This window comes from Struthio camelus, chromosome 19, assembly GCF_040807025.1.
Source record: "Struthio camelus isolate bStrCam1 chromosome 19, bStrCam1.hap1, whole genome shotgun sequence".
Classification (NCBI taxonomy): domain Eukaryota; kingdom Metazoa; phylum Chordata; class Aves; order Struthioniformes; family Struthionidae; genus Struthio; species Struthio camelus.
The window spans coordinates 5,824,098-5,894,961 of NC_090960.1; the positions used below are offsets into that span (position 1 = coordinate 5,824,098).

Here is a 70,864-nt window from a genome sequence, read left to right on the forward strand (position 1 = left end):
TCATCTCATATCATTGGTTAGTTGCTTGTGAAAAAGAGGAAAAGAAATCTGCTTTCAATAGCTACTGTTCGATCAAGTGTGACCTTTAACTTGGAAAGTTGAGTACAGCAAAAGAAACTGCCTGTGCAATAGCTTTTAATAAAGGATACAGGAGCAAATACCACGTATTACTATACACTGTTAGTGCAAGGTCTCTAGGAAATTCTGTTTTCAGCAAGATTAACAATGGTGCAGTTTAGCCTCTTTAGAGTGCTTAGTCTAAGCATTTCAGCACACTGCAAACAAATGTATACCAGGTGTTGATGACAAATTTCTAGAAGAATGACAAAGGTGCAGTCATGAATTTATGAATCAAAATACTTTCACTCCTTCTCATGTAAGGTTGCTTTTATTAAACATCAAACAAAATGATGGAATGGATGGAGGGGAAAAAAAAAAAAAACCCAACAACCTCATACCTGTAGGCGATTCATCTCTGTGCACATGCCCAGCTTGCTACCTACACATTTCTTGTTGCAACTCTTGCGGTTAAGGCAGATTTGTATTACAAAAATCCATTAGTTTGCATCAGTGTTCCAGGATGACTCTTCCTCAGTTAGCTCACTTTTCCAATTCTGTTATTTCAGGCTGAGAATAGTTTGTTTTGCTTTTCTGTCTTCCTTTGGAACAATCGACCTGTTCCTCCTTTGCTCCAGGACATAACTTGTATCCATTCTATTATTTAAAAGTAATTTTGGTATTCCTCTGAAGGCTTATGGCATTTGAACTCCTAAATACCTAGCACGCTCCTAAAAATGAATCATCAAAACCAACACACACACACACACACACACACACAAATTCTTGGAAACACTGCCAAAATTTGAAGTTTGATATACTCAAATAAAACACCATCATTCATTCTCTTGTTATGACAGAATTGTAATTTGTTTTAGGTATATAGACAAGTACCAATTTGGATCCAGCTGCAGTAAGTGCAAAAGTTATGGAAAAATAAGGAAAATGCGTCTTCAGAATTTTCTCTAGCTGTTTGTGCTCTTCACCTACTAGAAGAAATTTGATTAACAGCTAAGCTAAAAGTGGATTGAGAGTGGTCTAACACCACAGTATTTGATTCAGGAATGGTCTACAAGGCCAAGATATTTGGAAAAATGGATGAACTGCAGGCAGCAACATCCTCAGTACACAGAGGACTCTACTTAATTCTCGTGAATCCAAGTTATTTTTCCAAAAGGCTTCAAAAATAAAGCAGCATATGATGTCAGCCAGTCATATTTGTGACCTGCCCAGCATGGCCAGCCTTAAACATGAGAGATGGAACAAAAGCACTGCATTTTATGGACAGAATAATGATTTAATTTAAACAAATAATTAATTACACAACATATAAAGGCAGTCACTTCAACCATTTCTTTTTTTTTAAGAAGATAAAGCTACCCAGTTACAAGAAGCAGCAGAATTAGATTTAGCAAAGATGCAGAATATTTTAAATCCCTGAGATTGAGGCCTTTTCACCCTTGGTCTGCTCTATCCTCCACCCAAAGGTGCTATAAATTTAATTTCCTGCTCAGCTGTGCTTTCGGTAGATTATCAGCCAAGAAATACAGTTCCATTCTTTACATCAGCATGAAGTTTAAAAACATAAGCAACCCCAAGATTCACATCAAGTTCATTCACAAGTGAGTGTAACAAAGAAGTCTAAATTAGTTGCAGGCATCCAGCTTAGAAATACTTCCAATTTAAATGTTGTATCTAAGCTGCCTTATAGGTGAGGTTACTGAGTTTGAAGATATAACTTGTTTCCATTAAATCAGACATGGAAGGTAACTCCATCTTCCTTCTTGCTAGCTGGACATAGCTAATGCTTCATACCTTTAATGCAAGGACATTGAGATGCCAATGCAAGGCTTTAGGCACATATCCTTTTATATCTAGACTTACATAATGAGTTCCAGTTCCTACTGCAGGCTTCTAGTAATTTACCTATATACCCTCAGTACATTTTAGGTTTATGGCAGGCAGGCAGGCAATTTAAGAATGACCAATCCCGGCAACAGAAGTGTTTCCACACAGACATGCAAGTTCCATTACCTGCTTTCAGTAGGAAGCCACCCTGCAAGGCCACACAGGCAGATCCAGGCATAACATGCACAGAATTCTCAGGACAAGTTGAGACATTTTTTCCTAGCAAGGTCATTGGTGTCTCTTGTCTGTTATTTTACAAACATAATTCCTCTAGCTGACCTACTGACAATCAGCATAAAGCATGGCGTCAAGACAAAAACTAAGTACTTCAAAAAGGAGGCAGCTGAATTTGCTATTATCTTGTCGATAGCTAGCTCTTCAGTTCAAGATGGAAACAAAGGCCTAATAAAATTCAAGGCATAAGCCAAGTAAAATAAAATTATTTCCAGTTAGAGGTAGATTTTATCCAGTGCGTTGTATGATAGCCATTCCTGAAAGTGCATAACTCTAGAAATCAGATCAACTTGATGTGGCCTATGTGCTCTTGGAATAATTATGGCAAGCTTTTTGCATGTCCTTCAAGAAAGTAGGCACACCACTCTGTAAAGAGAAAAGGAGAAAAGTCATTCTTCTGTGATGTAATTAAGAAAGATTGTAAATAAGACCAGCATCCCTATTATATAGTTCAAGGTTTCAAACAAACACAGGACAATTCTAAGGTCTGCTACAAAGCAGCAGACTGTTCCTTTAACACTTAAGAACAGACAGCATTATTGAAGTTTGCAAATGGTAAGACTGTTTGCTTTAGCTCTAGAACACAGATTTACTCTTTTTGTTGCACAAATTTACCTGCATGGTTGACTAATCAAAGGAATTTAACAGGAATCAAAGGAATAAATATTAAGACAACTGCTGTGAAGAGTGGAGACAACAGCAAGTCTTGAAAATGAGACTGCGTAAGAGCTAGAAGGGTCAATGCATCCATTTCAGAAAAAATAAGTCTACCCAACACGCAAAAGGCATGTTTCGATGCAGTGAGGGGACTGTTAGGGACAGATTAGCCAGAGACAATTGTGCCGTCAACCTTTACTTACCTTGGCAGCCCAGTTGACCAGCCACGATGGAATCATGCCACCAGGATTATCAAAATAGTACATATAGACTAGAAATGAGAGAAAAGAGTTACCACAAACAGTTTTCCAGCTATAATTTGAATACAAGCTCTTAACACTGTATGACTGGAAGCAGTCAGTGTGCATGACTGGAGCACCAAGTACAACAGCTGTGTTTGAAGTTCTATACAAGAAGTCAACTTGTGAAGTGGAATGTCAGATAAATACAGCCATTCCCAATTAAATCTTGGGGAGCTGAAAGAGTCCCAATTCTCATTTAGTCTAGTCCAAACCATTTCACATAGACAGTCTTGTGAAATAAGGTTGTCCTTAAAGGACTCAGTCAGGAGTCGCTCTCTTGGCAAGCCCTTTCATCTATAAATCTGTCAAACATATTACTTAAATCATTATTGGATTAAGCAGTTTCTAGTTACTATCAAACTCTACCCAAGTGATTGGCAGCAAAACAAGTATTAGGAGGGCTGGGGGGCAGTAGCTTATCCTTAATTACTTAGTCCAACTGTTGAGAATCATTTCCTTACAACGGTAAAACGCTGCATTGGATTTTTCAGTAAGTTTCATTCATTTTTAAATACTCCTAGTGTTCTGCATATCACTTTACTGTAACTGTACGTTGCTCAAACTTTTCAGTCTCCCTCTTTGTGCGTTTTGCCAAATACATTCTTTGGCTACATGACTTGTGATCACACTTTCTTGACCTCTTACCTTTAGATCCACTCTTGCCATCACTTTCAATTGCGAGACTTTGTTTATAGCTTTTAACTCTGATAATACCAGGCTTTTCTGGGCACTGAGGAACAGACACACTTTGAGCTAACACAACCCAGATCTTCCGCCCATCAACATCCATCACTCGACATTCACGAATATAGACATACTGTATTCCAAGTTCAGGAGGCACGTCAAAACAGTGTGTCAGTTTGGCATACGATGCACTGACAAGTGAATTGCATTACAAGTCCTAGCCCCATCAAGTGATTTCTTACGCTTCCACAGAAATCCGCCCTACACAGTAATATTTCTGCTTTGCAAGGTTTTTTTTTTAGTTGCCTCTAAGGAGGAACACCTACACTCTTCCTCATGCTATTCATAGTCATGTAATGGGAGGACTGCAAGATCTTAAAACAAATGCAGCAGAGCAGTAGTCAGTACATCGTCAGGGTTCCTGAATGACCAGGTGACAAACTGCAAGGAAAACAAAAACCTTGAAAGGATACATCTCTGTTTGAGAGAGGAAAAGGGTACTTCACTTCCCAGTAGATTATTTTTTCACCATCGTAAGTTTTCTCATACAGTTCTACAGTTGAGAAAGGAAGACTGTTAGATGTATTAATTCGCACTGCAACAAACATACAGGGCATCAGGAAGCGTTCAGAATATTCCTCATAGACACAAGGATTACAGGCAAAATGTGTTCAAATTGATATGCACGTACTGGCTGTGGCAGTAGAAGGTTTTAAGAACCTTCTGCAGCAGGATTGTTGAGGAACCAAATGCACAAAAATAGGAAGCTTTTGGTTTTCTGCTGCTACTGGATTCATTGATGCAAAAAATTCCAGGATGATGCAGAGTCAAATTCCCTTTGAGACTGTTAGTCTTTCAAAGCCTTTCCATCCCAAAGTGTTTTCCTTGTCTATGCATATTTAGTATAATTCTAAACCGCCAGCAGAGTATACTTTTTCACAAGCATGTCATTATCCTTGTAAATGATTCTGAGCCAACATAGAATTAGGACAAGTACTACATCCTAATACTTGAAGAGCTCTCACATGAGGGATTAATGAAGCCTGGAAAAGCTATTAGGAAGTTCAATCAGTATATACACGCAATAGTGGACACTAAGCTAGAACAGTTTACCAGCCTCCATTACACCTTTACACTCTCTACATGGGTGCAGTTATACTGAAGGACACGAGCCAGACCAGACTGTTCACATTAACAGTCGGACCATTCTTTTTCTGCATTCCAACACAGAATTCAGTCTGAGGTACTACATATCCTTCACAGTTAATACAGTCTGCCGCATCGAAGAAGTAGCTTTGAAAGTAAGGCTAGAACAGACAGATAATTTCATTGTTAAGGCAATAAGAATGCCATGGATGGGAGAACGCTTTCCCTATATAACATGTACCCAGCTAGGCTTCTGTTAGTATGCCCTGCAAGTCAGCTGTCACCCTGGAAAATGACCTGTCCTCTTCTCCAGGCTGGGGCAATATGAGATGCGCAGTACTTCCAGTGTTGCTGTAAGAAGCTAAACCATTATGGTTTCCACCAGAGGTCACTGGAGTATTGGTTTGTTACCTTTTAACTATAGCTTTCCTTTCTAACTGATTCCTTTTTCAAAGCAATTCATCTTTGCAAGGATATTTTCGCAAACACAAGAAAAACTACAGGATAGACAGGTTAGTCATACCCACTTGTATTCCCTTTAATCTGTCAACGCTAGTGGACAGAAAGCTTTGATCAAAGCAGAAAATAATGTTTTACTAAGAAATTAGATTTTACGTATCATTACTACAGTATATCGCAACACTGTTACATTGATAACAGGCACATCAGCATCTGTTGCATTAGCAGATCAGTTATTAGCATGAAGTTGTTGAGAAGCGTGGTCTTAATCAGGACAGCGGTACAGTTAGGAGTAACAAGTTTTTTATATTGCTCAGCCTTGATGTTTTGTACCATGCCATAGGAACCCATGGTGCTTTACGCACTACTCTACAGTTTAGTCAGAACTTCCCTGCTGAACTGGCAGCTGTAGCACAAACCAGACCCCCAGGCCTCAGGATGTCCAAATTACAGTTGAGAGGTACTGCTCTTGAAGATGTCCATGAGCCTGCTTTGAAATTAGCCAGGGTACTAACAGCAATGCAGCAGGAGCAGACTGATGTTGAAATTTCTGGGGGCCTCAGTCAAACCCTTGCCAAGAACAGATCAAAGCACCAGCCCCTAAAGAAAGGCCAATCACAAAAAGTGTGTCCATTCCCGCCTCTAGTTAGGCTTTCATAAAGAGCTTTGCTGAACAGAACTGGAAGGCAGAGATTAGCTCCTCTTACGTTTAGTGCAGTAGCAGTTATCTTTCTAATTAAAAAGGCAGCTGCTGCTACTCTGATCATGTTTTCAGTTCGATGCCAGCAAGCAGGTCAGCAGAGAACTCCTTTTTGGACTGCCATTATTGTATAAGCTATAAAAAGAAATATGAACAAAAAAGCAAAGAGCATGAATTTTCTGAATGGAAATTATTTCTGTTTTTTTTTTCCCCTAAGAATTCTGAGTGAAGAAAGGAAGAAATAAGCATGATATAGTTTTCATAGAAAAGGTTGCCTGTTTCATCATCTATACAGTTCTACAGAATGAGTGTTTTACGCTAAATTTTTAAGCTAAAAGGAAAACCTTATGTTTATGTATTTAAAGAGTTAACTTCCATGAAACACTAACTTTACATACCAGCACAAGGTATTTAATTTACACATGAATACATCATGGTCATATGAAGGATATAAAGGCCAGCTCTGCAACATTATCTAACTTTTAGTTTAAGGGTGTAGCTTCCCCCAACTATTTCCTTTCTTTTCTCTAAAAAGGCACTACAAAAAAAATAGAAAGTGTTTGTTTAAGAAGTGAAGGAGTCAGTTCTCTTAAGTGCATTTAAATCAAAATCTAAGGCTACCACAGTCACCTAAGCTAACATGGCATTTTTGACATACACTATAATAATATTTCTTTGGAGTCCAGCTCCTTTTGTTTCATGTACAGAAGAGAAGCCTTTTCTCCAAAATAGCTATTGCCTATTATGACAAACAACACCTTTTGCTAATGAGGTCACAGCTTCTGAAGGTTAACCAAGTGGTGATATGAGCCAAAGAGGTGGTTTTCTGTACCACTACAGCCAAAGGCATTGCTAATAGAATCATTTACAATAGAGCTGCCCTAGACTTAACAAGCATAACATTTAACAGGTCTTTAATTTTGTAATGCTGTTCTTTGTTCAGCAAGACGCTTGGACATGTGTCTCAGTTTTATTGGCCGGAACTGCTTTTAAGTGGGAGGTCTCTTCCATCTTTAAAATGAATGGATCTCTACAGAGATTTGTATCAGATGAATCCTTGTCTTGCCACTGGTGATTTAACATTCAAAATGTTTTAACATCACATGGATATCCAGATTCAGCTCCCTGTTTTAAAGGCAATATTGAACAAACAAACTGAATTAGTTATTCAGTTCTCTGTAAGAGCCCTAAGTCAGTAACGATTCCCTGGATTCACGCATGTCTAGTTTTGAAAGGTGCCAAGAACAACCAACTCCTCTGAACACATTGAGGAAAAGATATTCCATCCTACATGAAACTGGTGCAAGCCGTTTCAGTTTTTAAACCTCTGCTGCAATATGCAAAGATATACAAAAGGTGGTATCTCCATTTCTGCCCAGAACATCTAATAAATTTTAACTTAGGAATCACAAGAATGACTATACTAGAGGCTGCAAGATGAGCTTCAGTAACAAGTGAGGCCAATTGGATACTTTAACCAATAGGGAAAGAACTTTTTCCAAAAGAAAGTTACGCACTGGACAGATGTTAGCTGTTCCATGGCACTGTTAACTTGTATATTTGCAGAGTGCAACATTACCCTAAAGAACGCTCAGGTCTGGCCCAAAGTCCTTTGGACGAAGCAGCTTTAAAATATCTTTGAAGAAAAGCGTTAGTGGGGAGAGTCAACGTGGACTTGCTTTTAAGTTTGCTTGCTTTTAAGCTGTCTAGGTCAGCTTACCTTTAACGTACTGATCCCATTGTTTTCTAAAATCTAAATCCATATAGACATCTGCACACAGTTCTGGTGGACAGTCAGCAAGACCACCAAAGATTTTGTATTCATAAAGTCCTGATTGCTGTGGAAACAGAATTGGGAGAGGAAAAGTCACACAGGAAAGGGAAGTATTCTGCAGCAGAAAGAACAGCTTCCTTCAGCTGTTAGGTGGGGCATGTGCTACAAATACGTTCAAGAGCTGTGAAAGTAAGTGTTCAATAAACAATGCAAGATTCAGTCTTTAACCTCTCAACTTTTTGATCTATTCATGAAAGTTTAACCGGAGACGGGCTGACCTGCCCAGCACAATGGCTGTTCCTTCCCTTACACCAGCTACCCTTTTACTTCATAAGCAGTTCCAAAGGGAGCATGTTTCATCCTCACTGGTCAGTGTGCAGTAAATCCTGCCCACGTTGAAGCTCATCAGAAGATGAATATTAAATGCTATGGCAGAGACTCAAGGGCCTATATAAGGGACCTGAGGATTTCACCCATATCCAAGAAGTTATCAGGTACTGCATGATCAGGTCCTGCAGAATAGGAAGTCTTGCTGCAAATTATTCATGCTGCTGCAAATTATTCTTGCTGCAAATTCTCCTACTGCACACTGTGATTCAGGAAAGTTTTATAATTTTCACGCTTATGTAGTATGCACTACATACATTTGCCTTGAATATTACCTATTTTCTTCCTGTAAGCTGTCTGTACTGAGGGGGCGGGGTGCAGGATATCTCCTATGTTAATGCTTCTAATGTTTCTCTCAACATATGGAAACTCCATCTGTGCCTATGGAGCAATGTTTGCACTATTGTTAGTACCAGTCCAGAACTAAATTAAAACAATGAGAGTATTTTGAGGATACAGTGTGGGAGTGGAATTCAAGCATTCCCAAGGAAAGGGAGGGAAGGATTATACAACTGTGTTAATGAATGGTTAATCTTTCTTCTTTTCCCCCTTTTTACACTTTGCAACTTACCCTTAGATGCTGAAGATTTTATGTACCAGAAGATAATGAGACCAAAATGCCTGAGCCGTTCATCTTCACTATTGCTCCTGAGGGTTAGAGCATCAAGCCCTATCTTCAATCTTGAACTGTTTAGCACCTGTGTAACCCACCCCATGGCCTCATGCCACCTTTGTAATATGGCATCACTATCCCCATTTTTACAGGAAAAGCAGTTTTTAAATTACCACACCTCAAATCAAGCCCAGACCAACAGCTTGCTTTCCAAAACAATATGCTGAAGCACCATGTTGGTGCTTCAAAAATACTGGTTTTAGCTCAAACTGATGCAAAACCTACTTCATATGTGGGTCACTAGTCCGAAGCTAAACGCTGTATGTATTATCTTGCATGTATGTGTATTTACATTAAGTTTCACATAGGCAAGACAACAGTAAATCATATTTCTCCTTATCCTTCTAGTAATTTAGAAGAGTCTTATTGCTCCATGTCTTATGGCTGCTCTTCTATTGAGCAACTGAAGTCTTTTTTCCTGGACTTTGATTCCAACTGCCTTTTGAGAGGTAACAAACTAAGCCCACCCAAAGCCTTAATTCTGCAGTCAGTATTCAAAGCTAGCTATTCTTCAGCACACCCACAGAGTTTCTTTGCATCCTTTAGTTTCCTCTTCATCTGTTTGGCAGAAGAAAGCCATACAGTAATTACCTCTCATTGAAACCATGACACCTTGCAGCAAAGATTTAGTGTAGCATTGTGCTTTGTACCTTAGTGAAAACAGACTAAACACAAACTGGTACATTAGCTTGTTTGCTCCTAAAGTGTTTCTGTTCCACCCAATAGGCAGCCAGAAGTGCCTGTAATACTTTTTGATCCAGGATTATCAAGAAATATGCTTACAGTATAGGTCTCTGCAAATGCAATAGATAGAACCTCCAAAAGACACGCTAGTGATATAATTTACTGTCACAAGATTCAGAAACAGTTAAATACAGAGTGAAAGTTCTGTAATACCTAATCTCCTGATTTAGCACTGAAGGATTGTACCTCACACTCAAAGGTACGCTTCCCAATGGGCGCATAACATCTGTCCCGTCATTCTTACATCTGCAGGTAGGATCATGGCACAAGAGGCAAGAAAACGTAAATGTTTTTCAGTCAGCTCGGTAGTACACCCACATAAAAGCACCAGAAGGAGCAGACCGGGTCTAGCCAATTTCAATACCTACAACAGCAGCAAAGCTGTAGCAACACAGGCTGCTCCAATGCAAGTCTCTCACGGACGCCTGGTCCCATTTGCTAGGCTAAATCCAGCTCCCAATTTTCCTAAGTTAATTAGCCAAAGTTTACTATAAGCTTAATTGGCACAGTGCATTTAAAGTTCTGCGAAGAGCTCCAGGCCTACAGTTTCACTTCACCTAGCCCGTAAGCAAACCTCCTAGGAACACCTATTTCAACATATTTAATTCCTGTTTAAATACTACACAAACACCACAAGCTAGCCTTTACTAGCTTTGCTTCACTGATAAGCTTGTCCTGCTATTACCTGTTACCATGTCCATGCTGTAAGTAGGGATTGTTTAACTACAGGAAAAAAAAAATATCCAGAGGTGTAAAAAACAACAATTTTAAGGTAGTAAACCAGACTTTCCCTACCCAGCCTTGTATTTCACACAGACCAGGATGACCTGGTTTTGTTTGCTTTCTTTGCTATTGTTTTCCTCTGAAGTTTAACATCCCAAGAAACAGGGCAACTAAGCTACCAGTCTCAAGTGGCAGTGGTGTTTCCTGAGCTCGCTTTTAATACCATTGTATCCCTTGCCATTTTAAGTGACGTCCCTAGTTCAGGTAAGCATGCTACGTCAGGTACATAGAGAAATAACATCTTACTCTGAGGAGACCTTCACAAGAACCAATTTATGTCAGAAAAGTGGGCCCCCCTCAAAGAACTTCCCAGAAAGAGGGGGACTTCCTGAATGAAGTGAATATGTTCAGTCATTATGAACGAGCAAGTGAAACACAACTGTTTCTCGAGTACACACTAGCAGAACTAGCTACGTGGATAGTCCATAGGCCTCCATTTCCCCTCCTCATAGGCTAATGAGAGGCCCAACAACAGAAGATGCCATCATCTGCCATTTTTCTAGGACTTTCACGTACGGGAAAAGCCAAGATGAGCTGTCAGACCTTGTGAAGCACTGCAGCTTTCACTGTAACCATACCCAGGCTTGGGAAAGATGGCCAACTGAAGCCTAACAGATGGTTACAACTTAAGTCTGGTATCTCTGAACGAATCACTTCAGAAATCAGTCTCTCTACTCCAGCTGAGCACGGACATTGATTTAATCTCTGTAGCTTTCAGACCTGCACACTGGTGAAGCAACCGAGAAGTGCTGGTGAACCTTGGGAGGGAGAAGTAGCATCTTTCCTGGAAGTGTAATTTGGTTGTATTTCATTTAGTAAAGCTGAAATGACAAAGCAGCATCGACTTGTCCAGCTTTGTAAGTATTAAGCTTGTATAAGCTTTATAAGCAATAATCATAAAGCTAGAGAAACTGGATGGATTCAGAACCCATTATTAAACTGGGAACACGCCACTTGACGACACCAACAGCCCTACCGCAGTAGTTGGGGCGGGCCGGCAGGTCCAGACCTTTCATCCTCTTAAACCGCGAGTCCTCATAAGAGAGCGGACTTTTATTACAGCGCTTCCTGAGCTACCTCATCCTCACCCCCAAATCAGGGCCTTCGGGAGGGAAGAGAACCAGGTTAAGGGGCGCCCCGGAGCGAGGAGAAGGTCAGGGCAGGCGGCCCGGTGCGCTTCCAACACGCGGCGCCCCCGCCCGCGGCCGCGGCCGCCCCCGCCGCCCCGCGCAGCTCCCCCGCCGCCCTCCGCCGCTCCTGGCGTTACCCTGCGCGCCGCCTCCCGGGAGCCCGCAGAAACGGGGCGGCGGCGGCGGCGGCGGCGGCTCCTTCCCCGGGCCGGGCCGGGCCGGGCCGCCCCGCGAGGCCCCGCCGCGGCCCGCGCACCTCGTGGCGCAGCCGGTAGATCCGCACGCCCATGCTCTCCACCAGCAGCTGCCAGGCGCCCCCCGCCGCCACCGGCGCCGGCTGGTCCAGCTCCCGGCAGGCGGCCCGAAACTGCTCCTCCGAGAAGCCCCGCGGCGCCTCCTCCATGCTCGGCGCCGCGGGATGGCGGCGGCGGCCCGGCCCGCCCCCCGCCGCCCCCAACGGTCGCCAACGGCCGCCGCCGCCGCCCCTCCCCCGGGGCCGCCCCCGCCGCCGCCGCCGCCATGACGGGCCGGGCCCGCCCCAGGGCCGCGCCGGCCGTCAGCCGCCCTGCTGCCCCGCCAGCACCTCACGCGGGGCCCTTCGGGTGCTGACAGGGTCCCCCCTTCCGCGCGGTCCCTGAGGGGCGCCGCCCTTAAAAGCCTTAAACTGACGGTCGGGGGAGACCTCTCCAGTGGTTCCCTCCTGAGCCAGGGTCTGCGCTCTCCCGGGCATTGTTTCAGGGCGCGGGCCCTGTGAGGTCCTCTGGCCTCGCGTGAGGTAGCAGGACCAAGTGGTGGCAGCCTCCCGCCTGCCACCACCAATTTACTCCCTAAAGCGGAGTAAAATTCTTCATGGGGACGGTTAAGTCTGCTCAGTCTTCCGGAACCGCTGGACCTCTGTCTACGCTTTACCCTGGTTGTGAGCTGGAGGGACGCTGGGGCCCTTGGCGCATCTGTGGGGCACGAGATCCGGCAGCCCAAATACCGTCGGCTGTACCAAGCCCCTAATTCCTCCAAATGACGGTCACTGGCTTGGACGTGGGCGGACGTGCCGCCTCTTAAATTTAACTCGGAAAAGATACCCCTTCCTGGGGTTCGAAAAGTAACCCGTCAGGTCCCAGAGCAGGGCTGAGTTCAGGGCTGGACCTAAGGCCTGCCCCAGGCAGGGTCAGCACGCACCCGGGGTGGAGGTCCCACGACCCCTCCGGGCCCACGGGCCGAGGCCGCCTTGAGCCAGTCCCTCCTCAGTGGCGAGACCCCTGACGATGCCACGGACGTAGCTAGCCGTGCACAGGTGCCCAGAGCACTCGGTCCGCCAAAATGGAAGCGGCCCGGGCAAGGCTTCCCGTTCCCGTGAGTTTTTCCTAGTGAATGCGGTCTCTTGAGCCTAGGCAAACTCAAGTCGCTCCAAGCAGTGGGGTTTTATACAACCTACGGGCTGACAAAGCCCGCCTGACAGCACGGCTGCCCCGTGTAGCCGGTGCTGACCTCCGTGCAAGCTGAGCAAAACTCTGCCAAGTTGCTGACTTCTTCGACAAAGGGTTGTCTTACATCAGCTGCCCTTCCCAGGTCCAGCCCGTTGGTCTGAAGGGTGAGCGTCAGGATTTGTGGCTGGCTCTGTTTGGGACACATAGGCTGAGTGTAGTCCCTGCACAGCCCATTTGTAAGAGTTTCAGAAAACATCTGGGGAGAGACTTGTGGCAGAAGGCAGGACAGTATCTCACCACTTTCCCTCCCCAGCATGTAAATTTGATGCCAGAATTTGACCGGTAGCTTCTTTCTGAAATAAATGTATCTGCTCGCACATTACCTGCTCTCACCTCCTCGCTGAAACAGGTATGCAGACATTCCAGCTCTTTCGTCTTATTTTCAAAATGTGGTGGCATGTATTATGACCTTTTATTATTAATAGTTATACGATGCATATAAAATATTTTCACCTGTTTGTGTTCCTCATGAATTACAAAAGAGTGCTCTCAGTTAGCTCAGCTGATTCTCCAAAACACGATGACAATACGTTTCTTACAATACATTACCGCTGAACCCTTACAACTAAATTCTGGCTGAGCTAAGTTGACTTCAGTGGAGCCACGCTGCTTACCCAGCAGAGGATCTTGTCTTAAGAAAGGAATATGAGGCAAGGATCTGCAAGTGAGTCTGATTTAGTTTATCTTTCAGAAATGTTTCTTTAAATACTAGTTTTACTTTTGCAGCAATTTTATCAGATTTATATCTCATTTTTAAATCCTATTCATGCTCTCAGATAGGATTTATGTGAGACTGAAAGAGCTTGTGGCTCTTGTTTGCACAGAGATGACTTTCACCAAGTATGAAAAAGGAGTTGTGAGTGAAAAGCTGATGTTTAACAGGCAGCAACAACGCGCGCCTGTAAATGAGCCTGGTGGACCACATGGTCTCTTAGGGAGCCTTGTCTGTACAAAAAGACTGAAGTGGTCACTGCTCAGCGTTGCCTATTGTTTTAGAGTAAATGTTTTCCATTATATGGTCTACATGGCATCAGGGATATAATTTGGCTACAGCTGGCTGGCCACTCCTTCCTCCCCTCAGCACTCTCATGGAAAAAGAGGTATTTATCTCACAAGGCTACTCTAGGGACCAAAGCTCTGAAAAACGGCATTACTATGTGACCTTTTTTCTTGGTAAATAAGGAGTGGTGATTACTGAGAAAGCACAAACAGTTCTGAAAGGAGACTTTATTTGCTCTTTTCATGTATGTTTATGTAAGTTTTTTTATTTATCACTTGTATGGCCATGTTAGCTGAGGGAAGAAGCTAGCACATGAGCCCAAACCCTGTGGTCATCCATGCTGCCTAGATAGTGTGGCTCTAGTCTGGGGTGAGTTTGAACACAGCAGGGACTCGCCTTTCCTAGAGCTCTGCCCCACCAGGCAATGGGAACTGCCTCAGGACAGCCGGTTCTGGGAACGTGAACCCCAGCTTGAGCACAGCTACCAAAGCGCAGTCCAGTCCCAAACATAGGTCAAGGACCTAAAGTACCACCTGGATGAAAATAGAGGGATACTATTCCAGGACAATGAAAGGAGTTTCAAAAGTGTCCCTATGACTTGAGCCCACTTACTTAGTATTTCTTAGATATCTAACTCCTGCTGCTTTCAGTGGGAAACAGTGCCTCAGTTTGCTGATCTAGATTATCAATAGGGTTAATGCAGCTAAAATGTCCACCTGGTTTTTACAATGGAAATAATCTCTATTAATTCCACCCTAGCACCTAACCTTTCTCCTACTGACATCAACGGTGAATGATCCATCAAATTCTGTGGTGTGGGATCAAATCAGTGACTTGGAGAAGTCTTCTGTCACAAAATCATATGTGGCCAGAAACAAAAACAGCAGTGAATACTCCCTTGATGTTTTCAGGCTCCAGATTAATTTCACTATTTGTTTTGGATATGGGTAGCCGTATGTGAGAGAATGCTACCAGCTATATTGTGTTTTCCTGCATCTGTCTCAGTGTGGCACTGGTGTACTTTGAGACATTCTCGAAGATGAAGTAAAGATTTGGGATTTTGATTGATTCAACTACTGTGCAGACATTTATGTACTATTGTCATTTCATTTGATTCAGTGCATCCCCAAAACTTTGAAAAAGTGCTGAATAGTCCTGGCACACCAATTATGCGGTATGCACGTTCACATTTCTATTGTAAGCCAAACCAATTACAATGTTCTGCTACTGTTGTTTTATTGACTGCATTATGTAAAAGCCTTTCTTACAAATTGTTTCATGACTTTTGCAGCTTGCGTGAAGCAAGTTCTTCATCCAGAAAGCTGAAAAGTAGCAACAGCATCTCCCATTACAGACATGCATGTGCAGAACAATGTGTATGCTCCTCTCCTGTGTGAGTCCAAGGGTAATCCAGTTGTTCAACACTCTTAAGATGCAAAAAAACCTAGCCTGTCTGATAAACTGGGATCTTTTAGACTTTATATAGGCAGGAAGGGCACACAGAGCAAAAATCATTTCTTTGCAGAGAGCTAGCACAAGATGCACACTGTTTGAGCTGTCAGAAGAGGCTGTAAGAGGTCAGTAAGCACTGGGTTGTACTGGCCTTCTTCACGGAGTTGAATCTAATCACAAACTATGTCTGTATCTGTACCCAGGTTTCTGTAATTCAGTTTCTACAGAGCTCCACCCAAATAGAAGAGGCCTCAGAGAATCACTGGAGTTTTGCTGCCTTCTGATACCAAATATTTTTTGTCTTTGGTAAAGAGTATTAATATGCTGGGCTCCCAGTGTCAGGACCACTCTCTTTCATTTCAGTCATGTTTACTTATGATTATTTTTTGGCCGCAGCTTTTCAGGAAAGTAATGCACTTCCCATGCAAAGAAACTGGAGATGGTGAGGTGTGACCTGCTTATCTGGCCCAGTAACAACCTCGGGTAGCTTTAAAAACCTAGTTGAAGGAAAGAAGAGATTGCAGGTGTTACCTGCATGACCTAAAATGACTCATTCAAATATAAACAAGGCTATTTAGATTTTGATTTGATCTGGCAAATACTTGCCACTCCCACCCCCTCTACTCTCCTAAGCTGTTTGTACCAAATATAGAAATACTTCTAAATGTTTCCTATAGCATGTACTGTGATTCTGCAAATAAAAAAAAAAAAAATATATATATATATAAAGCTCTTTTTTAGTGGGAATAGTGAGGACTGGTCTTTCTACAGTAATTCTTTCTGTTCTAAGATACTTCCCTGTGGTTCAGATATTTGACTTGCTGATGATTACACAGATGTCATCTATTATGCAGGAGAAAATCGTTTTTTTGAACTATGTAAAATATCTTACGTAGATCTTGTGTATAAGTGTAGTCCTCATGGATTATAAGGGAGAAAGAAAGGACTCATTGGGCAGGTTTAAAGCCAAAAGATTTAAAATAAAGAAATTAAAAACATTAGAAACAAAGCATTTTTTTAACAGTGAAGATAAGTAACTATTGGAACCAACTAGCAAGACAAATTCTCTGTCTCTTGATTGGATCATTTTCTGAAAAATATAGTTAAGGTCAGCAGAAATTTCTGGTTTTAAAATATAGGTCTTGGGTTGAATGTAAAATGGAACACTTTGTGTTGTGCAGGATGTCACCAAGATAATCTGAAGGCTTCTTCTGGCTGCAAAACCTATATATCTGTGCATCAATAGCCATTGATGCTGCTCTGATAGACCACCTAAGTGCTGTTACTTACAACACAGGATTACTACAGCAAACCCCTGACTGCTTCTACGAATGCAGAACAGTTCATCCATTTAGACTTTGACAATAGTCAAATGCTTCAGAGGAAAAGCTGAGACTATTGTTATGGGTAATTTTGTAATCTCTGTGTATAAAGCTCCTTCCTTACCCTGGCTGATTAATGACTAAAGTAAATATTGTAAAGCATGTGTCTCTTACATCTGCTTTTTGTAAAGACAATGATCTGCAGTTTTATTATTCATTCTGTGAGTTGTGTAAAGAACAGAATTCCCTCCGCCCCACCCTGGGCTGTATGATTTCATGGGCAAATCAGATCCTTGCTCTAGGGAATATGCAGCCTCAACTGGTTCCTGCAAACCCTTGTGCACAGCTAACTCTTCCCATAGGCAACAGATCCTTTTGATTTCTTATTCATTAAAATCCTGAGCTAGTGAATTGACTATGAGAATTCAAAAAGTGATAAGAGTTTAAGGCAACTTCACCCAGTAATTTCTGCCTCAAGTCTAAACCTTCACATTAAACTATAGCCATGAGTTTAACCGTAGAGGGTCAAAAAGGGCTATCAAAGAAGGCATATTTCCATGACAGGTAACAGCTATTGCTGCTTCTGCTGCCTAGGCAGTGCAACTACAGGCTCATAGCAGTAGGCACCTTGAGCTGGGAGGAGACCAAGCGAAGGGCTGCTGCAGTTTTCTCTGAACAACGTCCAGACTTGCTTAAAGGCAACCCCACTGAGCAAAGCATCTAAGCATGTGTTTGTCTTTAAACTTTGCTTAAGCACTTTTTGCTAAGCCAGATTCTGTTCTATCACTTAACATTTATGCAGCACTTTTAAAGATGAAGAGTCCCTGTAGAGGCTAAATCATAGGCTATGTTTCCCTCTGTCAGCAAGATGGTTATACTTCATCCTCTTCTGGGCTTGCCTTCCATCCTGAGCACAAAGGGCTTCAGATAGTTTACATGGAGCTTAATGGAAGAAGCACGCTGCCAAACTGTGAGGTATGTGCGCGTTACATTTTGTGTCTGAAGAAAGAAGTGGGCCCCAAGAGTATGAACTGTTTGATGTATTGAAAGAGAACGCTCGCCTGTGTGATTTTGAGGCAGCCCTGTTGCATGTACTGGTGTGCATGTATTTATTCATATTGAACTGGGGTGGAGGACTTAAAAAATTTGCTGGCAGAAAGCTCTTAAAGAACTGCCGTAAGATACAGTAGATGGCAAGCAGAGATTTCCCCATACCCCTTCTTTTCCCTTCTCACTAATTTTCCCAAGCTGTTTAGAGTCTACAGAGAAACATTTTATAAACAAAGTAATTCAAGCAAAGGCTGTGTAGGCTAGCTGAGAGCTCCTAATGTTCTTTCTGCCCCTGGAGAGTCAATTTTAACCATCTGAAATGCTCCATATTCATTAGATTGACCATCTGGAGAGGGAACAGTGTGTGCTCTTCATGCCATTTCCACTGGCAGAGCAGGGAGCAAGATAAAAAAACTAATGACTAAGGTCTCTTAGTGTAATCTGCTGGGTGACCTTGGGCAACTTTTCAGCTGTGGGGCTGCATTTGCCTTCATGGCCTTGTGCCCTGTAAATTCTAAATTCTTTGGGGTAATCCACGTAGGTGGAAGAATAAGAAAAGCCTTTATGGAACCATGGGAACAGGTCATATCTAGCCTGGCTTAAATGTCAACTGAATCTGCTGGATCCTGCTGCAGTATCTCTTAATACATTATCTCTCAATAAGTGATGGTGAAATTACATCGTCTTGTGTTTGTTTTTAGGCTTCCTCCTAGCTAGCCAGAAAGTTGTCACATCAGGTAAAGATTCAGAGATTCTGTAACCTACTTCTGCCAGAGTCAGGATTTGGCTTCTGGAGGTGTGAGTGCATCCCTCAGTTTATTAAAGGCACGTGTCTGCATAAGGAATGCAGCTCTTCAAATGTGAACTTCATGTAATTACGAAAGCAGTAGGAGATAAGGATAATTGTTTTCCATTCCAGATGTCCTGTCTTCTTCAGCACTGCAGGAAAGTTAAGTGTAAGTCAAATAGGGCAGTAACAAAGCTCTAATGCACAGTAGGATACCCGTTGTTGACCAAAGTGCTCTAATAGAGTTAAAGAAAACCTCTCATATTCCTATTCACCAAAGAGGTGTCTCTCTATCATTATGAGCATATCTATTTCACAAGCTTGATTACACACAGAGTGAGTGGTTTGCATAGCTACGAACCAACGTGGCTGAACTCCCATGTGCTGTAAACAGTTTTAATGCGAGGGGAGCTGCAGCATTTCATGTGAAGTGAAGGTTTGGTTCTCTGGTTAAACTGGCTTTGTTAACCACTCCTTTCCCCATCACAAAACACATAACTTCATGTCACGATAAGAACAATTTACTTCATATTAAACATGCTGAAAGATTGCTTTCTAAAAGTTCCAGCAAATGCAATCAACTGGCGTATGGTGTCTGTGTGTGGGCTAGGGATGAAATAAAGAAAAAGTCGATGGAGGGTTAGGGAAAAGACAAGAAGAACTAATTGAATAGGGACTCCACAATGGTTGGATTTTGCCAGATTAATGAGTCACTATTTGCTGTGCTGTTAAGGCCCAGGAGACTGTTAGAAACTCAAAGGAAGCCATGAAGTATTGCAAGTGTGTCTTAGTAGGCAGAGCAACAGCATTGCTCAATTTTGGAGTAAAACTGCTCTCTCAATAGGCTGCAAGAGCTCCAAACTCTCACACACGCTGCCTTGCTTATTGTCCCAGCAGCAGGGGCTGCACCTCCTCCAAAACAGCTGTGTTAAGGCCACAGGGAGGAGATTTTGTCATTTAGGGCAGGTCCTAAAAGGGAACTATGTAGCATTTAAGCGTGGCAGTCCAAAATCATGAACCTGTAACCCCTCATGCAGCTGTTGCTCAGTCCTGGAGTTGCCTCAGCTGTTTGCACTGAATTTTACAGGTGCCAAATGTGCTGCGTTATTTGGTACTTCTTTCCCTATATCCTTGGAGAGTCATGCTCAGAACACAGCAGGACCGTAAAAGGCAGAAGTAGTCATCCCTTTTAAAAAAGGCCGGAGGGGAGGTGCCCAATTTGAGACCCTTATGTGCCTGAGAGCAAAATCCCACGCTTTGCTTTTTGGGAGAGCGCACTAATCTCTCAGTAGTAGAGGGAGGCATCATTCTCATCACTTTCTCCTTCAGCTTTTCAGAAAGTAATAACGATAGCATCGGGGCTAGGAGAGAGCGGGAGTGTGACTTCCTAGCCTAGGGTTAGGGTATTTATTTGTGCACAGACACTTGAATTCTAAGCCCAGCTTCAAGGCCTGTTTATGTGTATTTCAGATTAGTTCCTCAAAAATCAGTCCTGTGAGTTATTTTATGTAATACTTCCAGCAATAAACTTGGCATGGAAAAGTAGGAATGTACTAATGAAAACACTCATGGTGTAAGCACGGGAGGGATGTCCTTCTGTCAACACAGGAGGACCAAATATTACACTGGAAGGACTAGATGGGAATTGACTGTAATAGGAAAGGGATGAAATTTAGGTCATACAAATAAGGGCTAACAAGAATTTCTGATATAAGGTGAAAAGATGGAACTGATAAAGGAGAAAGATCCAGATAGACTAACCAATCACAGAATAATTACGAATTGCTAGTATTTTTGGTAGAAACAGGAAAATATTTATATGTCTATGCCAGATACTGATAAGGCCACATATGGAAAACTGACGGTCCAAACAAAGACTGAGACAGAATCTGATTTCTTCCTCATAAGGCATTAGAGAGTTAATTCCCAAGGGAAAGATCTATTTAAGCCAAACACTTGCTCATCGATGTGTAATCATCTATGAATACATTTAGTTAGAAACAAGATAAAGTTTCTTAGAACTTCAGAAGGAGAAAGCTCAGAAGCTTCCAATGGGAGAAGAAGGAAACCTGGGTGGTTTGAGACGGAACCGGTTAAGTTTAAAGATATTAGGTGGCATGGATGCCTCTATATGGAAAGATTAGACTTAATGGCCCAAGAGATGCCAGTTCCCCTTCAGGTCCAGTTTGCATGCCATTTTTGCTGAAATGCTTATGTGTTTGGAGGGAATGCTAGCAAATAGGGGAAAAAATGCCAGTTTCTTGTATAAAGCTGTGGAGCTCTTCCGGAACCCCCCAGCTGGTTTGGCTGGAGGACATGAACCTTTGGCAGGATCTCCATCACTGGGAAGATCTTAGTAATACACAGAGGGTGAAATCCTGGCCCCAGCAAAGTTGGTGGAAGTTTTGCTATTAATTTCTATGGGGCCAGGACTTCACCCTGGAAAAGGAGTCAAAAGTACATGCATGCTTTCAGAGACAGAGTGGCTGATTAAACACATCTGGTGCACTGCTCTTTTATCAATCATTGATAAAATAGTGCCTTTTAAATATAAACTTTGGGTAAACTTAACCACAGAATTCAAACGTGGCCTTCCCCCAGCCTTAAAGGCAAAATCTCTCCGCTTTTTGTCTGAAAAGAGGAAAGGAAATCACACTTAAAAATAAAAAAAGAAAGAAACACATACCCACACTCAGCCCCTCCAGACCCCTGCAGTACTGGATGCTCTGCTTAAACGGGTGAGTAAAGCGTGGAAGATTCCTTTTAAATAATTCTAACCGACACGACAAAAACTTCACTCTATAAGGGCTCGCCTCCGAAACCGCGTTCCTCATTTAACTCCCGAGCAGTTAGGCGCGGGGTAGGAGCCGCTGCGGACGGCAGCGCGGACGGCGCTTTGGCGGTGCCGCGCAGCCTGGCTCCCAGCGCGGCCGCGATGCCTCGACGGCGCGGGCAGCGCGCAGCCGGCGGCACGGCCAGGGCGGCGCTGCCGGGCGGACAAAGCGGGGCCGGGCCGAGCCGAGCCGGGCCAGCCCCGCTGGGGCTGCTTTTGCCTCTGCTGCCGCCGCCGCCGGCCCGCCCCCGCCGCTGACTTTGCTCCGGTCCCTTAATTGTTTCGCTCGCACCGAGAACTTTGCGCACAGTCCCTTGCGCGGCCGGCCGCATCCCCTTCTTGTGCTGCTGCGGACCCGTGTCCGCCGCAGTCCCGCCTGGCAGCGGGGAGGTAAGGCACGGCACGGCACGGCAGGGGTGGGCTCGGCTCGGCTCGGCACGGCTCCCGGGGCGAGCTGCAGCCGCGCTGCCTCCGGCGGTGCAGAGCGCTCCCCCGGCACCGGCCCGCTCCCCGCCCGGTGCAGCCGGCTCCCCCCGCCCCGGCTCCAGCGCGCAGCCCGCGCGGAAGCTCCGCGCCCGGCGCTGTGCCCCGGCGGAGCGCCCTGTCCCTCACCGGCGGGCGCCAAGTGCCCCTGCGGCTTCCCCCGCCTGCGCGCGGCCCTTCGCCCTTAAACGCGCGCTTGGGGCTAGGTGCGACACGCTCGGTTGTGCTCTAGGCGCGCGTGGCGTTGCACGGACGCGCCTGAAAGTTTTGCAGTTTGCAAATCTGGGGTTGTTTTCGGGGGAGGGGGGGTGGTTTGGTTGGTTGGTTCCCTCCACTGTGGCTGAAAAATGGAAAAGGTTTGAGAGCTTGAATCTTAATTATTTTGCTTAAGAACTTGGTGGTGCAAACTTACCCGTGCGTGCATCCTGAGGCTGAGACACTTGGCATGGGTGTAAAGCGCTCTTCTGCTGCCTCTTTAGCTAAGGGTCTGATCCTGCAGTCTTATGTGCATAAATTCTGGTTCTGCAGTTCCAGGAGCGTTCGCCTGAAGGGCTGCAGAGTTGTGTTTAGGATTGCTTTAGTGTGTTAAACTCGAAACAAACTGTGACTCTCCTCTCAGTATAGGATAACTCCTTGTTCCTCTTTTCCACAATCATTTTAATGCAGAACCAAATGTGAAACATGAGCGTTATGATTTATTAGCCTTTTACATAAGCCAAAAAGGGTATCTGATGGGTTTCACAAGATGCAGGTCCAGAACCTGAAGGCAGAAAGCCTAATTGTCTCCTACTGGTTCTGAATAAAATGCAAAAAAGGTGCAAGGATTGTAGCGGCTGGGAAATACCAGCTCTTTGTGCTCGCACAGTTATTCAGTATGTGGGCAGGCTCCTGAGACTGTGCTACATCGAACTGACTTGGGGTTAGTATACTGGAAGCTTAATTTATAGATTTCATGTGTTTCTGCTTTTCAGCTTTGTGGAGAGGGGGGAAAAGGAGGGGGAAGAAATCCTGTCTATAAGAAGCTGCCTTGTCAGTCAGGTTTGTTGATAAAGACATTACTTTAAAAAAATTACTTAAATTGTATATATTTGAGGGCAAACAGAAATAAAATATTGACAGAGCAATTCATCTTTTTCAAAGAATGATGCTAAGTCAGTGGTTCAGGGGCACAATTGCATCAGGAAGAGACTTTCAAACAAATGTAACCATTCTTGTGCTATGAGTGGAAATGGACTGTAAGACAGTTTCAGAGGTCTGCTTTTGTTTTTATGGAATCTAGATTACTCATCTAAAGATATTTTTTTTTCTGCATTTTCCTCCAAAGTTTTCAAGAAGTCAAGCTTTTTGCTAGGTAGTGTGCATAGGAATATAGTCAAGGAGATAAGCAAGGAGACTTCCTTCTTATTAGCCAAGTTCAATGATCAGCTAAATATACTTTAAATATGTCACAGGCTCATTTCTAGGAGTGTCTGGAGAAGAACAGAAGCTGTTTGTGCCTGTGAAATATTAGCACAGTCCAAATAACTTTAAAAAGTGAAAAAAACCCTTAAAGTTTATTATTACATGAATTTATTCTCATCTCCATTTAGGAGCTCCCACTTCAGTGTTAAAATGATCCGCCATAATCACGCATATGCAGAAAGGGAATGTTGAATAAGATTAGCAACATAAATCTCTGCTGCTTCATAAGTTTTACCCAGCTGCTTGGTGATTTCACAGCTGTTTCTGCAGCTGATAACCATTTCCATCACTCTGCTTTCAGAGGAGGCATTGCACTGCACTGCTGCAGATTCTGCCTAGTCCCTATCCGAGTTACAAATCTTGTTATAAAAAATCAGGAAACAAAAAGATTGATGAATATTAAGTATAACGGAATCATGTTTATTACTCTGAGCTCTTGGATCCATTTAGTTTGCATTGAAATTTCATTTTATTTTATTTTGATTTGATTTGATTTAAGAGGGGATTTTGGGGATTATATTACCTAGCTCTTTTTAATAACAGAATAGATTTTAAATGAGTTTATAATGGGAAGCATGTTGTCACTGCCAGTTTATAGCTGGGAAAAATGAAGTGCACAGAGATGGAGTGATTTGCTTAAAGAGATTTTGTCTCTTCTCTGCCTCCGGTTTAAGTGTTCTGAATTGCAGTTTAGTTCTTTGATTCACATAGGTGAAGTGAGCAATAGAAAGAGAGCTAAATGAACTTTTAGCTGCAGAAATTCCTGTGCACTCCCTTATCCTGCCTACCTCTTTCAGGGGGGACTTGCCTGGGTTGTGACACTCATCATCCAGACGTCACATCATCAAAGGAAAAACTTACATAAGGCCAGAAATGGGTGGCTGCTGCCAAGAAAAGAGGCAGAAGCCAAGCAGGAGAGTGAGAGGTGGAACATCTCCTGCTTTGTTTGGTTAGGTTGGGAGCGGGCGGCAGCATATGGCAGAAACTCTTCTATGCAGGAGTTTTGCTCTTAAGAAGCTGATTAATACCCAACTGCTTTTCTTTGTAGGAAAACTTCACGCTACAGCCCTGTTACCTTCGATTCATCACCCAGCAACATCTCATACTTCAAAGCCTGGGACGGCTCTCTCTGCTGCCTGACTCTGCCTTGAATTGACAGACAACACGTCTTGAACAGGCTTTCTCTGCTTACTGCGCCGAGTGATTTGTTGCGATGGATTGTATTTGGACCTGGTAGGTGTGCATGCTGACAGATGTTGATTTTTGGGTCTTTTCAGTAAATCTCAACTTACACTTACTTGTAGGTATTGTATGCTACAGGGTAAAACTTTCTTCTCCCCCTCATCCAGCGTTAGCTGCAGATTGACTTGGAAGAAGAACGTGCTTCTGTGGCAAAGTAGCTCCTTGAGCGAGTACTTCTAATACAACAGTGAGAGGATGCTGGTATTGCTGGGTATCTTTGCCTAAATTTCTTACTCTGAAACTTGAACCACGTCACCTGTTCGCATAAGTCAGAAGTGTCTTTGCTGGCAGTGAGGATCTAGTGCCCTGTTTTCTGGGGGTGAATACCTTTACTCACAGTTTGAATAGGGTCTGTTGTTTATTTAAGTTACAGTATTTCAATGGAGCTTTGTTTATTTGTTTTATATGAATGCCTGTCTACTTGCATCCTATTATAGGCAAGTATTCTGCTCCTCAGAAGTCAACGCGTATTTTGCTATTGATTTAATTTTAGTAGTTTGGGAGATTTTTTAATCCCCAATGTGAGTTTTGACTGTGTAAATATCTCTTCTTGCTTCATAAATCTCTGTATAAGATATCTAAGAGATATAATTTGTATCAGGGATGTATCTGAATCAGAGGGACAAGGGCCCTGGAGATAGGAGTGAATATACTTTGACTGAATGTTAAAAGTCTTCAAAAGTCATTGTGTTTCTTATGAGCCCAATCCAAAGCCTTTTCAAGTTAATGGGAGATTTTCCTGTTTTTTTGATTGGTAAAGAAAGTATTCAGAGTTTTGAGTAGTTATTACAATATATTTGGAACTAAGGCACCTTTTATAAGCAGAGTGTTGTTTTTACTCAAATTAGTACGAAAACATTGAACAGACTGAATTCAAGTAATGGTACAACCAAAAGGTGGCATTTTGGGGCCACCTTCTCCCCTTGCACAGAACTCCTATAACGTTTTACAAATCAGTAATGCAGCAACATAATGGCACCAGTATGATCCTTATACTGGAGAGAGTATGGATAGTCTTACAGAGCAATCCCATGACTTTCCTGGTTTCTCTTGGCTGATACGGAGGGTGATGTGTCACGGCTAAGGACAAAGCAAGAGTACCAAGATGCCAGCACAGATATTCGTTTTGTCTTCTGGGCACTGATCAGACCCTCTGCCTGCCCTTTGGAGGTACCAAGCACCTTCAGTGTTGATTGCTGTCATTTTGGGGGGCAGGGGAAGGGGAGGCTACGCTTTCCAGTAGGTGCTGAGCACCCTGCAGGACTGAGCCCTGAAGATAACTGTATACAACTATGTAAAACATTGAGCTGAATATTTTTCCTTAGAACAGGAGAACAAAGGCATTGTTAAACTTGATCTCAGTTTTCCTTCTCTCATTAGGGTTCAAGGAAATACAGATACAAACTCTATTGACTAGGCACAGGGCACAGCCTGGTTGTGTGTGTTAAAAATAGTGAAATCCTCTTTCTCGCAGAACACACGCTGTCAGTTATATGAGGTACTGAGATACGAGCCCAAGGGCTCTCCACAATGGAGGAATATATCTTAGCAACAAGGGTGGGAGTGGTGGGAAAGGAAAAGGAGAATACAAGTATCTGGCAATTAACTTCCTAGTCACAGATGTGAAGGTGATAAAAGTGATAAAAGCACTACTGCATTGCCAAGAGCCTTCCTTGTTCTCTGAGCTGCATACCACACTGTTCGCGAGAGCAAAAGCTGCACAGCCCATGCTGAAGTGATGGAGGAGGTCCTGTGAGCTGTTCCTGGCAGGAAAGCCTGCTGGCTCCCCAGAGTCCCAGCCGGCATATGCACTGGTCCCGTGTCCTGGTCTGAGGCCATGCAGCCGTGGCAGCTCAGCTTTGTCGAGGGCACTGCAGGGTGGCCCCGACACCGGCGGGGTCCTAGTGGGACGGCAGAGGTCTGGCGTGGCAGCCTGGGACAGTTGAGAGCAATGGGCTGGTCTTGTGCCAATCAGGTGGACTTCAGTTCTGCATGGGGTTAAATGGAAGCAAAAGCTATTTTTCCTCATAATGCAGAGGCCATGGAGCTATGCATGCCGCCCGAAGGATTGATAGTGTGTATATGGTATGGAGACAGGGGGGAAGAAACCTCATGTAACAAAGAAGGGTGACTATGACTGTAAATCTCCCTCCCCATAGCGACGTGGTGTGGTTTCATGGGCTTGTAAGGACCCATACAGCTTTTCCATCAAGCTGATTAAATGGCAAGCCAACAGCCTTGCACTGATGTTGCTGTAACAGCAGGTTCATCAGCATTCAGCTGGCATTTCCCTCGTTCAGGGAATTGTCGTCTTCCCCGTTCCCTGCACATCCATACCTAGTCATGCCTGTTTGAATTTTTTTGCTAAGTAACACTTGCCCTGAGAAAGGGTTCATTGTTCAGCGACAACAGAACAGCTATGCTGCCTCTGTGGGTGGCGAGTTTGACATAACAGATGAGCAGCAGAGCCTGGAGCCAGTGTGTCGCGAGGGAGAACTGGGCTGGTTTAGAGCCCCAGCAGCAGTTTGTCCTTTCCCGGACGATGGTCTGGGAACTTGTCCCCAGCCCAGGAATCTAAGCTGTGCTGTGTTATATCCCGTATGGAGAAAAATGAAGGCAGCGGTTCCTGCCCGTGGTGCTCCGTGTCTGGGACTGCGGCTGGAGTCTGCGATCCCGTAGTACTGAGTTCTCCGAAGTGCGACTTCCTTCAGCTCTTTGGAAAACCCAGGTGCGGTCAATAGTGACAAGTCCCTGAACACAAACAGACTTAACAGACAGAAATATCTGTACTCGCAGGAGAGGTTTCAGCTGTCTTTGCTAACATAAATGAATCAATAAGAAAGTATATCATTTTACTGTAATTTTAAACAATGTCTGTTATTATTCCACAGACAGCTTTAAACTCTGTGATCAGGATGCTTAAATAGTTTGGTAGTGAGGGGCACAACTGACTGCAAGAGATTCACATCTCCAGTTAGTTAAGTCCCAGTTCTGCGCACATTTATTCCATCAGGCTCATGAAAGCTGGTGAGTACATCCTACGGTGCAGGGACACAGTTAAACCCATTTTTGCTTATGTAGGCCTGCTGTCAAGCCATAATCAAAATTGATTCTGGCAGCCAGTATGCATGCAATCCTTTGAAGTATGCATGCTGTGTACAGTTATGCAGGCTATAATGTCCAGGCTTATTCTCTGGTGACCTCTGATCCAGAACTGATTTGTCATTTATTATGGATTTGGGGTTAAAAAAAAAAAAAAAAAAAAGATGTAGGGGAAAAAAAAAGCTATGTGATATGCACATTGCTGCGATATGCATTGGAGCAAAACTGTGTAATATGTGTATAGGAGTATATATAAAGAAACAGTATAAGAAAAAGTGTGTGCGAGCCAGAGTAGAATTTACAGCCAAAACAGCCTGTGAACTTTGCCTCCTCATAAGAAGATGCAGTTCCATTGAAATCTAAATTGCATCCGAAAGTACCGACTTTAGGATGTAACTTAAAGCCTGGTTTGGCCCCCAGTACCTTAAGGTTGTTGTCTAGCTTGGTTTGTGAGTCTGTTCTTTCTAGCACTTGTGCACATGCTTAAGACTACCATAAAAATTGATTCAAATCCACTATGTTAAGCTCACACACAAAATCCTCGCAGGGTCAGAGCCTGTGTTTGTGATCCCGAGTGGGATACTTGCGCGTCCCAGTTTGTCAAGTACCAGTAATGCTTCTTAGCTGAACACATGCTCTTCTTCCCACAGCGCAACGTGTGGTCAGCAGAGCCTGCTCTAGTCTCAGAACTGACTGAGTCAAGAAAACCAGGATGACAAACGAGCCTATTAAAGAGATCCTGGGAGCGCCAAAGCATCCTGATCCTGTAACCGCAGAGAAGAGCAATAACAATGACTGTGTGATAACCACCATCCCCCTGGTCAGCGAATGCCAGCTGACGGCAGCGACGGGGGGAGCGGAGCTCTCCTGCTACCGCTGCACCGTCCCCTTTGGCGTGGTTATCCTCATAGCTGGTGTTGTGGTTACTGCCGTGGCGTACAGCTTCAATTCCCACGGATCGATCATCTCGGTGTTTGGATTGGTCCTCTTGTCATCGGGACTCCTTTTGCTGGCTTCTAGCGCGGTGTGCTGGAAAATTAGGCAACAAAATAAGAAAGCGAAGAGGCGGGAGAGTCAGACAGCACTTGTGGCACATCAGCGAACCTTGTTTGGGTAAAGATCACCGGGAGAGGGCTGGACAGAAGACGGAGCCCTTGTAAATCAACCTGACTATTTATCAAGAGGTCAGATTGCAGGATTTAATTTAACGTTGGAAATGAATTGAAATGAAAATGGAACAGTTTAAGAAAGACTCTAAAAACTCCACAAATGCTCTTAATATTTTTCTTACTGCAGGCTTTGTGGTAATTCTTTCCAAGACAGAGGGAAAATCATTTTCCTTCACGGAAAACAGTGTTGTCATAACTGCAATCCAGAGCATTCTGCAACATGCTGATCATGTTGGAAAGAGAACTTGTGAAAACTAAGAAAATAATTTTAACTGACTTAAAATGCCAGAGATCTCCTTAAATACTGTGACATTTGACCAAGGGAGAAATCATGGCGTTTGAAGTGACGACAAGGTTATGGCCAGATTGCCAGTGACAATAACGTTGTTGCTCAGAAAAAAAGCAGTAACAACCAAGCAAACTGCAGACTGCTCGATAAGCTGATTCTTAGATTTCTAGGTAACCTTTTCTCCCCAGTGATATCTGTGGTACTTTCCCCCCCACTTTTTTTAAAAACAAACTAATATTAATTTTGTTTTCCCATTGAATAGAAATAGGTAGAAATGTGTAATTATATTGTCTAACCTAAATAACGAGGTATGAGTATAGCTTCGATGTGAGACTTTTGTAAATTAAAGTGGTCAGGTTTAGCACTTTTCATTATTTTACTATAAAATTAAGAATTAAATTTCATTAAAATAATATTCAATGCTACTAGAGCTTTATAAAATTTTTTTTATTGCTATCAGGATAACTTATGTCTTCAACTTTGACTACTACTACTTTTTTTTTTTTTTGTAGAACAACAGCTGTGACAGTAACTGCGAACATACATACCACTGATCTGTTCCAAAAATCTCTATAGACCATGGATTTTGATTTGACAGCCCATTCCTCTTGCAGCTTCATTAACAACTGAATTATTTAAAAATCCTAGGGGTCAGTTCCTCAGACACTTATTGGCATAGTCCGTTTTACTGAGTTTATTAATAATTACTCGTGGAAGCAAAGTCATTCATGTATAAGTATTTGCTGGATGAGTGTCGGGGTTATGAATCTGTGTGAAAATGCAGGTCTCAGGTGCCCCCGTGTGTGTCCGAGATATTTGATTCTGCAAATCTTGTGTTCCAGAGGTCTTCCAACTTTTCTCAGGTCATGAATAATTGAGGGACTGGCCCCAAACTGGAGCAAAGCCAAACAGTATTTCATCATTTCTATGATGGAGGGCAAGTGGCGCTGAGCTCAGCTACAGGCCTCCACCTCCGTGAGTGTTTGTGAGAGCATTCAAAGGCAAAGGGGATGCTTGGAGTCCTCTTTTTCTTTTTTCTCCCCCCGGGCTCAAAAGGGCTAATGTGAATTTTTGCTGCAGCCTCCTCTGTGCCCTCCCCTCCGGCAGCGGGCCGGCCGTGGCGCGGCAGCCACGGAGCACGCCTGCCAAACAGGGGGGCTTGCCTTCGCCAGGTCATCCCCGAGCCGGACCCTTCCCCTGCTGAAATCGCCCAGGCATCTTGGCTTAGGTGCCGCCTTTTCCTCTGCCCTGCGTGGCTTAAGCTTGTTACATCCAGAACTTATCCCTGGATTTGCAAAGTGCGCTGCGTGTTTTAAATAGAGCTGGCTATATGTAGGGGAGGGGATGTTTGGAGTCACTATTTGCGTTGCCACACTCCATGGTTACCAGACGCTATAATAAAATCACTTGCATCAGAGGAAAGCTGACAACACATTTTAGCACTTCCATAGCTCTAACTTAATCACGGCAGGAAGCTTCCCTGCTGCTAGGAGAACATGTTGCGTCACCAGAACATCTGACACCGGTGTCTAGTGTCAATCACTTTGCTTAAGGTCATTAAAAATATTAGGGTATCCCCTTACGATGTACAGGTTTTTGCATGAGTGACAATTCATGGGAAATGCATAGCATGATAAATAATGCAACAGGTGGGCTAAAGTGGTGTCTTTCCTGTTTAAAATGAGGAAAGTGATTGACATCAGCAAAGCTGGATCAGCTAAATACGGCTGTTTATTTGCTTTCCCCTGGGAACACCTCTCCCCAACTTCTTTCTCCCCAGTGGAATTTCGCGGGCGGCCGAGAAGAGCGTTGCGGGGCCCGCGCAGAGACGCGGTGACTCCCCTCGCACGCGTGTAGCAGCTCAGCCCCGCGGTTCGCGGACAGGGCCGAGGGCAGAAGCAGGCCTCTCGCCCTCCGCCGAAGGCTGCCCCGTCCGCGGGCTCGCTCTTTGCCTCTGGCGACAGAGGCGAGCTTGCAGGCGGTGTGCCGCGCGTGGAGGGAAAGCAGAGGTGCGCGGTGAGGCTCTGGCCCAAGTCCAAAAGAAAAGCCAAACTCGGAGAAATGTAGGCAACGAGTTTGGGCAGCAGGTTTGCAGGGGGGGTAAATGGGGGCGAATGGGGACGGCTTGCTCTGCAACTGCTAGAGGAGATTTCCTTTCCCTCATCTCCGCTCCTTTGCGTTTGACCCGTGTATGCAAGGAAACAGCCTCTGCCTTGCGAACTGCGGGGCACTGAGGCGTTAAGGAGCCGGTAAGCAGTGCCAGACCGCATTACACAGGTGTCAGGAGTGATCCCCCAGCATAGCAAAGCTTCAGCCACCACCATGGTGTCCTGTAGTACCTGCTAACTGACAGGCTGAGATGCCTCTGGATAATGCGGCTCTACTACAGCACAAGCTGCCGAGCTCGGGAGGCAAGGTCCACCACGCACAAGCATCTTCATATCGAGCAGTGAGTGAAAGTCCATGCAAGAATTCACCCTTACTTGTCCTCCATTCAGAGAAGCCAAAGGAGAACTTTACAGGGAAGAATCCCAGCCCCTGGTTGGGGCGTCTGCAGGAGCGAGGCAGAGCTTGTGAGCGGGTTAAGCAGAGATCTCGTACACCGTTCAGGAGCGTTTCATCACCACGCTGCTATGTGGCCCTAGAAACCTGACCGGGCTTCTCTATCATGACTTATGTGCTTTGATTTGAGGACAATCTGAAGTAATTGTTGGCATCCTTTCTGAATGGCCAATGATGACCCCCAACATGAGTCTCCTGGTCTATATTTTTTTCTTTCTGTACATCTACATGTTGCAGACATACTTCATTATTATCCTCTCTCTCCCTGCACCTCTCATCCAGGTTGCAACACAGGAGCAATATATATTTTTTTAGCCCTTAAAAATAATTGTTCTGGGAAGGGTGCTAAGCCCGAGTACAGCCTACTCGTGGCTGCACTCGGGCTTAGCACCTTCATTTTACCACAAAATGCTGACATTGCACTCAATGAGGTCTGAAATGTTTTTACAAGAGCAAATGGAAAGCCAGCCCCCTCCGCCAAGCTGGTCAGCTACAAACACAAAAGTTCTGCTTCAGCTTTTGAACCCCCTAATCTAATCCGGATTGGATTTGGAGTTTCACGCAGTCCCCAGAGTCTTTGATACAAAGCTCTTTGGGACTCGGCAACTGCCGCTTGGTGTTTTTCATGGGCTGAACCCGAAAGGCAAAAGTCAGCCTGGAGGATGCAACCCTGTGGAGATCAGAATGACTTTCCCGTTCAGAAACACCTTCCCTTCTGGTGTGAAAAGGCTTTGAATGCGACAAATGGTATTTTGGTTCTGGGTGAGGTTGGGTGGGAGCTGATGCAAATTTTATTGTCACAATTGCTTGTCTCTCCCTTCCTGAAAGCTCTGGCAGCGTTGCGCAAGAAGAATTGCCCTCACAAGGATAGAAAATTATCTAATAGGGGAATTGCGCTGGTGCACCGGGCAAATGTTACGGGGATCTTAAATAATAATTTCAAAACCTAAGCACAGGAAATTGTGTCTGTAACTACACCCTGTATTGCTATTGTACACAAAGCCGGTTATGGCCTGGGACAGTATTTTAAAATAATAATCAGTTTGGTATGACAATGCTTAATATTTGTTCAAGTCAAAACGCCCAATTTACGATTCCCAAGTCACATAATATGTCATGTTTCGTACGTGACTGTGGTTCTAATACCATAATTTTCCAGGTTTTAAAAAAAAGAGGGAGAGAGAAAGGTTAGTTTCATGGACTCGTGTCAAAAGAGCTATGTTTCTCTGCTTTGGACACTTGGGAGAGCTCCTATTACCAAAGAGCCTCGAACGTGCAATATTCCTGCAGCGCTACAGAACAGGAACCAGGGCTCAGAGCAGAAGAGCTAAACATTTAGAAAGCCCTGAGAGTCTCCTGAAGATCCTGAAGAGGCCAGAAACAAGCCCTCTGGAGCATCCCATATTCTTCCTTGTCCAGGGCTGGAGTCCCTTTAATATTGGAGACGGAGGTTTCACATATGAACAAAATATTGACAGCCATCATTTTGCTGATGTATTTCTGATACCTCCGATGCCTCTAGGTTGTAGGACTTTTAAGCTACATCAGTATAAATCTTTGTTAATTACAAAGGGCTTTCGTAGCTAAAAGTACATTAACAAATAAAGAACTGCTCTGTATGATGTGAAAACTGATGCAAGTCCTGCTAAAACTTTTATGCTTAGACTAAATCTTACAGGCTAAAACATATAGGAGAACAATGGTCTTAAACTGCAGAATCAACTTGAATTTTTGGCTTTTATTCAGGTTGTTGATGTCACTATTAACATGACAGAGGACCTAATCCTTCCTCTTGTGCGCAGCCAGTTGGAGTCCCATTGTCCTAACCGATGCATCCAAAGCTTTGTATTTGTGGAAAATCTGTCATTTTTGAAAAAAACAGTTTTCTTGGATTGACTACTTTCACTTCCTACTCTGCTGTTCTTTCTGGACTAAGAAACAAAAAGTCTTAAACTTTAAAAAGTGAGAGGAGAAACAGAAAGAAGGAAACGTTCTTTCCGTAGCACATGTTGGACATTCTGCATAAAGCCACGGGGGGACTGTAGGACTTCACACAAGTTCGTACAGTGCCTGGTTGAGTGATAGAGACTCTTACAAATCATAAAAGTCTTGTTCCTCATACATCCTTGGCTGGATCCTCAGTTTCTTTCTTATAAACTGCATGAAGATCTCAGGTTAACATCAGCCTTGGATCTCACCTCCTATTTCTTCCCCTTTTCCGTTTCTCAGGGACGAGCCAGCCCAGCAAAAAGGGGATGTTTGATTTGTTACCGTCTTTTGCAAGCAGGCTGAAATCATACAGCCACTTGGGGTTTGCAGAGACAGTGCCCCGGTTTTCACAGGTTGCACCGCGTTCAGCCACGGCCTAATCCTGAGGAGGAGACCCTCTGCAGAGGGAGAGATTGCTCTACTGCAGCAAGCGATGGCAGTGAACGAGCTGTTGAAAAAAAGCAAATCACAGCAGCAGAGCCCCCTTACCAGCTCAGCCGCCTTCCCTTTTGAATCCGCGGGCCCGGGTTTGTGAATAGAGTTAACAGCTTTCCTGGAAAACTGGCCCATGACATTATTTCCTTGTGAACTCCATCCACCTGTCATGTTAGGGCTTGGTGCGACGCCAGCGCTGGCAGGAAATAATAGGCAGCAGGATGCCGGTGTGTGTCGATGGCCCTGACCCTCCCATTCCTGAACATGAATAAGCCGCGGGCTCGCAAGGCGTCACAGCAGCGCGGCTCCCGGGCCCACAGAAACGCAGGGGTGGGATGCACAGCCGCTGAAACAACATCCAGGCGGCCGCGCCGCGGGGGAAGAGCAGCCGCTGCCGCCGCCGCCGCCGCCGTCCCGCGGCTCTTTGCTCTTCCGCCTCGGCGCTGGCCGCTCGGCACAGAGCAAAGCGCCAGGCGCGCCCGTGCCCGAGCGAGCCGAGGCTCCCGGCGCGCGGGCGCTCCGCTGGCCGACGCTCGCCCCTCCGCTAGCGAAGCGCCCCGGCGAGGGAAGAGCGGCTCGGCCCGCTTGCCCGTAGCGGTCTCCCGGTCCCGCGCCGCTGTCTGCGGGAAGGGAAGCTCAGCTCAGCAAGAGCCGGGCTCGGTCGGCCCCCCGCGCGCTCTGCGGGATCGGCCGCAGCCCCGAGCCCAGGCCCTGCGCGGGGCAGAGGGCCACGGGGGACGCGGCAGCCCCGCGGCCCCCCGCCAGACCGCGCACAACAAGGGCTGCTTGGCGTCCCGGAGGGCAGTTCCTCCCCGAGGCGCTCAGAGCGTTAGCCTGGAGCATCTATACTTCTAGCGCTTGCGCCATAAAAACGCGCTCCCCCAAAGGAAACTTCTTCCCAGGAGCGATGGCCAAGAGCCGGCGTAACCGCTGGCGCGGTGGGGCCGCGGCTGCGCCCCAAGCTGGTTTGTGAGCCGGTGCCCAGCGCTCTCCTGTCAGTGGATGGTTCAGGGCTTCCCGATCCCACCGGCTCCGGCAAAGCCCCGGCTTCCTTCGCTGAGCTGCTCTGAGCTCCCGCTCGGCTTCACGCTGTGCAGCTCAAGAGCGCCTTGGTGGAGCGTGTGCACCGAGGGTTAGTCCCGCCGGGGCTGATGGCGTGTGTTGCGCGTGAGCCTCCGTGCGGCCCCTTCTGCTTGGGTTTTGTTTTTAAATAGGGACGGAGAAAGCTTCATTCTTTGCCGACCGCCAGGATGACCTCTGCTGCCGCGCAAGCAAACGGGCTTCTGAGTCCTTGCGCTGGCTTGTTGAAATAAGTTTGTAAAGAAACATCCTGCTCTCATAGCTACTTCCCTATAAATAAAGAGTTTTCATAAGAAAGTTCAACGACTGGAGCAATTGCTTCCTGATCTGGAAACAGAACTGGTACGGCTGAAGTTTAATAAAACGCAGGCTAGAAGCACACCCTCCTGCCACCCCTTTCCCTTTCTGCTCTTCCAAAGGCAAAGCTGCTGCAGTGAATAATGTCTCCTCTGTGCAATGACCGGAAGGACAGCTCAGTTACTGCTAACATTTCAATTCTTGCAAGACGAGCAATTAAGTGCAATAAGAGTGACATCTAGGAAACAAGCTTTTCTGCCCTTGCCAGACCATTGCAGTCCCCACATGTCAACGGCTCAGTCGTGACGGGTGTCGCAGCTTCAGTTGCCACCAACGCACCCGATGGGTGGCTGGGCGAGCTGCTGGCGCCGGCGGTGGCTCTGCGGCGCCTCGGGGGAACAGGCCGTTGGATCATTTCCTACGGGCCACAAACCAGGGGCTCAATCAAATGGCATCAGCTTTCCCTGCAGTCTTTGGTCTGTATGGTTATTAAAGGCCATTCCTCTGGTGGCGGTAAAACCATTTGCGCTTCTGCTGAAGGATTACTGCTGAGCTGCTGTTGCAACGAACCAAGCCCTTCCCAGCAAGAGCTGCAAAATTTAAAACTGGCACCAGAACTGTGTTTTCATGCTGCCCGTTTCTGACCAAGAGAGGCTGCACGGTGGCTGGCAGATCGAGACTCCCTCGCCCGCAGGTCGTGCTTTGCAGCTCCCAGGGTCGCAGGTCTTCTGCAAAGTCTCGCCACCGTTTTACAGGACTCCGCGACCCCTTCATCCGTTAACTTTGTGTATATTTTCTGCTAGCCTCACACGGAGGCAGATCGCCATCAGTAAGTGCGGCCGACGGCGGTGCGTGACCGAAACGGGCATTAGGAGGAACCCGGGACGTGTGCTGCGCCCTGCGCCCAATGCACGGGTGAGCTACGCCGCCCTTGGCCGTGGAGCCGGCCTTGGCATGCCCGCGCCGCCGGCACCGTCCCCTCCCGGCTCGGCACGGGCTCGGCGCGCAGCGGCAGCACCCAATCCTCCCGAACCCCGCCGCGCTGCCGGCAGCTGCTGCCGAGCTGCTGCAAGAGGCTGTTTGCAGCGCACAAAAGTCCTGTTCGAGCCTCGCAGGGATGCAAATTTTGGATATTTTTGAGCGCCATCTACTGGAGTTTTATCTGTTTTCTACTTATTTGCATACATCAGCGTATTGCTTATACATCCCTACATATATGTGTAACACCCAGTGCTAGCAGGGATGAAGGATCGCAAGCGGAGGGGAAGGATGAGAAAGCCGGACTTAGCGGCTCGGTGCTGCCGCGGCTGCAGGCGCCTGCGCGGTGTGCCGGCGAGCGCTTCTCCCCGCTCACGGGTCTTAACGTTTCGCAGCTTTCATTTCCCTGGGTGAAAGGAGATTTCCAAGTGCTAGGGCTCCAGCTGGTCAGAAATCCTCAAGTGAATAGTTTTCCCCTGGAAAATGAGGATCTGATTAACTCAAAACAATTTGCAGAAATGTAACAATCTTGCTGTTCATTCATTTCTACAGGAAACTGCATTCATTGTGTTAAGAGGTTTAATTTTCAGCTGCATTGTTTTCAGAAAAGGCAAAAGCTGACATGAGACATTTTCGTCTTGCTGAAATGAACTATTATATGCGTGTATGAACGCTGTACGCCTAAATCCACGCTAAACGCCCGCGACTGAGATTCGCGCCCTGACCCGGGACGGTGGACGAAACGCGAACAAATCCGCAACCTTTCATGGACTGAAATCCCAGACCGCGCAGACCGCTGAGCCCTGAATCGGCGTCTCCCTCTCTTCGACCTGCCCCGCTGGTCGGAGAGAAGACAACCCGACTTGGGAAGCTCCTTCTCGCTGCTCCTGCCGGCGCGCACCCCGCTGCCGCCTCGCCACCCCGCTCCGCTGCCCGCCGCCGCGCTCACGCAGCAAAGCAGCTTCCAGACAAACTGGACCAAGGAACGGTTTGGAGCAGATGAGGCAGTGAAACGTGCAGGAGCAGGGAGCAGACCCTGCTTGCTCTCCAAATAACCATTGCAATTCGGGGCCCGCCTTGCTCACCGGCTCGCCTGCGCGGGTTTGGGTCGGGCTAGCGGCGCGCAGGCGTCAGCTCGTTGCGGGGACGGCTCCGGCAAGGAGCCGCGTGAAGGACGCCTGCGAAGTCACGCTCGGCTTTCTCTCCAGCCGAAAAGCCACAGCAGCGGGAGGGTTGTCCGGGGCTACGGCTGTGCCTGGGGACGCGCGGTTAATTCCCCGCTGTGCCGGGGCGCGCGGCCCTCCCGGCGCTGCTGCCCGCGGGGAACCGGCCGGCTCCCCGCGCGCCATCAGCAGAGACAGCAGCAGCGTAAATTGTATTAAACCATCTCATTCGACTTCTTTCCCCCCCCCCAACTCTGAAGCAAAGTTTTCCCTCCGGCCAGCGCGGCAGCTCAGCAGAACACGAGCGATGCGATCGAAGCAACTTTCAGCACGGACGGGATTAAGGACCGCAAAGCCGGGACGAAAAGCCCTCGTGCATGAAATTACACTCCCCAACATGTGAATTTTATCGTGCTCGGTGCTCGGGGCCACCCGACAACAAGTTTTACATTAAAGTCCTGTCGCGCGTTGCGCGTGCCCTGACGTGATGATGGGATGAGCGATCGGCGAGGGGCCGGCAGCTGCTCCCGGAGGGCCGTGAGCCGCGGAGGAGGAACCGAGGCTCCTAACGGAGGAAGAACGGATTTTAAAACATTAATTCGTGGAAAAAGGGGTTTTGAGTCTGTTAGTAAATGAACGGCCGCATCCAGGAAGCGCCCGCTTCCACTGTGATCAATGAGCCTAGGCGCTCGGAGGGGCAGAAAATAAGAAGCTGGATCGTTTTTCTGAGTGGAGACTTGGAGAGTCCGAGGCCAGAGCTCCCTTCCGGCCGCCGCCGTCTCCGCAGCCACCGCTGCGGGTGGAGAACGGAAAGAAAAGCCTCTCCTTCTCAACAGGATCTTTTCGAACGCTGGCATGTTTCCATCGTCTGGTTTGATACACGAAGCATAAATAGGCAACTTTCTCATGCGCCGGCTGTGTTTATGTAACTCAGTTTTACCATACGATGCTGGAACGTTTTCATAGCGTTTGCCAAATATAAGCTTCTGGCTCAGGTTTCTGGATATGTTTAAAATTTTTCCGTCGCGGGCTAATTAGCTGCACTTCTCGTTAGACTTTTGCTCCCAATTGATTAAATTAATTCCTATTAGATTTTATCAAACTTTTTTTTCCAGACATTATTTATTTTGTTGTTTGTTTACTTTCTAACATCCATTCAAATAAACAGCATTTTATTCTTGTGCAACCATCACGTTATGCCTGAATCTTTCCTCACCGAAGCAGATGAGTTGAAAAGCTTCATTCTCCAAATTTAGAAACCTGCCCCGCATGACACACGTGCAAGAATATACGATATAAAGAAACCGCAGCGCTTCCTTCGCTGCTGCCTCCGTCTCGCTGGTGACAACAATAAAACTTTCACAGCCTTCCATAAAACCAAGACTTTCCCCACAGCTGTCCATCCGCTGACGACTACTTTTTCGTTATAGAAGGAGTTTCATCCTCATGCCAGTTTTATGGAACCGAGGAAAGAAATTTTATACGGTCTTCTATGTCAGAGCAGAGAGGCATTTCTCGCAGATGAATCTGAGGAACCTTCCAGGCAGAGACGCCTCAGGCAGGGTCACCTGGACCCGCTGGATCCAGGCTTTAACCAAAGCGCGTAAAGAAAGAAGGTGCATTTGCTGCAAGCAATGAACTGCTCTGGAATGCGTTAAACCAACCCAAAGGCTGGGAAGTCGAGTTTCAGAGTTTTTTGTCGCAGCGAAAGTCACTTGGTTTGGGGCCATCTGTCACGCAGGCCAAAAATCCCCTAGTGCCACAGTCTTAATTAAAACTCTAATCACATTGCAGTGAAAACTGCAAAATAGCCCCGGTTGTCACCGCGACACAAAAGGTTGCTGTTAGCTGTCGATCTCTCCATCACCCACAGGAAAGGCAGCTTCCCCGCTGTTTACAAGCCGCGCGGGGGGAACCTTGGGCCTAAATCCTAAACAAACTTCCCCTGCAACGACTGCTAACGTAACAGCGCGACGCCAAGGCTTTGCCGCTAGAAGCCCATCAGCCTGGGAGCTGCCGTATCCCAGGGTCAGCTCTCGCCTCGTCAGCCCTCGCTTTGGGTGCCCGGACGGGACGCTGTCGGTGGCAGCGCACGGAGCTGCGAAAGCCGCCTTTCCAAAACCCAGCGTTATTCGCTCATTCGCCTGCGTCCGGAGAATAGCAGCTAAACTCCGTACCAACCCCCCTTATTCCCTGCACTACGCCTTTTGTCTGGAAACCACCGAATACATTTTGTGCAGATAAAAGCCATTGTGAGGACCGCACTCGCGGAGGACTTTCTGCTATTGTTGCCAGTTCTGCAAACAATGCAGAGATGCTTAAAGTGAAGCCAGGGCACGGATGCTCTGTTAAATCGACCCGAAACTAGTGCATGTAAACCCGGAGCCAACGACTGTCCTGCTTCCTACACCTCTGTCCTTCAGCGATAGCTCAGCCGGTTGGGCAGAAGGGTGAAGTGAGGTGTCTCACATACCCCTCCGACTTCTTACGCTGAGGGTTTCCCAACTCACGGTCACGATGATGGATTTCTCCTGTAGGCTAGGGAAGGCATTTGCATACAATGAGGATATTGTTTCTAAGTTAAAACATAATACAGGCTTATTTCATGTCTTTCAAGGAAGGGTTGGAGAATAGCCATATACGTTTTGAAATCCCTGGACCACAAATAAGCCGTTAAAACAGATTTTGCAAGATGTGGGTTTTTACAGTACAGGGAGCGATTGGATCTCTCGTTCATTTTTGGATTTTAAGAGTAATATTTCTGGACTCCTGTTCCAAAGCAAAAGCAGAAAAAATTGATTGTTGTAAGTGTCTTATCCAGGACTATTCCAATACTATCACCCCTTCTGATGGGGCTTCTGTGATTGCTTTTTCCTGAGACACTGAGAGCAGGGCTCTAACTTCAGCTGAGCGAGCTGTTAACACGTTCTCCAGAGCAGCGCTTCTGGAGGCAACAAGGAAACTGTAAAACGGAACCTCGATGCAAGTTATAACACGCTCGGGACCTCAGACAGACTGCTGGATGTTTCGGACGGTCAAGCTCACGCCTCACTTTGAAGACTAAGAAAGAATCACCCAGAACACAGCGAAGTGTAAAGCTCCCTTTGAGTCTCTCCCTGAAAGAAATTCTCTGAGTTTTATGTATAAAAAATGAAAAACCCTTAATATTGTCCCTTCAAGAAGTGGTGTCATCTTTAATGGTACTTTTATAATCACAGGCATTTATAATCACTTTCTTTGTTCTTCTTCTTCTTCTTTAAATGAAAGTGATTAAACTGTCAATTGATTAACTGAATTATTTACAGCTGCTGGTCACCTCAGGTGGCTTATAATGAGCTTGACCGGCTTACAGAGGTGTTTGCAAGTCAGCCTGGGCTCCTGCTAGGCTGAAGGCTTTTCCTGGCCTCAGCAGACTGTGCAGGTTCGTAAGACCAAGAGTTTTTTGTTGTTTTTTTTCTCCCGTACCCGAAAGAAGCTGATCCTGTAAAGTTCTTGCTATGTCTGAGGAATTTGGTTTTCATTTCAGCTGAAGCAGGTGGGCTGGTAAAGCCAAGGTGTGTTCTGCGCACAACCTAGTGTCCGTATGGAGCTTCACGCAGGCAGATCTGGAGGAGTGCCCTTGGGTTTCTTACTGCTCGATTGAAGCAGCCGTCAATTTTGGTGGTGTTTGCTGAGCCTGTTGTCACACTTGGAGATAGAGCTAATCAGTAAATATGCTTTCTCTACAGTATGAGGTTTCCTGTTATCCTCACAAACATACAGGGTAGCCGGTAAGCTCAGTTTTGTGGCTAAACGGGTATTCCTGTGGGTTCCCTGGGCTACGCAGCAGGACTCGGTTTGCTGGCTGGAATACCAGAACGCCCCGGTTCGGCCGGCTCCCGCGGGGAGTCTGGAGCTACAGCCCCTCTTACCGCTGCTGCTCCACAGCACCATGCCTCTATGTGGGAAATGGAAACGTAACCAATTCCCCTGCTGACCTTTATCTTGCTGTATCTATTTAAAACAGGAAAAGCATGCCCATTGGCTCCACTAATACCTTAAATAACTGAAAGACACCCTGCTAGTCCTGGCTGCTTCCTTGTTTACTTTCCTCTTGGCTAACAACAGTTTGCATATACACAAATATGCATATGGAGATATGTATATATCTCCATACACACACATATATAGATATGTTTATATATGTATACAAATTTTCAATTCCCTGCATGTCTTATCCAATAAAACAGACCAGTCTGGGTAATTCTTTTGAAAGCCCTTGGAGGTTGGTCTGTGGAAGGTCTGAGCCATTTTCCAGCCTTCCCTCCTGGTGTTTTATGAAGTTTGGGCAGAAAAGAGCATTGCATATGATGTCTCGTGTTTTCTGTTGACTCACCTAGGGATCCCTGGTCCATGAGCTTGTCTGAGTGAGGTTTGTTCTCCCGCTCTGCCTGGGGAAACTCGGCTGCTCTGCTGGCGTCTGCTGGTGCTGCTGTTGTGGCTTGGCTCCCACGGACGAGTGTTGCAGAGCGAGCCCAAAGGGGTGGAAATGCTGCTCCTGCTGCCTGGTCCTCTGGATTCACTGAGGTCACCTGGGCATTGTGGAGATTTGCTTTGCTTGAATTGTTACTGTTTAGCAGACTAAAGAAACTTTGCTGAAAGGGTAAGAACAGAATTCTCTGCAAATCTGGTGTGCCCATGTTGCTGAACATAACTCTTTTTGTTTTAAAATGTTTTCTTGCTACTTCAGTTATGCCTTGTGTACCCTCTTTGGGTAGTCTGCATATCCTATAGATAGATATAGGAGGTTTTACAGTGTATTTTTTTAATGTGCTTGCTTAAGCAATGACTTTTATAGAGGTTGCACAGCCTGATTTGCGAAAGGTGTGGACAAGAGCACTGCTGCTGCCTTTAATGTGGTGCAGCGCTATTGCAAAATTGGGTTGGTGGCCAGTGCAGCAATGGGAAGCCCCTACTCCTCAGCGCTCGGTCACTCCAACCTTCAGCAGTTATACAAAGAAAGAGTGTTTGAGACCAGTCACCGTAGATTTGTTAGATGCATTTATTTACCTTGTTGGGCTTGTTATCTTTTTGTAAGAAGCTTTTTGTCTTGCTGCCTTGAATTTTAAGCTAGGTAAAAATGTTAGTACATTTTTTTTCTTATATATCATCACTTTGGCATTTTTCCACAATTCTGTGCAGAGCTTCATAATTTGGTTAGCAGGAGTGGCTTTTGGTGTCGGGAAATTGGAAAGCGAATGCAGTTAATGGAGATCTTGAGGGGAAAACACTGATACTCTAGGTCTGTCCATGTGAAGTGAAGGTGTTGAGTGCGTTAATCACACCTGGATATCTCCCACTTTCACAGATGCCTTTAAGATACCAATAAGGTCACTAGGGATCTCGAAAAAGCAAGCAGATCTTTAAAGCCCATTAGGAAGCTGGCACCGTTCTGAGCTTCTTGGTCCTCAGGCCACTTGTGTGAAATCTGCTGTTTGCTGTTAGTCTGACAGATCTGGGCAAGGAGGGAAACGGGCAGACCCTGGAGCAGCTGAACATCCCGATGTGTGTCTGGATGTCACTCCAAAATAAGGAAATCAAATGCTCCTTTACTGATTCTTGGCAAATATGGTCCCTGGACCTGCAGGGTCTGAACTGGAAAAGCGCTGGAGGCCACTGGGTCTGGGAGCTGCTTGCACAACTCTTCAAACCAAAAAGTGCTGGGGCCAATTCTGACTGCGAGGACTCGGCGCAGCCTCCCTGCACTTCATTAGCTGTGCTTGGTGCAAATCCACTTGGTGCTTGCAAAGGCCCAGCTGTTTCCAGGGGGGAGCAGCTGACTGGTGAGACAGAACGGCAGATACGCTAGAGCCATATGCGCAGATGGTTGCTGTTTCAGATGAAACATTTGCTTTTTATTTGTCGAATATGTTTCCTAGCAGATAAAAGGCCATCTCTGTGCCTGGTTTTGTTTGCAGGGAGGCTTGAGCACTAAAGAAGAGAAGGCTGAGAAATGGCTTAGTTATCACGCGAAGCGTGGCGGGAATGATGGACGGAGGATTAATTTTTGCCTGAGCTGCATCAGGCTGATGTTGGTGGGAAGTGTGCTCTGAGTCCAGGGGCTGGGCTTGCAGCAGGGCTTGCCTGTCCAGGTGGGCAGGGCAGGAGGCTGGTGGGAGGCAAAGCTCTGCTCCTGGTGGTGATATTTTTTGTGCCAGGTCCCTCCTGCGAACAGGGTCCACCCCAGTCCTTCCCCTCACCGTGTTGCTGCAGCCTGGCTTGCGCTCTCTTTGCCTCCTTGCACATAACAGCTAACTGTTGTTTTATGATATTTTATGATAACTGTTATTTTAAGGACGGGCGGCTGCGGGAGCAGCTGTCAGCCGTCTGCGACCCGAGCTCTGCTGCTCCCGTGGACCCCGGGGGCAGGGTCCAGGCGTGCGTTTTGGCTTGTCCAGTACAGCCCTGACCCCAACCCTCCGTGGTAGTGAATAAGCCATGTGGTTGGCCAGATGGACACGCGGTGGGATTGTCATTATGAAACATGTAGCTCTGGGAAAGACACTTACTTATGAGTGAATGTTCAAATGAGTCAGATCCACATGAGTGCAAACTGGGTGCAAGTGGGAGGACAAATCCTTCCAGGCCTGTGCAAAATCCCTGCCCAAGTTGCGCTGGGAATGCCAGAAGTTTGCAAAGGCTTTTACAGGCATGCGGGAGCTGTGTTTTAAGGGAAGGCAGCAAAGAGAAGTCACTGTAGAGTTAAAAATCCTCTACCACCTTTATTACATGGAGGAAACGTGGCATGGGATGAAAGGAAGAGCTTTATTTGCTGTTGAAGATGTTAGATTCCATGTGGTAGGCAACATCCAAAAATATGAAGTCACTTCCAAAAAACACAGCTGCTCAGCGAGAGCTATGATTTCCATATGCCTGGTTGTCCGAGAACATCTCGGTGGCAGTCTCAGAACAGGAATGTCGTCACGAGCGCTGCTGAACTTTACAGACCACTGGGTTGTTTTTCTGGTCGTGTTTAGTGACACTATTTTGTAACGCTAGCCTCTTGGAAAAAAGCTGTTCCCCTGCATTAGCACATTACTGGCTCTTTTAATGAATGTTTTGCCTTTAAGGCATGAGATTAAGCAGACTTTTCTATCGCTCTGTAACTTTATAGATGTGCTTCAGCTCCGAAGCTATATTTTAGTTCCGGCTGTTGGCAAACTGAAGAAATTACTGGATGAAATTCTGGAAAGGTGTTATATGCAGGCTTTAGAGGGCCCTACGTTATGGGGTGCGATAACCTCCCAGGAGGAGGTGAGGGTGGAAGTAAAGCTCCGAATATACTTTGGTGCTACTGGAAGCCGTTAGGACTTGGCGTCCGAGCGCCCCGACCCCGGCACGTCTGCGTAGCTGCAGGCTGGAGCCTCGCTCCGAGGTGCAGCGCCGTGTCCTCTCCTGCTTGCGGGCTCGATTCCCTAATCATAACATTTATGTTTTCTATCATTTAAAACAAACCATGTATTCAGGTTTCACCCTAGGGAGGGGGGAAAATTTTTTTCCCCCTCTCTGGTCTTTCAGTAAAAGAGCAGTAGGATTTTTTTTTTTTTGTTTAGACACTTGTGTTAAAACAAATGTGTCAGCCACTGCTCTGGAAGATGGATCTATGGCAAACCGAGCCCGGCTCGGCTGCCTGTGTGGTCCGGGCTGTGCGTAACCCCCCGAAGAGCCTGAGCGCTCCGCGTGTCCGCCTGCGCGTGGGAGCAGAGGCCTCGGCGGCCGCGTCTGCCGGCAGGCGCGGGATATTCCCGCGCCAGGCAAAGAAATGTGCCAGAACTGAGCAACTGGGTGGAGAAAACAGAAGTTTGGGGAATGAAGGTGCTGAACGGGTTTGAACCTAACTTACGCTGGAGGAATTGCAGGAGTAGGACTGATAGGTGTTTCCTGGCTTCATCAACATGTTGGGTAGAAAAGCCCTGGACGGGAGGGGAGCGCCTGCCCGCGTCCTCGCTGCGGGGTGGTCAGCCAGGTTCAGGAGGCTTCTCAGATCGCTGACAAGTCTGCAAAAGCAAAGTTTGTGTGTGCTGATCCGAGGTTTACAGAAGTTCATTGACTTTAGTTACGGTTCAGCAGAAGTAAAAGCTGTATTAGAGGTACTTGAAACGTGAAGGGTTTGGTGCTCTCTGCCAGGAAGGTGTTGGGATTTCATGGGTGCACGCGCGGTGCCACCCTGCCAGCTTTCCTCGAGTGCCCTTCCCGTGTGGCCGCAGCTGCCGCTGGTTTGCTCTGGCCCTGTTTGCCCGTGTTAACAGCCTCCCCGGGAGTCACGGGCTGGGCAGGTAGTGCAGAGCGGCGTTGTTTGCCGTGCACTTACGGAGCCGCGGCAGGTAGCGGCTCTGTTCTTGGTTGAGCAACTTTGGTAATTACACTTCTGAGCGGAGTGCTTCAGAGAAGGTGTTTAACAGGCAACTTGGGACGTTCCTTGAGTTTTATTTATTGAAGTGATTTAAATGTTCCAGATACAGGCTACAGCTGTCGATAAGTTGTATATGTTCTTTCAGTGAACTGTGCTAGCTTTCTGACCAGGTTTCATTCCTCTCTTCCCTCCAGAAAGTCAAGTGCTTGCCCAGAGCCTGTGTTTGCTAGCAAGGCCTCCAAGCTGTTGCCTTTATGTCTATATTCAGATTTCCCCTTTGTGCAAACCATGGCTCAGACCTCCATGGACCTTGGAGCTAGCTCATAGCTGACCAAATTGCTTCAATTGGACAGTCTGTAATCTGTGAGGGCAAGAGGCAGAGGCAGCCTGGTGCACACGAGCCCCCGAGCTGCTCCCCTCCGCTTCTTGCCTCCTCGTCAAACTGCTGAAGGACTTTCCAGCATGGGATTATTTTCTCATGGAGAACGGTTTGTTTCTTCTTTTCAAACAAAAAAAAGAGGGGAAACAGAAGAAGGAAAAAAAAAACATACCCGCCCTCTGATTTTTTCCTTGTCAGATGTAGAAATTGTAAGGATTCGACAAAGATGTGGATGTGGGCTCGCTGGGCGCCCGGCCCCGCAGGCAGCGTGCTGCGTGTTCAGTAGCATGCCTTGGCTCAAAAACTCTCCCAGCAGGAAGCTTATAATGAAAGGGTTATTGAGCAAGGAACAGAAAGATTTAAACTAAAGTCACTCCAGAGTGAACAGCTGGCTTTGTTTTTAATTTGTGCTATCAAGAAAGGATGGAAGGAGGGGGGGGGAAAAAGGAAGTTCTCCCTCCTTCACGTCAGGGACATCCATGACCTTCAGGTGCTTAATCACTGCGTTTAACTGCTCGCTTCTGACACTTCTACATCTGTAATGTCTCTTGTCTGAAAAGGTAGTGAGAAGTGCTTTAAAATTGTGATTGTAAATTGAATCGCCTCCCCCTTCCCTGGGAGAAGCTGACCGCAGCCAAAGCGGAGAATAAGCGACTGGTCCTGGGAAGGCTGAATGCTGGAGCTCAGCGCTGGAGGCAGGACCGGAGCCCGGGACACAGCACTCCTCCGCGCCCTCTTTCCTGATGAGCATATATTTTATGGAGGCAGAGTATGTGTCAGGATGGAGGGGAAGGGTGGAAATCTGGGGCTGGAAGTGTACTTGCCAGCTTTTGCCATGAATTTAATTGCATTTGGCTTGCCCAGCTAGTATTCATTGCCTTGAGAGAATACAAACAGTTTTGCAAGACTGAACTATCCCAGCTCCAGCTGTGACGCTTCCTACCCCACACGCTCCAGCAAAGAAACCCATGTGCTACCCTTGATTTTTGAATGTGCTTTATGAGTATTAACGATCTCACGCTTGATAGATGCCTGATGCCACTGCATCCGTCCCTGACTTCTCCCCTCTGTCTGCCGTGTGTCCGGTGCTGCCTGGTTAACTCCTTCGGCCCCAGCAGCGTTTGCATTTCATATGAGATCTGCATGTGCTGTAAAGCTCATAAAAAATAGCGAGGGGCTCTTTAACGTGAGCGTTGCTCTGTCCGTGCTGGGTATCGTTAGTGCAGCCTCTCTTGCGGGGAGCTGCTGCGCTCTCCATGTTCAGCGAATTGCCTACGCGCTCCTGCAGCGCAGCCGGGCTGGTGCTTCCCCAGCAGATGTGTCCCTGTTCCTCAGGATGTCAAACTGGCTGGGCAAAGGGGACAAAATTGCCTGGGAGCTGCTGCCTGCCCTCCTCGGGGTGGTAATGGGATCCAGCTCCTCTGCACCTCGTGGTTGATGCCAGTTCAGCTAGCAAGAGGAAAACTAAGTACATGCACGTCTTGCTATTGAAGCTGTTGCTCCTGGGTGACGGCTATATTTTCTTCCCTCCATAGTGCAAGTAGCTGTAAAGCTCTGATTGCCGGTGCGTCGGCCACCTTTGCTCTTACCAGACTCAGAACAGGGGCTTCAATTACTTAATAGTGCTGGGAGCCCGGTATGGAGAGCTGTTGGGGTGGTTCTTGAAGAGAGGAAATGCTTGTTACAGCTGGCCATTAGCTTGGCTTAATGGCACTTCCTAGCTGGGAGTATCTGGGACCTGCCTCATGATTTTTGATGGCTGCTAATAACCCTTGCCTCGTTAGGCCGGGAGCCCTGTAGGGCAGTTATGTCACCTCCGTGAGTCCACATGTGTGTCCAGAGCACGGGAGCCCTCTCACTTGTCCGCCCCCCCCCCCCCCCCCCCAGCCCAGCCCACTTCTATATGATAAATAAATCTGTTTTGTTTCCCTTTGGAAGGAAAAGGGTTGAGGGCTTCCTAAAAACCAATTGGGTAAATTGTTTATTGTGAGAATTTCAATGAGGGTTTTGGAAAGGAAGTGGTCTGTAAGCCCTGATAAACGCTGCGTGGCAGATAGCAGCAGGGCAGGGTTGCGGCTCCATCGGGCACGCCGGCGCTGGCGGGCGCGCGAGAACAATGAGCCGCGTGTCATGGACCGCAGCACCGCCGGGGCCGCGGCTCCTGCCTGCTCTTTCCCAAAGCCTCCAGTGCCGGTTGTCGTCAGAGCCGGGATGCTGAGTTGGATGGACCTTGCCTCTGACCTATGGGCACTGAGGAGACGCGTTCCTGGTCATTATGGGCATGTGTTTTTTTAGGTGGTATTGTAAGTAATGCAAATCACCAGAGCCTGCTCTGCAGCAAGGGCAGCTGCCTCCTAATGCTGCTCTGAGCATCTGACTCCAAAAATGCAGATTTTGCTGTTGTATGAAGGAGCTACTGATTAAGCAATCCTGTGACATAAGTGGTCATCCAAAATATACCCAATATTGGCCTGCGTGAATAGTCCTTTCTTGGAGGGCCTGGAAGAAGCAAGAGCTCCGTGAAGGACGGCTGCAGGGCTGGCTCCCAAAAAGGAGGGCAAGCAATAAATAGGCAGTTTCAGAAGCAAACACAGCGGCCTAGTTGGAGCTGGAGGTCTTGAATGTGTGTGGGTTTGTGGCTCTGACACCTGTAAGAGGCTTCTCCTAGAGCTGCTACAAACTGGAGATCTTGGTTTGCAGCTTAAATCCTGAAGGCCCCTTGTTCACCTGACCGAGGACTAATGTAATTATGTGCCTTGGAGCATCAGCTTGTATTAAGCTGCAATAAACATTATCTTTCTTCAAAGCCTTAAAAAGCTTCCAAAGTAAGCTTTTAAACTGCATTCGTTTGAATTAGTATGTATTTAGAATTGGAAATTCAGTGCAGGAAGAGGATGGTTCAAGTAAAGTTGGAGTTGAAGAAGTTCAATAATGAAATGAAGTATAAAATGGATGTTACCTACAAAAGATTAACTTTTTCTAGTGTTAAGAAGGATTGTGGCACTTGGCCTAGTGGTTCTGTTCTAGGAACTGCAAACAAATATTTATCCCAACAACTGTGTTTCTATCAAAATGTACGTCTTGTTAAAATGTAGGTAATATTTTGCAGTGACTATTCTGTAAAAGAAAAATATTGATCTGGCCAGAGCAAAAGCTTTTTGGAAGATATATGCAAATATCAGAGGACCTTGATTTGTATTGGCCCTGAAGTTATTGATTTAATATTTTTCATTGTCGTATTGAAAATTATACATAATCTATGGCTCAGTTTTTTCCTACTGTTGCTGAGAAATCCCTGGATACTGGTCAAAATTCTCTTGATGAAGAGAAAATATTTAGTGCCCTAAAATCATTCTGGTGTGGCTTAATTAAAGTGCCTGTTCCTGCAACCCCAGACTAAAGAACTGCCCTTAACTGACTGTGCAGTTGCAGTAATAGTGGTGAGATGGGATGAATTCGACTCCTCCTGAGAGCAAAGCTCTGCAACTTTGGGCGCTCAGGCTGAAGGTGGGTCTGGCGCAGCTGCGAGGGTCACCGCGCGGACCGCAATGAGCTCACAGGAAGCTCTGTAGTTTCTCTTGGTCCAGATGAGAGAAGTGTTTATGTAGGAGTGTCCTCCCCAGAGCTGGGTAACGGCGGAGTCGGAGCGCTTTTGCCTGCCTTTCGGAGGTAGCGCTGCAGTCCCCTGGGGTAGGGGCGGGAGGCTCGCAATCAGGGCTCCTGCCCTCGGCTTGATACCAGAGGTGGAGGGGAAATGATTTTCCAAGTCACTCCCAGGGACTCTGTATTTTTATGTTAAAAAGGCAGGCTTGGCGGAGCGTGCTGCCAAAGTATTGGCTGGAATAGAAACTCCTTGGAGCTTGTTTTGCTGACAGGAGGTACTGGATGGCTGTATTAGCTTCTTGGGAGTAACGCTCTCTGCTTTACAAATTTTGGAGGTTTTTTGCGGATGCCTTCATGGGGGGAGGCCTCCGGCACTCCAGTGGGGCTCCGCAAAAGTAGTTATGATAGACTGAGCAGCACGTGATGGCCCAGCCAATGTGGTGTGCAATACCCGGTTATGTGGGGACGTGTGCCTGTTATCCTCTGGGTCAAGGCGTTCAGGGTTTAACCAGACAAGCCAGGGAGCAAGTTTTGCTATCCTTATTTTACTAGGGGAGAAGCTGGGGCCAAGAGACCAGTAACCTATTGGAGGGTAGATGATATTATGGCAGACCTGGGTTTCTATGTCATCTGCCTCCCAATCCAGCAACGTGGCCATGAGTGAGCAGGAGAAAGGAACTGGGAAGAGCTGCCATCTCACCAGCTGATTCCCTGAGTGCTGGCCGGATTATATCCTAAACCCCTAAGGACGACTGAAAGCCCGGACAAGTGTTTGTTGTGGGGTTGCTACTGGAGGCTGTAGTGTAAGGGAGTTTCTCAGGCATGTTGGTGAGTCATCTGATATTGAAGGCGCCTGAGACCAAAATTACATATTGCCCCCTTGCTCAGCAGTCGATCCTGGGCAGTGGCTGCTATTTAAATCGACAGCAGAAGTGTCAATGTGTCTGTGACATTTTTTTAAAGATGGTTGAGGAGACCAGGAGCTGACAAATGACTCTTCCACTTCTCCCTGCTAATTTTGGATGAGCTGCATTTACAAACAGGTGCTGACATATCCTCAGGTCCCCAAACTGCACACCACTCTTCTCTCCAAGGTTTCTGACAATCAAACCTGCAAAGCAGAGAGGAACCGGCTAGCTCAGGTGTATGTTGGACACCTACTGAGCACAGGTGTGCTTTTGGTGTCTCGCCCTCACCCTTTATACAGCCTGGAGACAGGCTGGTATCAGGCTTGATGTCCAATGGTTGGCTGATCTCGTACAAAGTAACGAGACTGAGCATGTCTGCGAGCATGTCTTTCCATTAGGCAGTAGCTAAACTTCAGTTTTGCTTAGCTACGCTGAAGCTTTGTGCTTAAATGGCTACTGAGTGTGCAGGAGAGGCTTGTTCCAGCTGCGAGATACTCAGCTGTTTGCACAAATGGTCCTGGGCAGCCCTTGCTGAGGTGCTTGTGTAAGATGCCTTATCTACAGCCATTTCTAGAAACAACATGTTTATCTCTGAGGGATTTCCAAAGAAAATACTCTATTTCCTCAGCTTTGCGCTGGCAGAGTTTCTATGGAAAAGGAAAATGAAAACCAAACAGCTCATTTTCAGGGCTTTTCAGTGCAAAGCCCAATAGCATCATCCAGCGCTTCCTGTGCGGCTCAGTGCTCGCTGGCCATTGCTAGAGGGTCACCTCTAGCATTTCTTTTCCATGCTAACTCTATACCAGAAACTTCAGTCCAAACCTCACTGAGGGAAGAGGCCACTTCCTTAGCCCTCTTCAAACCATTGATTGCAGTGAAGAGCGTCAGAGGAGCTCTTGGCCCAGTGAACAAGCCACGCTGTTTGGGGTGAGCAGAGACAGTTGTCCCTGCAGGCTCCTTCAGTGTTTTGCATGGTCTGACTTATCCTCGCAAAGGCAACAGTAATTTAGAGCAGCTTATATATGGAGGGGAAGGCCTGGTCTGGGAACCTTTGTAAGCACAGGGGTGACTCCCTCTATTCCAAATCCCAGGGTGTTACTCGACCACTGCCCATGTCTACAGGCATAGCTTTGTTTTTTGTAGGGGGTGGGTAAGTGTAAGTGGGAAAGAGCTGGAGCTGCTGCAACCAAGTCCTTCAGTTATGAGCAAGGTCCTGGAGAATGGCAATGAAGTCCCACCATCCTCATATGGAGATCTGAATGCAGAGCGTTGGCCAATTTATACCCAGGAGAAAATATATACATTGAGTTATCTCTCAGAAGTTATTAAATCTTCAAGAAACTTGATTTTTTTTTAGCTCTTAACACCAGTGAACACTCTTATTACCAGTGTCAATATTGGGAACAAATTCTTCTTCAGTGGCTTTTCTGGAGAAATGTATCTGCAAAATGAATTGTCCAAGATACAATTAAAGGTTTATACTTGATAATGTGCAGTTTTGAAGTACATCTGTTTATCAATCACTGCTCATTTTTTGACTTCTTGCAATGCTTCAACTGTAAGTAAGTATTACTGGTGCAAGGCCAAAGACATAAACTCATTAAATCAACTCTAGCTTGGAGTGCAGGCCTTAGTAGATGATGCTAAAGGTGAGGGAGGACACAGGTAAGAAGAATGCCATATCTTTGCCTAGCTTGCTTTCCAGACTGCTTTACTGAATATTGATTGAAAGAGTCTGAAGAAAAATACTGCCTTAAATCGACATCCTATCAAGTAACAACAATGTGGGAAAATGACTCCTCGGAGCTGCTACAGGTCTGAGCTATCCTGGGAACTACACGAGCATAAGAAGTCAAATGCACTGACCTGAATAAGAATGAAGCCATTTTGGACAGCTGAAATTTAATGCGGTGCCTGAATAAAAAGGCTTTCCAGTTCTCTGGGAGTAAATGTGAATAACTTACTGTTTCTTGGCTGAAATCATGGTGTTAAGAGTAGGCAGCAGCATTACGCAGCATGCTCTTCATTACTGATGTCGATTTTGATACAGTCCCAGTGGGACTATAGAAAACCCTGCCCATTATGTTGTAGAACAATAGGATCACTGCAAAAGAAAGACACCAAGCGTGAACATGCCAAACTCTTCAAGCTGAAATTGGAGAGGAATTAAACATTCAGGAATGAACATCCTCAAACCTTGAGGTGGTCAGAGTCAATATTCAGATTTGTGTGGTTTGACTTTTTAATCATCTTTCATTATGTCTGTATCCTAATTCCTGCAAGGATGACAGATTGCTGCCCTGCTGAAATGCCATTACATTAGTGAAATTGTGTTTTGGAGCCCTAAGACTGTTTGAACACTGAATACCAGCAGTGCCATTTTGGGCCACAATGCCAATCCATCAAGCCCCTGGTTCTTGTCTTCAGTAGTGGTGGCTGACTGGCTGAGTTCAAGACAGAAGAGTGATTTTTTTTTTTGAGTGGTATTTGGATCAAGGCATGTTTACAGCATACGTTTCTATGGACCACTTCCTAGGACAGTACAGCTGTTAAGGAAATGCTGATGCCTTTTTGCCCAGACTTTCTGATAGCCATTGGGGTTTCATTAATTTTATCAATGGTAACTTTATTGATTAAAAGTCAGACTCCTCTTCCAGTGTCCATTTGCAGAGAAGTTAATAGTGAATGAACACTATCTATTTCTTTTAGTAAACTATTGATCCTGAATAGCCAATTTTTGCCAAGCTGCCTACTTGGAGAGGGCCATTGGGTACTGTAAGCACTGAGTTGATCCCTTATTTTTTGAGTGGCTTGGTACAAGCATTTACAGTTTCTGTCACTGAGAAAGAATACTTCTAGGTCTTTCCCATTGGTTACTGAATACAAACCATCCTCATTTAACTATATCATGAGGGTAATAAATACATCAGAGGGGTAAGCACCAGGGAGGAAGAACAACTATTTAAACTGGACAATGTTGGCATGAGAACAAATGAGTGTAAGCTGGCCGTAAATATACTTGGGATGAAATTTGGAAGAAGGTTTCTAGCCATCAGAGGAGAGAATTTGTTTCAATTCAAGGAGTGTGGGAAAGAAACTGAATTTCCCCTAAGATGGTAAGTGTATATGAGGGATTATGTCACAACTGCAATCAGCAGTTCTAGAGATCCCTTCCCAATCTGCTGATTTTTGTCACCCTACTTCAGTTAATTTTTTTAAAGGGCTTCCTGTGCAGTTACTTGAAAACAATTAGAATTGCAGCTTTGGACAAAAGATTTCAGATTTTAAATTACTTCTTGAATATATTCAGAACAGCTGACAGCACCAACTGAAAAGCAATGTTAAGAACAAATAACACCCCCCCCCCCCAAAAAAAACCAAACCCTGACTAGCAGCATTCTGCACTCCCCACTTCCTACACTAAAAATAAAGTCATTGGAAACTGAAATTTGGAAAGAAAATCATGTCACTAGATAACGAACTGCAGGGAGAAGGTAATAAGTCTTTCATGTCTCATCTCTAAAAACCTGATGATGAAACTTGGAGGTTCTGTGAGGGCTTTGAGCCTGGCTTGTGTTTGGAGCTGTTATGGCTCTTCTGAAATGTGAGACTTCTCCAGCCAGTGGAGTGCAACTCCTGGTGTTCATGCCCCTCAGTCCATGTTGTTGTTCTGGAGTGACTTTCCAGCAGAGCACATGAGAAACAGCCGTTTGGGGTTTTGCTTGCTTGCTTTCTGAAGTTCACTTCTAAATCCTTAGTGTTTTCAGTAGCTTCCTCCCCCAGTGCTGTCAGAGTTCCTTCTCTCCCCTGGCACAATGAAGTTCAGCAGAAGTATCTCAAAACTTCATGACTGTGTATGTCTAGTTCAGGACTTGCATATTTTCTTTCTTCACAGCCTCCCAGTTTGAATCTATGGGCAAGTCTGTCTTCAATGTGAAACGTTTTTTTTCTTCCCTGATTCTTTGCCCCCACAAATTGTTTCCAGGCCCTTGGCAGACTGGTCACCTGGAGGATCCCTGAGCGCTCCCCCGTGGGGCTTGCCTCTCACTAAGCCCCAGATAACACACCCAACATATCTTGCATGTGTATGTTTGCTTTTCTCCATAAAATGCCTTTGTTTGGACGGAACTTACAGTAGAGCAGGCCAGGAATTTGCCAAAACTAGCTTTTCATGGTCGGGGGGGAAAGTTTGCCACTTGCTGAAGCTGAAGTTTTGTGCAGGGGAATGCTGTTTCCCACTAAACTTTCACTGTAATTATTTGAGCCAGGGTGGAATTTCTGGGCAAAATTAAAAGATGAAAGTTCAAGTGAGGCCAAATCTTTTGTTTTCTTCTCTCAAGATGTTTGACTGGAGCCTTTGTTGCATCCTAAAGGCACAACTGGTGTGTCTGCAGATCACCTCTTCAACCTGCTCACAGTTGCTTTTATCTTTTTATCTTTTTTTTTTTTTTTGGAGTCCTTTAGTTGTGATCAGCCTCCCCATTGGTTCTAAGTTATCTTCATAATCAGCACTTTAGTCCTCAGTTATAGGAACTGTGTGGTTTAATACAGGGTGACCAAGTGGTGTGGAACAGAAACTGGTAGGAATTAAATAATTTGCCCCTGGTCCCTGTCTGTGGACCGTGGGGTGAAAGCAAAGATTTTTTTTTTCTTGTTTTCTCCCCAAACCTGTCTGCTCCGATCTGTTCTCTCCCCCAAATAACCCAGTTTCAGAAGATTTGGCTTCTTATCACTGTATAGCAAATCTGAAACTGCTATTAAATTGGGCAGTTTTTCTGAACTTATTCTGGCAGCGTAGCTATAAGGTCACTTGATTTGTGTTTAGTAATAACATTGGAAATACAGAAATAGTAAGGAGGCTTAAATTGATGTCGCTGGCCTCTGCTAGAGAACTGCATGTAGAGGGCATTGCAAGCCACTAGGAAAGCTGAAGTTGTTAGATATTTTGGTATGCCTTTACAATCAGATTTTCTCCCATGATATAACCTGATTTTACTGCAACTTCTGCTGCCTTCTATAATCTCTTTTAATGGTCAAAATGATAAATTACCCTGTCTTGGAGATGTTTACAGTTCCCAGTGCGCTGAGGGTGGAACAGATGCTGGCGTTCCCATCTTCCAGTTGTTCTCTAAAGAGGCTGTTACTGGCCATGAGGAGACTTTGTCAGTCGGTGACCCACGCTAATAAACATTCGTAGGAGCCCCTAAGCGATGGGACGTGTAAGCAGAGCCTCTGAGATTGATTTTAACGGCTTTTCGTAGCCAGTTTCCCTCCTTCCCTCCCTCTCTCTTGTTTTTCCAAATGTACTGTAGGAATAAACTGAAAAGCACTGTATATGTTATAAGCCCACAAGGAAATGAGCCAGAAAGTGATAGGGTAAGTCTGAGTTATTAAAGTTGGGTCATACCCTGAAGGAGATTACAGCAAGATGAGCCAATACAAATATACACTGTATTTCTGTCATATGTCTTAATACCCTGGGTGGCCTGCAGTCAATTAACAGGACGAGGGGAGAAAAGTAGAGTACAGGAGTATTACAGGCTCCAACTCCAGCTGGTTGTAACCCACTTCTCATTAACTGACTCTTTCTCTGTATACCAGAGTTTGATATTAGTGTGGTGTAAATCTGGAGTAATGCCTCTACTTATGCGTTCTACTGAATCAAAATCACGCTGATATTGGAGTCTGTCCCTCCTGCTGCTTTTCTTGCTGAATGTTCTTAATCTGCTAGGTATCAAATGGAGGTTTTCACTCAAGCAGTTGGGCATGATAAGAAAATCCACGCTACATTAAAAGCAAATCAGCGTTTAAAACAGCCAGTCTGCTTTACAGGTTTTCTACATTAAGACCTTGATCCCTGGATAACCTGTAAGGGAAGACATACCAAGGTTTTGGAGAAGGATTCATAATGCTGGAAGACATTACCATATTGGCCATGAGTACAGAGCACATTATCTCTTAAGATGTAGAGCCAAATCCTGTTTTTTATTAAACTAGTGCAAATCTGGGAAACACTACTTTCAGTGCATTCACTCAAGGTTTGTTCCCAGTGTAATAAGAAACAGCACTGGTGCGAGGATTAAACCATCAACCCAGAGAGAGTTAAATCCTACTGTTATTCCAGGTGTATATGCAGGTGTAATCCTGGCTTAGGGCAAAAATCAGGGTTGAAACTAAGCTGCTCTGTCCAAAACCCAAAGGGATTTGCCCATAGTATGGCCTCCTTAAGCAGCCTGCGGAGAACTAGAGCCTTGTCCTCTTCCCCTGCCTGGGAGTAAGTCATGGCTGGCCCTCAAGGATGAGGGCGGCAGGACGGTGCTGCTGCCTCTGGCAACTCTTGAGCAGGGCTTTGCAGCCATCCTGGCATGTCAAGGTGCAAGGTGATCTTAGTGTAAAGCTGAGCCAGCTCTTGGGTTGATTCAAACGCCTTTTCACGCTCTGGGTCCTTACGGCTTCAGCTCAGCGATGCCCTGTGGGGCGGGCTGTGCACCCCAGAGCGATGTCCAACCCCTTAGGGCCAAAGTGGCCCCAAATGACTCTTGAGCAGCCAGACATCAGAAGTATTTCTAGAGCTTAGCAGTAGCTCTCCAAAGGCAAACTGCTGTCATTTTTATTTTATTTTGCTTTTTTTTTCTGGCAGTAGCTCAAAGTTAGGCTATGTGAAATGGCACCGCTGGCCAGAGGAGCAGCTACCGGGGGGATGCAGGGCTGGCCCAAGGGCGATGCAGGGGCGCGAGAGGCAGCAATGACTTCTGAACGCAAGTGCCAGAGGAGTCTCAAGCTGGAGAAGAGCCCGGGGCGCGCGTGTGCTCGGTCTCAGGGTGCGGGGGCCCGCGGCCGGTGCCCGCCGGGGCTGCGGGGCAGGATGCTTGAGGGGAGGCTCCCGGCTCCCCCCCCACCTCACCCTAACGCTGCAAAAACAAGCAAAACACCAGGGAAGGGAAAAGAAAGCCTTCGAAAACTCCGCTTGTTTTGCTTTGCCTATCGCAAATCTAAACACAATATTTTCTCATTCTTGGGCCCGTCTCAGTTTGTGACAGTACAATCGGAGGCCAGCGCCCGGAGCGCATTGTCTGGAGGCGCTTACCGAGGAAATCGAGGGTTTGCTCAGCGACTGTAAATATCCTCCCGCCGTGGAGCGTGTTTGTTCTGCGGCCGCCGCGGGCCGCGGGACACCCTGGCACCAGGTTCGCGCTGGGAAAGATCCGCCGGGCCGATAAGGACGGGAGCGCGGTCCACCCCCGGCAAAACCCCGGGGGGTTTCTCCGTTAATGGCTCGGAGGGGCGGCGAGGGCTGTGAGTGGTGTCCTGGGTCCTCAGCCAGGACAAAGACATCTGTTTGCAGGAGAAAGAAGGGTTTAGAGAAAACGGCCGTTTTTCTAAAAGGCTGGAAGTAAAAGCAGAGAAAAGCAGAAGCGCTGTTTCAGGTAGCAGGGGTGGCCGTGGGGGTGCCGGGGGACGCGGAGGAGCGGGCTGGGCAGCCCAACGCCTGGGATGTGCAATAACCGCTATGGGAAATCAGCCTGAACCTCTCTTAGGGCTTTGGAGGGATACGGTCACAGGGTTTTTCCCTCCTGATGCCACGTGCCTATGGAGATCTCGGATAATAGGTATACCAAGGTGGGACGGCTCGTTATCTGCGTGCAGCGGCTGGTAAACCGAGGCACGGCTCATCTTTGGGATGACCGAGATCCCGAAGGACCAAAGCCCTCCCTAACGACCAGGTGGATATAACTGATATGGAGCCAGTTAGGGCTCTGCTGCCAAAACCCGCAGCCTTGCCCTTCTCCCTGGGCAGCTCCCCGAGGGCGGCGAGCCTCCCCGCGGCGCGGCGTGCTGCTCAGTGCCAGCGCTGGCACGGAGCTGCGACCCGAAACCAGACGGCCCAGCCCTCGTCCTTGGCTTTTGGCCTCGTAACACCTAATTTTCTTGCTAACGGCCTGGGATTGCTTTCCCCCTGCCGCAGGCGGTTGTCTGTCCTGCTGAGCCCCACGTCGTTTGTCTTCGTGCGTTTAGGCCTTCGCTCCCAGGAAGGGCATGCCAAAAACCGCCGCTTTGGCGGAAAGGAGCCACCTGGCTTTGTGCGGAGCAAACCCACAGTAGCGTGCTCTGCCATTAAGGGTTTTCTTCCCAAAGCCCAGTATAAACAGTCTCTGCTTGGAGGAACATATTAATAAATCAAACCCAGCTTCAGTGAACCCGCCTTGGAGGAGCTGGATATGATGCACACGCTAGAAATGTCCCTGCGGCTCTTGAACTCCATCCTGGTGCTGCGAAGTGAAGCGTCATTGTCTCGGCCTTGTCTGCTAACTCAAGGCCGTGCTCGGGGCGCGCACCCCTCCCACGGGCGCTAGTTCCAGCCTTTGCTTTAACTCTGGAAAGCCTCTTGGAGACCTTCTCTGTTTCACTCCCTCAAGGAGATAAAAACCTTCTCAGCGCTGCAAAAGTTTGCTGTTGCTGGGAGCGGGTACCACGCTACGGCTCGGCTGCGAGTAGAGACAAAGTCATGCTGTTTCCATAACTGGCAGGGGGAGGAAAACGCTCAAGAAATATTTACCTACTGAAAACTTAATTTCAATATATATTCCTTGCTAAAGAGCCAGTGACTGGAGTCTGTTCTCTGTTATACAGCGTGAATCTAGAAAGCACACCAAATTCTGCTCCCCCTTAAAGGTTGGGTTATGTTACGAAAATCAGCAGAGTTATTCCAAATGAGCAGTGACATAATTGAGAGCAGAATAGGACCCGGCAGCTCTGCTGACAGCAGCCGAGCTGGTACAACTTGACATGACCAACCCAGAGCAGGACGTGAACAACCGGCTCCTACGTCTCTTGTCTGACGGCCACCTCCACCCCGCGGGTGGTGGAGGCTGACTCGGACGCCGTTGCTGTCGTCCTGTGAACGTGGCTGCGTTCCCGCAGGCTGCCCAGGCGCTCGCTGCGCGCGCGTCGGCGTGCAAGGGCGTTTCGCTATAAACGTTCCTTTGCACCATCTGCCGTGGAAGACGCGAGTAAAAGCAGCAAATCGCAGCAAGCGCATAGGACCTGCGCGTTTCCTCGCCCTTTGACACGTGCGCTAGGAAAAGCCGTTTATCCCAGCGAAACGGCTCTGCTCGAGGCCTTGCCCAGCCCTGCTGTTTTGACTTATTTCATTTGTCCTGCTGCACAGGAAAAAGCAAAGCTTCTGCTTAAATAACAAGCTGAACTATTTTACATGGGGAATTCACCAAAGATGGGATGATTTTGCTTACGCTAGCTCTTTCTAGCAGTCAGTGAAGGGATGTGCTCTTATCCGAGCCAGCCTGGTCCTGGGAGGGATGAAGTGGCCAAAGGCTTTGGGCAGGAACGGGCGCCGGAGGCAGACAAAACCCTTTGCGTGGGGTTCCCAAAACTTGCTCCTATGGAGCCGAAAATGCAGGTCCCAGGGGCAACCTGAACCTGGACTGGCTCTGGCAGAGGTCGGAGCGTGCTGTTCCCACCAGCTCTTCATAAACATGGGCTGATGTTTCTCATGTGGCTTTTTCCAGCGAAAAGTGCAGATTTGGTCATGCCAGGATGTCTTCTGAGCTTATGTTGCATTTGCTGAAGCCTTTGTTTAGATTTTTAGAGGTTTTTTTTGTCTAAAAATAACTTCAATGTTCTCTTCGAACGTTTTCAAAATGAAGGTGTTGCCCCATTTCAGGACAGAGGGTGGTGGAAAGAGCAGCTTCAGCATTTCCTTCAATTGAATAATGAAAAAAGAAAGAAAGAAAGAAAGAAAAACCCTAGAACCACAAAATTTCACATGAAATGTTTGGATTTGTTCAGCAAATTTTTCAGTCAGCCTGAAATAAAATTTCCAGATTGCCACTCTCCTCACAAACTTAGACACCATAGTCTGCGCTAACACACACGCTGGGACAGAACGGACTATTGCCACGTTAATTCCTCACTAACTCAGTAGGTATGCTCAGATTTTACTTTAATGATTGCAGAATTGTTCGATTTAATTTCCCTTCATTTATCATCCTATTCAGTCCTTAAAATTGCTTGAGGAGAATATATGGTAGAGGGAAAAAAACCCTGGGCAGGAGTAAGCGGGGTGCTCCACTGGGGTCTTAGGCAGGGTTCAAGAGCTCAAACGTGATTAACATGGCCAGCGTCCCGGTGCCGACCCTTTGTGCGGGGTTCAGCCTTGCCTTTTGAGTGGAATTCAGGTTTTGAGCTCATTTAGTCCCTGGGATTCTTACGGGCTTTGAAGAGGATTGCCAGTTCTGTTCCTTCATTTGGAGAGGTTGCTGGATGTTTTATGAGCAGCAGTAGCATTAAAGCTCCACATCCGTAGCCGAAGTGCTGTGTAAATGGCAATTACGTTTTCGTGTCTAGCTGTCTGTATCAGGAGATGGAAAAGAGATGCAGAAAGGCAAATTAAATATGAAACCCTAACTCTGCTTAGGAAGCGTCTTAGTTATTTGTAAGTTAAAAAAGGGGGAACGACGAAAACGCCAGGACAGTGTAACTCAGTTAAAGGCTGCGCAGACCGTGTGTGCCTCGAGCGTCCGCGCGGGACGGCCGAGGGAGCCCGCGGGAGCCAAGCAGCAGCCCTTTCCCGTGCACCGCGAGAGCCCGGCGGCAGGGCCGGACCCTGGGTGCGGTGGGGCGGGAGGCTGGCAACGCAGAAGTATTGGGATGGGTTGTGCAAGCAATAGTAGCAGAGACTCTCTGATTCAAGATCGCTCCTGCTCTGGAAGGTGGCTGGGTAAAACTGGCTCAGCAAAACCATCTTGTTCAAGGAGTCTTCTCCAAAGGTACGTCTGGGACCTGTTCCCTAGTTTAGGAATCTTATTTTTGCTTTTCCCTTCCTTTCTGTTTGCCCTGGTGCTGGTGTCACCGGTGGGATAGGGAGCTGAGGTCCCTTCTGGCTAATCCAACCTCATGAAAACAGAGCGGTGCTAGGGCTGACGGGGCTTTCGCTACAGCCGTGCGACTTGCCAGAGCTGTGGGGACAACCGTGCTGATCCATCCTGGGACCCCCGGGACCCGGAGAGCTCGTGACTCGCGCCTGGGGCGTCTGGCCGCGAGACAGCTCAGGAAATGCCCTGCAGCTGCATTGCAGGGGGGACCAAGCGGCCATGGGAAAGGATGGTCCAGGTCACGGAGGGAGGAAATAAAGTCCTGGATGTCTTGTGTGACCTTGAACAGCTCATACAGCCCATATACGAGATTTCCCACATATGAGCGCCTTACGAAGCAGAGGTGTTAAGGTGGTGTTGCTAATGCCACAGGGCCCGGGGAAGGACTTCCACGAGACATCCCAGGCAGCACCGTGAATCGACGGCATTGCTGCGCCGCTCTTGAAATGCCCAGGACGCTTTCGGCCCTGGCGAGCTGAAGGCCAGATCTGGGTGAAAGCCTAACGCTGCGGCTGGTGAGCCTGGCCCCAGGGGCTGTGTGATTTGTCTGGCTCTTCCCGCGCTTGCCCGTCGTTAAACTTGACGGACCTCAGCTCCCTCGCTAGCTGGATGCTGCCTCCTGAGCAGCGCTGGGGCGGTGGGACAGGACTTGTGGTGTTGGCGGTTATGAATAACGAGCGCCGAACCGAATCGACTCCCTGGAACTTTCCTTGCAGCCCTTCGCTCTCCGCCGGGGCAGCCCAGGGAGCTCGTGCCGCCCGTGCGCGAATGCAAACTGCAAGGGGCGCGCGGCTGGGGGCATCGGATTTTTCTCAGCTTTCAGATTTCACAAGAATTTGGATTACACTTTCCCTGGAGAGAGAGAAGAAAATAATCAGTATTTGCTGCCGTTTGGCAAGCCGGAGAGGAGAAGGGGCACGCGGGCCAGCCCTGCAATCCTCCCCGCTTGCCCAGCACCACCAGCAATCTTGCTTCCCTAGAAGTTTTAAATGGAATAACTTGTTTCAGCACTTAATTTGGCTGCGAGCTCCTTTGAAACAGGCTTATGAGCCTGGCTTTTAATGAGCTGAGAAAATGTGAGGTCTTCTGCACCCAGGCTTGACGTTCACTAGAAATTCAGCTCTTCCTAGCGATATGTTTTGTGCAAGCAAATGAGAGATTCAAACAAGAGAAGGGTTCAAATCCCCGGACAGTGCACAAGGAGGGTGCCCCAGTGGGAGCTTCAGGGCAAGGAGCAAGGGCACCGCGTGGGCACTTGGTCCCCTCCACCCATCCTGGGCTCGGTACCGTAGGTCCCTAATTTTGGAGCCTGGGTCACGACGAGGTGCTGCAACTGCTGAATCAGCCAGCAACGGGACTGGAACAAGCCCGGTCCCTGAGTCACCGTGAATCACATCCGCTGCATGCAGGGGTGCACCGCTCCTCTTTGATGTGAACTTTCTTTATGATCCCGTGGAAACAGTTTCCCCTGATTAAATCAAAGGAAAAGCATCATTGGGGCTTGGGGCCTCAGTTAGCAGGAAAAGCAAACTCCAAGTATAAGCATTTAAACCCATTTCTGGCAGGACACGCTGAGCTCTGCTTCACGCGGCCAAGAGCTCCCACGTGGCACAGAGTGTTTGCGAATGACACGACGGAGCTGGTCACAAAAATTGCCTCGACGTGTCTCTGAAATGGCCAGACACAACCAGCAAAACCCTGCATCTGCTCATGCAGCAGCTCTGCCATCCCCAGCAGGGCTACCGGGCTCCCTCCAGAAGGGGTAATTGCTACATATAGTCCAATCCAAGAGCCATTGACAGCATTCAGCAAAGTCCCAGTAATTTTAATTGGCTTTTACAGAAACCTGCAGGCAAGTTGATATGCTAACTGACCAATTCAGCAAAGCACTTAAGCACATACTTGAAGCTAAACAGCTTTTTAAGTGCTTTTATGAGCTGGAGCCAAGACCAGTGAATGCACCAGATCCTTCTTCCTTGGCCTAAAATCAGCAGCGACTTCAGCATAGTCCAACACAACAGCATCTTCAGATCACTTTTTTTCTTCCTTGTTTGCATGAGTCAGTGAGCTGAGTTCAGAGCATTTAAACATGTTGCTTTTGTCGCCTGCTTGCGGGACTGTGTTGCGCTGGGAACGCGCCGTAGCCCTTGGCCACCCGTCCCCGAAACGAGTGCTGCTGCTCTGAAATCCTCCCCAGATGCTGTGCTTTAACCCCCATATTCAACCCACTTTTGCCCATCCTAGTGACCCACTTGTTCTTTTTCTCCTAAATTTCTTCCGGTCCTTATGAAGCTCTTGTTTGAGAAGTTTAAATTGAGGCTGTAGATCTTGAATGTGTGTGTTAATGGATACAAGCAAGAGGGAGCTACACATCTCATCTCAACCGAAACGTGATCCATGGGTTTTCCTCTAGGATGTATTATTATCAATGATTAATTTCATTAATAACTGCCTGCACTTTTCCTTTGACTCTGTGATTTTTGTTTGGGGTGGTGGTTTATTTCGCATGATAGCTGCTAGGAGGCAGCAAAGGCTACAAACCCGGCTGTAAATCCAAACTGTCAGAAGTCTGTGCCTGGTTGTGAAAACAGAAAAAAAAAAAAAGAAAAGATTATGCAGCCTGGTTTGTTGGCTCCATTTTCCTTCGCTTGAGGCAATTCCCTTTTGCATTTAGAGTCAAGCCGTAGAGGGAGACGGCTGCTGGAAGAGGAGCTTTAATTGAGACACTAATCTCATTTCTGATCTTGCCACTTTTGGCATTACAGGTTATTGACTCTAGCGTTTTTTAACTGGGGAAAAAAGTACACAAACTGGGAATGGAGACTTACTGGGACTCCCACAGAAGACCCTGTTTGGTATACTTTATTTGGGACTTGTTGACAAAAGCGTGTTTTTGCCAGTATGGGGCCAAGTCTACAGCTGAGACACCTCCTGGCCCTCGGGGGTGGATGCCTGCGTGTCCTCAGACTGGGATCAGCCGCCGGAGGTGCGTTTTGGAGAGCCGCGCTGGGGAAACGCCACTCCCCGAGTTAATTTGGCGAGGCCAGACAGAGCCTTTCATCGCTCCTGTTGCGACAAACGAGCAAACACAAATAAAACCAATATAAAGAAAAGTGTTTGGTGAGGCAAGAGAAGTGAAACAATTCATGGCCAGGAAGTGAAGGAAAATAAAACCAAATGGGCTTAAGGGATCCCAGAGAAGCCACCCTCGGCATTCCTTTCACCCGAGGAGCAGTCACATTTCAGGGGCTGAGCCATGCGATTCCTATCAAGGCCCGTGTGGGTTGTGTGGCTGCAGCTCCTAGCTGGCTGAAAACATCCCTTCCAATACGTACGTCTACGGGGACGTGTAAATTATGGTGGGGGAAACAGCCTGGTCAAGCACGTGGCCCTGATCCAGATGAAGACGATGTTTGCTGGCTCTGCTTGCATCCTTCTCATTGCTACATTGCTACTCTTGCTGGCTCTCATAAAATGTTCTTAACTGTTGACGCTCGGGTCATATTTGCTGCAAATCTGGGACGCAGAGGAGGTGCCGTGCAATAGGGCTCTGGGGACGGCTGACGCTGCAGCAGTGATGCTGGGAAGGACGCGGCGTGGGTGAGGACGGGGCAGTACCATGCGTGCTGGTGGGCCCCAGCGCAGCGAACCCAGGGGCTGCTCGGTGCAATGTGGTTCGAGTTACTGCATAATTCTCGCTGCTTTTGTGCAACTTCTGGGAAGAAAGCTCAGGCCTGGCGGTGTGCTCAGGCGGTGCGCTGCTGTGAGCAGGGCTGTCAGGGCATCGCCCACCACGAGCTCTCCCTGCCAAATCCCTCGCCTCCTCCAGGCATGCAAAAACAAGCCTGTTTCGGGAGCTTGGGCTCCTGCAAACACTGCATGCAGCTGCATTACTGAGATTGCATGCACCCAGCCAGGATGCTTCTGTGCACACGTTTCGCTTCATGGCCCATTGCCAAGGTCTTATCCATCATGACTGTCACCTCCAACGCCGGCTACGCTGGATTGCTTTGGACGCAAAGGTGGGAGGGACAGAGTTATGGAAGGAGAGTGCAGTGCCATGGGAGAACAGTGGCGTGGTGCCCACCACCACCCACGTGCTGTCCTCCCTCTCCTCTGCCAGCTTTGATGGACTGAATGGGCAGTTCCTCACCAAGCAATTCTGTGACTAAATCAGTTGCCTTCATTCTGCTTCTTATGGCACCAGACTAGCGCACCTGGAAAAAGTCTGCCTGCAGCACCAGCGTGGTGGGAGAGGGTCACCTGGGTCCTGCCAGAGACTTTTCATCATCTGTGTGTTGGGGCAGAGCAACGTTGGCCGGGAGCAGAGAGTGGTGGAGGGAGCAGGGTTTGATCCCCTTTGAAACCAGCGCGGGCTGCACAGGGCCCAACTGGCCTCTTGCGGCTGCTATCCCTCTGCCTGCTTTCCTAGTGCTGCCATCAATCCTGTTGGTCCAGCAAACCCCAGCCTAGAAGCCCTCCTGAGCAGGTATCTTTGGTCACAAGCCATCTGCCTGGCTAGAATTACTGGGGCAAAGTGAGGGGAAACGGCTGCTTCGCTGCAGCCTGTCGCAGCGAGTGTCCACCTTGCTGTGGTGGCCGGAGGGAGCTCACCCCTGTACCTAGGTGGACACGCATGGGACCGGGCGACCTGCGAGCCTGAAGCCTTCACCCACTCCGCATCCAAGTGCATGCGGTGGACGCTTTTCTCCTAGAGTAAGGAGTGTCTTTTCCACATTTTAATTCAATCCACTTACCCGTGTTTGCAGAATCGACGTCAAACTGGAAAGCCAGCAGGTCTTAGGCTGCCACCCTGAGAGCTGCCCATCACCTGTTCAGAGACAAATGCAAACTGCCACACAATAACTTGTTTTTATATATATGCATGGAATTACTAAGAAAAAAAATTAAGTTTTATTTATTAAACAGTCCTAAGCATTGCTATTGTCTAATCTGTTGGAAAGTGCCAGCTTTGCAAGTTTAGTCTTTCCTGGGCTAAAAGGAATGAGTGTATTATGCAGAATTTCATGTGTTTCTTCTCCCAGTTTGTGGTTGTTGAGTTCAGCAGTTTTTTTGTGTTTTAAGGAATGATTCACTTATTTTTGCTCAGGGCTAGTTCAGTTTCAGCTAGGAGCAGGCCAAGGAGGATATGGGTTTGGTTTTGCAAAACCTCATCAGTGGCTTTCAATTCGCTAATCCAAAACCAGAACTAAAGGGTGGCTTCCATCCAGCTTCTAATTTATCTAAAATCAAATGATCTCAAACCAAAGTGGAGGGCTGGGAACACGGTTCTGATTTTAACCCTCTCTTACTCCATCTTCCCTTTTCAGAAGGAATGAGCGGGAGTTTTTTAAATGACTTCCAAATACCAGAAGGCTTTTGATGGCATCTGTTTAAAGCACTGACATTACCAAGATTTTGTCAGACCTCCCTTGGCTGCTTCATGTGCAGCAGGAGCTGAGCTGGAGGGCAATGCTCTTCCCCAGCATCAGAGGTCAGGCAGATCTGCTCCTGAATCACAGTTTCCCAGCTCAGAAGTGGAGGGATGGGGCTGTTTCCATTTCTTTAAATGTCTGCTGGGAGGTGAGGCGCTTTTTTTTTTTTTTTCCTGATTATGATGATTTCAAGCTGGTTTCGTTTTTCTGGCAAAACTCAGCTATAAGCTGCTTTGGAGGTAAAAATGCTAGAAGTGAGTCTCCGGGTGGGACAAGTTTGTGTCTGGAGCAGCACGGGTGAAGTCTGAGGTTCATGATGTTGGCTTATGCGCCAGCAATAAGACCCATCTGCCTTTTATTATACAAATATCCCCTAGAAGTTCCAGCCGTGAATCCTCTCTCAAGCCCAGCCCTGTCCCAGGGTGTCACTAGGCAAAGGGCATCGTCCCAGTTCTTGCCTGGGAAATAAGGCCTCGACGAAGGAATAGTTTGCTCAAGGAGACACAGCAGAGCCAAAGACCGAATTCAGGTTTTCTGGCTCTCGGTCTGCTCCCTCAGACGCAAGATAACCTTTCACCGCTGGAAGTACGGGAATAGGAGAGAGTTGTGTTTTCCCTGTGCAGTGGCATGGGGAAAACTTTGTGCTCCGGCACAGGCAGACAGTGCACGATATGAGCCGTTTTGGCCCTGTTCTGGCTGTGTCTCCGGTGGATGCTCTCCTGGCTTTACGGGGAGCAAAGCCCTCCGCGCAGCCATCGCCCGCACTGGGAGCAAGTCAAACAGCAGAGTTCATGTCAGAGGATTTGGTTTCCATTCCAGCGGAGATCTCCGAGAGCCTCCAAAACACAGAGCTTCACTGTCTGCAACTGAGCCTGAATTGAACATCTGGTAAAGGTTAGGGTCAAACATATAAATGGGGGAAGCACAGCACATTTCATTAAAATGCTCAATCTGTGACGTCAATTGAACTGATCAAGCCCTTCTGCGTTGCAGTCAGGGAACCATTAACTTTATCCAGTGGAGAGTGTTTATATGGAAAATATGAAGCCAGGAAGTTTCTCCTCATTGTGATATTAAGGCTATCAAAGTAGCTGGTTCTTTTTTTTCACTTGTCTTTTCTTCTTCTCTTTTTTTTTTTTTAACTTTGTATTGCTTTTCTGCCCAATTATCATAACATCAGCCTCTTTACTGGCCCCGAGCCATGCCGTTTCCCCCATCTCAACCAGTCTTGCTGCCACTGCTACTTTTTCCCTCTTGCGCATGCAGATGCCGCAGAAGCCTCTGGCTCCAGACTCAGTGCTCACATTTTACTGAGAGCTTCCTACAACACGTGCACATGCTGGCGCTGGTCCAAAATACACTTGGAAGAATTAAGATTAGGTTTAGGAGTGCAATAAAAAATAACTTCCATGGGAACAAAATTTCTGCTCTTGCAGTTGTTTAAAAATCACGACAGTATGGATAAAACCACATAAAATATCAGAGGACTGATGTGTGACACCCCCAGTGCCCACAGAGCGCTGGGATTTGTGGATTTTTTGGGTAAGACTTTCAAGGCTTTACATTTTTCTCCACTAATTCTGATTCCTTCAAAGCCTGCTCTGTTCCTGCCAGGAAGGCGGCAATCTTGATTTCTGTGCTGCAGAAGAAAAAGCTGCCATTGACTGACTTGATTACAGTGTCTGGCTCTTGGAAACCTGACCGGCAGTAAAATTGAAAGCGTTCATTATATGCAACTCCCCTCCTCACCGTCTTCGACTCATTATTCGGTGCTAAAGCACAGGACTCCCATGGAGGTGGCTGGTTCACCTGGGCAACATGGCTGTATTTCACGTGCGGTCGTCCCTGTTTGAGCTTCTTCAGCTAGGGCAGGTGGTACCTCCTGAAGGCCAGACACTAACTGGGAATTGCACTTTCGTGCTGGCGGTCCCCACCATGACTAGTATCACGGAGCTGAGGCCGAAGTGTCTGGCTTTTGGGGATGGTGAGCTATGGATCTCCTGCGCGGGCCATGTGCTGCAGGTCCTCTGCTGCCGCAGGACCAGTCGCCTCAGCATGCTCAGGGCAATGGGGCTGGAGAGAGATATCTGCTGTCTGCCTGGCCCCGAGGAGGGCAGCAGAGAGGGGATTGCTGGCTGGATGTTTGGCCTGCTGGGCTCCAATTTGCTCACAGCAATAGGTTGTGGACCTTGGTCTCTAAGAGTAAAATTAGTATTAGTCTCAGAAGATCTGTGAGTGCTCTGTAGCTCCCTGGGGCGGCACAACCCCATTTAAGATCCTGAGCCTTATTCCAGGAAAAACAGAATTATAACAAAGGTATTGCCTTCCCTTTTGCAATACTCCCCAGGGTATTTGGCGAACAAGAAGAGGATAGGGAGCAGAGACGGGGCTGTGAGTGGGACCAGGTGGTCTTTGCCCTTTTCCCTGATATTCAGGAGACTTAACAGCTCTTGGTACCTCACTGCCAGCCTAGGATTTCACTCTCGCAGCAACTGAGGGCTAAGATCTCACATGAAGTTTGTGGCTCTGGTGGGCACTGAGCTTCTACATCCTGGATCCATTCCTCTGAGTATCGTTCTCCTTTTGACCAGTCCCTTATATTCTCCTCAGTTTTCCTACCATCTACCAAGAAGTTTTGATCCCTTGTCTTAAATCCTGTGTATGTATTTCTGTTGCTGATTCTCCTAAATTGGTCTTTTCCTGAAATCCTTTTTTCTTAAAGAGGGAGCAAAATACATGCTGCTCTCCTTCCCCTGCAAAGCATACACCTTGACAGTGCTAGTCATGGGCCATGTCAGCCTTGGCTTTCTTGGAGAAAGGCCACCAAAGCAACTTCTTCCTTCTTTGGGAAGGGGGCTCTCTGTAGGGTTGTTTTCTTTTCTTAACTTAAAAGAGCTTTTGTTTTACTTCTGAGCAAGCCCTTTGCTTTCAGTGACCTGATCTCAGGCACACAAAGCAGCTGGGAAAACAAGAGAGCTGTAAAAGCAGCAGTCCACCAAAGACTGGACCAGTGGAAACCATGAGAAAAATGGGTTTCTTGCCATGCGACTGGGTGGTCCACATGGAGCCTCGGTGTCACAGTGTGGGTCTTGTGAAACTTAACACACCTCTGGGCACAAATATCCCCCTGCAGGCTCAGATATCTCATTTGTCTCCTGCTATGTCCCAAGACTTTTCCTAAAGTCACATGCTGCTTTAAAACTCTGGCTCTAGTGAAGCTGCGGGACTGATAACAGTGGGATGGCTACCGTTTGCCACCTGATCTGTGGAGCATCTTAGGAGGCTTTGTCCTGGGATCTGAAAAAAGCCCTTCAGCCTGGCTTAATGAGTCCAGGGTGTACTGAGCAGGGCGTAAGACAGGCTTGTCTGGGGGCAAACCAGCTTCTGCCCTCAGACACAACCACCTCGAGCCTGTACTCAGAGAGTATTTCTGGATACT

The 70,864-nt window shown here is 47.0% G+C and overlaps 1 protein-coding gene and 1 non-coding gene across 3 annotated transcripts; one reads left to right on the forward strand and one right to left on the reverse strand.

Annotated features, from left to right (window-relative positions):
* Positions 1-1,333: 1,333 nt before the first annotated feature.
* PCTP (phosphatidylcholine transfer protein) lies at positions 1,334-12,094 on the reverse strand. The gene is made up of 6 exons (XM_068913313.1): positions 11,895-12,094; positions 7,868-7,985; positions 4,316-4,395; positions 3,804-3,975; positions 3,060-3,127; positions 1,334-2,565 (listed from the first exon to the last, which is right to left on the reverse strand). Exons 1-6 carry the CDS (start codon positions 12,039-12,041, stop codon positions 2,500-2,502), a joined length of 651 nt encoding a protein of 216 aa, XP_068769414.1. The 5' UTR covers positions 12,042-12,094; the 3' UTR covers positions 1,334-2,499.
* Positions 12,095-21,704: 9,610 nt separating this feature from the next.
* Positions 21,705-33,777, forward strand: LOC104146736 (uncharacterized). 2 transcript variants are annotated; one of them, XR_011135425.1, is made up of 3 exons: positions 21,705-21,956; positions 24,559-24,743; positions 28,505-33,777. It is a non-coding gene; the product is annotated as an uncharacterized protein (transcript). The 2 variants fall into 2 exon arrangements; XR_011135424.1 differs by lacking the exon at positions 21,705-21,956 and adding an exon at positions 24,349-24,435 and having other exon boundaries at positions 28,505-30,900.
* Positions 33,778-70,864: the final 37,087 nt, after the last annotated feature.

Bases quoted from the DNA above. Each gene is read 5' to 3' on its own strand.
- PCTP (XM_068913313.1), bottom strand. From the start codon at position 12,041: ATGGAGGAGGCGCCGCGGGGCTTCTCGGAGGAGCAGTTTCGGGCCGCC. The intron at 7,986-11,894 runs GTGCGCGGGCCG...CTGTTTCCACAG, and splicing joins TCTACCGGCTGCGCCACGAG to CAATCAGGACTTTATGAATA. The intron at 3,976-4,315 runs GTATCCTTTCAA...CTTGGAATACAG, and splicing joins TTCCTCTCTCAAACAGAGAT to TATGTCTATATTCGTGAATG.